This window comes from Ictidomys tridecemlineatus, chromosome 8, assembly GCF_052094955.1.
Source record: "Ictidomys tridecemlineatus isolate mIctTri1 chromosome 8, mIctTri1.hap1, whole genome shotgun sequence".
Classification (NCBI taxonomy): Eukaryota; Metazoa; Chordata; class Mammalia; order Rodentia; family Sciuridae; genus Ictidomys; species Ictidomys tridecemlineatus.
The window spans coordinates 141,147,784-141,219,872 of record NC_135484.1 but is presented as its reverse complement, the minus strand read 5'-3'; the positions used below and the strand labels follow the sequence as shown (position 1 = coordinate 141,219,872).

Sequence of the window (72,089 nt, the reverse complement as noted above, 5' to 3'; positions counted from 1 at the left end):
ATTCCTACATTACATCACACTCATACCAATAAGAAAAAGAAAAGTTACTAGCTGATTGAAGATGAATGTGAAAGACAAAACTATAAAACTTTAAAAAGATAATATAAGGATATATCTTTATGATGTAGGATAGGAAGTATTTCTTAAACAAGATGCAAAGAGTATAGCCTAAAAAGAAAATATTGATAAATTAAGATACATTAAATTTGAAGATATCTGACATCATAGATTGAAAACTTGAGCGAGAAGAAGATATTTGGTATACCTATAGCTGAAAAAGAGCTTATATCAAGAACATATAAATGTATTAAGGAGAAAAGACAACCCAAATTAAAATAACTTGGATAGGTACTTTGCTGTGGCCCTCAACAGTGCTTCTTCATAGAAGAGAAACAAACAGTATATATATTGGTTCCCCTTATTATTAACAAGAGAAATAAAAATTGTCCATGATACAATATTGTTTTATGCTAAAGTATTAGGAGAAAACATTAAAATTCATACAACACCCTGTTAGAAAGATGGATGGTAACAGAACTCCCAGATACCACAGATGATTATATAATTTGATCTAACCACTTTGGAACCAGTTTAACATGACCATACAAATCTGACTATGAGCCTACCCTGTGATTCAGCAATTCCACTAGAAGTTTATACCTGGGGAAACTCCTAGGTTTACATACCAGAAGATGTATATACATGATGGTGACAGCATTGCTCAGCCCTGAAAAACCTTAAATGAGTGCCGCTATCAATCATATTAACAGTACAAAGGAAAAATAATTTGTTATAATTCATATGATGGACTATTATGCAGTGAAAATAAATTGCATCTATTTACATCAACACAGACAAATCTGAAAAACGTAAGAAAATTTATATTATTTGTTGGCATGATGCAAGTAACCATAAATAGGTAAACCTAAATCATATATTATTTGTGCATGTAGGAAAATTATAAAGAAAAGCAAGGGAACTGTGAACACAAAACTATAATCCTATTACCATAATCCTATTACCTGCTACATACAAGTACATAGTTGGGAATAGAATGAAATCTATTCAAGGAGGGACACAACAGGAAAAATATAAGGCAATATTTTAATTCTTGACTTGGGTCATGAATTTGTGATGGCATTTTTATTATTATTCTTTACGTGGGATATGAATTTTTATGTATTCTTTTGTATGCATAATAAAATTCACAATAAAAATTAAGCAAAAAGGGGTCCCAAACAGAAAACACATTTTGAATAAGGAAGCGACAGGGTATAGATACGTATATGAAAACTCTGGCATTTTCTAATACCTACATTGATCCTTTTCCTGTTTATAGTAATGCTACTTTCCCTTCCCTTCTTAATACAAACCCATATAACACAATACCTGTGTTATTCATCCATTAAAAGTTCTGAATTACTTTATCTAATCAGGCATTAAAACTTGTATAAAATTGTACCACTGAAAATTTGGGGAAGAGGGAAGGAACAGAAAACTAAAGGAATAATACAGTTTACTGAGGATCAAACAGAACCTAGAAACAGTTCTGCCTACATGCGGGGACTTGTTATACAATAGAGGCACACTGCAAAGCTCTTTAAAAAATATTCACTAAATGATGCCTGACCAACACATAATAAGAATGGATAATTTTACTCTGAATAACCTATGTGTCTTTCAACAGAACAGGGAGAACCCCATTCTTGCATTCAGGTGGCTGCCTTTCAGTGCCTCCTGGGCAGGTCACCTAGCTTTTCTGTAACTCACTTCATTCATTACTAAAATGGAGATGATACAATGACAGTACTTGCTTGCAGGCTTGGTAAGATTTAGTAAAATACAGTCAACCCTCCGTATCTAAGTTTCCGCATATGCATATTCAACCAACTGTGGATGGAAAAAAATTGCATCTGCACTAAACATGTACAGATTTTTTTTGTCATTATTACCTAAACAATACAGTGTAACAACTATTCACATAGCATTTACATTGTATGAGGCATTATAAGTAATCTAGAGAGGATTTAAAGAACACTTTGAGATGTGCAGAGGTTTCATGCAAATGCTACATCATTCTAGATAAGGAACATGAGATGAGCATCAGTGGATTTTCCTATCTCCAATGGCAGAGTTGGGGAGTGTTTAGAACCTATACACTGGGGATACTGAGGGACGACCATAATCCATTTCAAATGTTTAACCAAGTGCTCACCCTTGAGTGAATTCTCATTATATGGCTAGCTTCTAAACCTGTTTACCCACAAGGTTCCCAAGTTAAGGAATTAATATGATACATGGAGGAAAGGTTTTTTTTTTAATTATCATTTGCTACTTTTCCCTCAAGTGACAGAATTTTGACTTTGAATAGCTTGAGAGTGGCAATTATGCTTATTCAACTTCATAAATTCAGTACCTACTACAAAACTTGCTAGTAATGAATGCTTAATGAATAGTGTGTTGTACTGATTTGAATTAAGAAGGGAAGAGACAGCAGTATTACTATACGAAGGGAAAGAGTCCACATGGGTGTTAGAAAATGCCACAGACCTTCTCACTGTGTGGGAAAAAACAAAGCAGTGTTTTAAAGGCCAAATTTAATGGATTCCCAAGGTTATGTTACTGGGAAATTATGCTACTGTGAAACAGGAATTAGAAGCAGCCATTTCAAAATGTAAAATACCATGGAAGATAAAGTCATAAAACATAGTATACATTAAGTGAATAGTCCAATTAGCCAAACACCAGGGAGAACTTAAATCAGAATGTAACTTTATATGAGCAGAACAAGGAGCAACCATTAATACTTAGAAGCAAAAGCAACCAAAAAAAAAAGTACTGCAATTATGAGGTAATACATGATCTCATTCAATCCTAATCACCAAAGAAATAGCTATAGTCTAATGCATCCACATAATTCCTTTGTCAGACACTTAAATATCTATATTCATAATTTAAATAATCCAAATCAGTAAAAAACAACAAAAAAAGAAATTAAAAAAAAATATTGTCCATCTTCAAAGAATAAGATCTATATCAAAATAGCAAGTGTTAAAAGCAGAATAAAGTTCAGGATTGCTTAGTTCTATAATATTGTTTGATAGGCATTTGATTTCAAGGTTCATCAAAATGAAATGTCATGGAGGAATATATGAGTTAACTAGTGTCATCACTGCTATATTGCTGAAAAATATTCACTAACCTTGAAATCCACATACTAAACACTGGTTCAGGTGACATTAAAAATTCCCTAATTTGTCATTTTTTAGGAATGTGATATAAATCTATGTAAATTTTATGGCAATTTTTCAAAAACAGTTTGTCTTTTTAAAAAACTGTACAGCCAAGTGATTTAAATGTCAGGAGAATTGTGATGGATATTTCTCTATCCCATATTATAAAAGAATATTTTCAATTCCATGACCAAGAAGAGAATCTAAAAAGCTCTGTTCACTTTACGTTTTCATTATCATTCTGTAAACGATCTACTGTAGTATATCAAAACCAGATCTTCCAAGCTATTACATTTCACCATCTGGTTAACCTTATCAGTAAAGCACAAGAAAATAAATACCACACATTAGAATTTCATCCATTCCGCACAGTTATTCTGACCATAGAGTTGCCTAAAACTGAGATAAATTATTATGGAGACCAGAAATGGGCTACATTAACTGTGCATGATTAGATTCAACTGAAAGACCGTAACAAGCTCTAACGTGTAACACTGGGGACAGTGGTACAAGCACAGACTAGAAAATGCTGGTCCCTCAGCTCGCCATTACCCAACACACATAAGCATGTTGAAAATACATCAAGGTAGAAATACATTTAGACTTTAAGAGATTTTAAAATTAAGCATGCATCTCAATATCATATAAGCTTTTTATATTCTTTTCCGGTGCTTCTGTATCAAATCAGAAATGATACCAAACTTATTATGACACTAGAATTGTTACAAAACTAACACCTCTATAGGTAAAAATAAAAACTCATGACAATTATGCAACTGAATCTAGAGTTAGGTCAAGAGCACAAAGCACTCCCCAAAGTATAGTCCTAGGATACCCACAGTTTAGCCTGAAGAATTTATAAAATAACCACAGAAGATTTCACTGGTATTACTTGAAGATAGCATGTAACATGCTATATCCTTGTCATCTGTGTCTGAATTAAGTCCAGGCAGCAGGTGGCTTTACAAATGAAATCATGACACAAGAAAATTATTTGTGATTGAAAATATTCTGGAGATAATGAACAAAGAAAGTGCTAATATGCTAATCAATAAATATTCACATTTATTGGAGAATGTAATAAGGTTATATTTTTTCTGGTGGTTTAAAACAACCTTCTCCTTTCTTTCTACACATAAAAAAAAATAGTTTGGTGTTGCACTCACTGAGTATCCCATGTCAGTATCCCTCCCTGTTTTCCCCAGAATTCCCAGAGAATGCCAAGAACATCCAAAATGCATTACCATGCAAATGTCTTGGGTGCCTTTACTATACATTTATATTGCAAGGTAATCAATAAATTATTATTTCAATATTTATTGGAATCTCAGAATAAGAAAGAAGATAGATTACACAAATTCATCTTCTGTGATTAATGGATGTTCCAGCAGAAGGCATACACTGATGGAGGAGGTCAGTATGCAGACTATATTACTGAATATTTCAACCCAGGCTGTAAATATAGTATCTGTTTCTCTTAGGGACTGTCACACTGAGTGCAGTATAAAAGGCAATAAATTTCAACAGATTAATTAACTCTTTGGTTACTGGGGCTGTGTGTCACCTATCCTGGCACCTAATAAAAATTCCTTTAATGCCAAGACATAAAGAAGGGCCTCTTTGGAAATGAGTTATTAACAGCATTTCGTGAATAGATGGAGAAATTGTAGCCGAGCCATTTAAGTGTCATAAAGTGCAGAAAAGGCTGCTGGAGGCCTCTGAGGGACGCCAGGCAATACCATAACAATCAAATCTGAGATGGAAGAGGGATTGAGCTGTCCACTCAGAATTTTTATATTGTCAAAGAGCAGCGAGGAAATAATGTGATCAAGAAGTGAATTAACCTTGTGTGTGAAAGAAAGGGGATGATCTGATGGAAAAGGCAGTAAAGTAAAAATCACTCCATAATGCCTACATTGCAGGCAAGCCATGAGGGGCCCCTAATGTCTGCAGGCTGTCAGAGAACAGATCCGGACCTCTAAGTACCATAAACCCATTACCTGCATTAGCCTATAATTGGAATACATTTATTCATGCTTTTTTAGTTCTTCAGGGTCTCCACATTGTATACCCACAGAGTATTAATTCCTATAAATGCTCTACCTTTGCAGACACCTGAAAACTGCTAGTCAGTCTTGGGCGGGAATTAACATTTACTGAGAGGGAAAGAAAGTGCTGCATGAATAGTACAAAATTGCTATCGATTTTCCATTTCATACTATGTTGTTTAATTCAGTACCTTAGTGGCTCCACCCAAATATTCTCCAGATGCTTTCTGATGAATGTCTACCTATCACATTTTTTTGTTTTTATTATTTAAAAAAAAAAGTGTTCCAACAAGCAGAAAATAACAAATATCAATTACTAGGAGCTTACCTTTATTCTTAATACTTGAATAACTATAAATTGAAATGTAAATTTCATTTTCTATCAAAGTTATACATCAATATATGATACCTTTTTATAAAGTTTTACACATAACAATCCAAAAAAATGTAGAAATAACAATAAGATTTAAATTAATAATTTTTCTAAAGACAGCATTCTTAAGTTATTCAAGAGAATCAAACCCCACAATTACTAGCAAGGAGGTGCTTGGCACACAGAACATCCACCATAAACCAGACGCTGCTCTGAATGCGTCACATAGATTAACTTAGGTCACTTGGATGACAACCCCAGGATGCAGATGCTATTATTGATTGGGAGCTGGGGCACTGAGACAGTAAGTAAATTACCCAAGGCCACAGAGCTATTTTCAAATCCCAGTAATTTATCTCTAGGAACCTGGGTGCTTACCTACTTTGCAAAATCACCTTACCAAAGGTTATTAATACATCCAACATAAAACCTTAATCATCATTCCCACACGATAAGGATTATATTTATACTCTAAAAATTAATTGATCTTAAAATTAGGCACCAATAGGCATAAATGTATATGGGTTGCTCCCAGGGATTTCCCTCCTGCCTCCTGCATTATCAATCACTGTCTTCTTCCTTCTGACAACGTTGCCATCAGCTCACTGTTGTGCTCAGATTTTTCTCCCTTAACCTCCATTCCTTTGATCCTATGTCCCCTTACAGCAGCTCTCTTCCCCCGTCCTTGGAAAGCTTCCCTGAGGAGTTGTACTCAAGGGCTGCCCAGCTCCTCATTCATCCCACTTCCTACCTGGTCATCAGCCTTTTTCACACCACCCCACAGAAAAATGCTACGCTAAATCCAAAGGTCACTTCTATGTCCTCATTTTGTTCAACCTTTGGCAAACAGAACACAGCCACTCCCTCCTTCTTGGAAATCACTCCCCCAGTGTCTTCCCTGCCTATGAGACTTTCTGCCTTTCCCCTGCCTCTAACCTTACTGGGTTTCCCTTTGACAGCTCCTCCTCCTAACCCAGAGTTTAGGTGTTGAAGCTCTGCAGACCCTGGCTGTGGTCCACTCTCTGCCATTTCTCACCCACTCCCCATGACCAAGTCATCTACTACATGGATTCACATACCATCTTTTTACTGATTATGTGCACAGTTTGACCTCATCTTTTCATTCCCCATATAAATATCCAACTGCTGTCTGACATCTCTACCTAGATGTCTTATGGATTTCTTAGATACAAAACAGAACTCTTGATTTCACCCCAAAATCCTAGTCTTTCTTTGTACATACACCCATATATGTGCACAATTTGGGGAGGGGAAAAACACTTCTGTCCAGCTACCTGCCCTCCAGTTGCTGAAGTCAGAAATCTAGGTTATCCTTGATTCTCCATTTCTTCTCATGCTCTGCATCTAGTCCATCAGCATGTCTTCAAGTCCCTGCTGACTCCATCTCATTTGCCAAATGTTGCTTGAAAGACAGATATTTTACCAGTTCTGGCCACAAAGAATGAGGGGAAGCCAAGCTCAGTAGCACACATCCATAATCCTAGTGACTTAGGAGACTGAAGCAGGAAATTGCAGATTGGAGGTCAACCTCAGTAACTTGGCAAGACACTGTCTCAAAAAAAAAATGAGGGAGAGATTTTATTTATATGTAAAAAGGCACACAAGAAGCTTCTTTTGTTCAGGAGATGAGTGAAATTGCTGAGAATTATGTGGTTCTGTAAGAAGACATCACCATCATGATAAGAATGGCCAAGCAGAAAGATGGTGTTTGGGACACAGTCTCGACCTGCACTGAATTTGCACTGCCTCTGCATTTATTTCAAAATACTTTTAGTTGGGTCTTGTGTTTGGGAGACCAAAAGCCATTTAAATGAGATATTTCTTTTTCATCAGCTCTCTGTATAACAAATCACCTCAAAATTTAGTGGCTTCCAACAACAATAAACTTGGTATTTTTCACTGTTCCTGAGGATCAAGAATTTAGGAGTGGCTATCTGTATAGCCTTGCTTGGGGTCTTTCATGAGGTTATGAATATAATGTCAACCAGAGTTGAAGGCTTAATTGGACAAGTGGTTTACCTCCCCAAATAATTCACTTACATTGTTCATTTGCATTTAGAACTTGGTATTTGCTTTGGTGAAGGCCTCAGTTCCTTTCCATAAGATTCTCCCCAGGCTTCTAATAGTCCCAAAAAACAAGATGGCAGCTAACTTCTCCCAGAGTAAGTCATTTGAGACTGAGTAAGCCAAGGGTAAGCTCTTCTTTGTTATGACTCAACCTCAGAAATCACAAAGAATTGCTTCTGCCACCTTCTATTGATTAAAAGTGAATCATTAATTCAAATCCAGATTTTGAAGAAAGGAATTAGGCTCCAACTCAAGGGAAAAAGTTGAAGACACTATATAACTACAACATGCACCTTTTCTTTTTGCATCCCAGTCTCAATGATTTCCTTTCAGTTCCCAGAATTTGCTAATCTCCTATCTACCTTCAAGTTCCTTCACATGTGAAAATGCCTGTCTAGAAGATTCTTCCCCTGACTTTCCTGAACACCTTTTTAAAGTGGCTTTCTCTGACCCATTAATCTTCATAATTATCCCTTTTATGTTTCATGAGGGAAGTACTAGCTGTGGCTGGGTTTTCCATTATATCCAAAATTCTTAACACAGTGTCTTATAGACAACAGGCACTCAAAACTAGTTACTGGATGAATGTATAAATAAATGAATAAAAGTATATACATATTCATCCACAAAATGTTTTCAAAGAGCTGCAAAACCATTCAGTAAAACCAATCAGAGAAAAATGTCTAAGGTGATAAGGTGCTTAAGAAGTTTAATATGGAAAGTGACATTATAGCTATCTTTTAAATATTTAAAGGACTAGATTTAAAGGAAAAGATTAAGTTTATTCTTTATAATTCATGGAGTTGAATTAGAATGAATGGATAAAAATCATGGGAAAACAGAGTTTAGCTGAATAAAAGAAAGACCTTCCTAATGATTAGAGTTATCTAGAAAAGTCAAACCAGACAACTTATAAGAGAAAACTTATCATTTGAAATGTTCGAACATGCTTTAAGACAACCTGTCTGCAATATTGTAGAAATTCAGATATAATTGGAAACCAATTAAACTACATGACCCTAGGTTCCCATTTTACATTCTAAGATTATATAAGCCTTAACAAAATGTAGACTTAGTATTTTTATGGGACTAAATATAGACCTTAAATGCCATAATAAATTACTTCTTTCTATACTATCATGATTTTAGAAAACGTTTGTTCTTCTGATTATAAAAGTAGTGTATATGTTTTAACATGTAAATGTTACATACTTATTTTAAATATTTTAAGTATATATTGATATAATATAGGCACTGATCTTGGCACTAAAGAAAATTTAATTGAATGGTTCACTATGAAACATATTTGTTAATTTCTTTGGTTTCTGGAAATAATAAAGTATATAAGCTTTAGTTTCTACCTGTGCATTAAGTTGGTCTTTTGAAACTGCATAAAGGAAAAATTATTCTTTAAACAGTAACATAAATGTCCTTCAATAGGAGAATAAACGAACTGTGGTATATCTATACTCTGGAATATTATATAAGAATAAAAAGAAATGTACCATCAAGTCACAAAAAGAAATGGAAGAAACTTAATTGCATACTGCTAAGTAAAATATGCCAGTCTGGGAAGACTATATACTGTACAATTCCAACTATGTAACCTTTTAGAAAACATAAACTATAAAGGCAGTAAAAAGATTGGTGGTTTCCCAGTGTTTAGGGGAAAGGAAGGATGACTAAGAGGAGCACTGAGGATTTTAAAGCAGTGAAATTATTCTGTATGATGCTGCACTTTTGGACACATATCATTATCATTTGTCCAAACCCATAATGTGCAAATGCCATGAATGATAATAATAATGTATCAATACTGGATCATTAATTATAACAAATGTAGCATGGTAAAACAAAATGTTAATGATAAGAGTAACTTATTGCTCTTATCAGATGGTGTATGGGAACTTTTTGTACTGTCCATTCATTTTTTTGTGTAAACCACACAAACTCCATATGCAATGTATGAAATAAGATCGTGATACTTATGTATAAATTGTATAAATTATTTAAAATAAATATTAAGTTATTTAAATTGAAAAGAAAGAGGCAATAAGGAAATTAAAAAATAGGTTCCAAATTTGAAGGACTGTAGAATTTGTAGAAAAAAAAAGTGGAGAAAATGACATAAGGTTAGAGAGGCAAATCAAATGAAAACTCCTTTTGAGTGTACTCCTGCATACTAATAATAAGCATTATAATATTCACATAGGACAGTATGTTAGTCAGCTTTCTGTTACTGTAGCAAAATTCCTGAGGTAATCGACTTAAAAAGAGTTATGGTCTATTCTAGCTCATACATTAGGGTATTTTGATCCATGTTTAGTTGATACTACTGCTTTTGGGCCTAAAGTAAGGCACATCGTGGTAAGAGCTTCCCACCTCATGGTGGCAAGGAAGCAAAAAAGAGACAGAAGAGGCCCAGGTCCCAATATCTGATTCAAGAGCACATTACCACATGATGAGATTTCCAGCGAGGCCCCTCCTCTCAAGGTTGTATCTCCTCCAGGTAGCACCACTGGCTAGGGACGGAGTCTTTAATACATGGGCTTTGAGGGGACTCTTACCCAAACCATAGCAGATAGTGAAGCTATTGGCCTGGACTAAGCTTAAGATTTTTTGAAGCATTCAACAAATACATGAGGAAGACACTATGATAGGGTGAAGGCACTTCAAGATGCTTCCAGACATCAGTCCTGCTCTCAGGAAACTTGCTAAGTGGTGTGTTTCATTACCCCCTTGCAACCATAAAACTGGGAATTACATGATTTTATAAAATAAATATGGGATCAAAAACTAGTCATGCCTCAGAAAGACTTGCTTGTGCAACTACTCGATATGTACACGCCAAGATGGTGCACTTTATATATACATATATTTTAGTTGTAGTTGGACACAATACCTTTATTTTATTTAGTTATTTCTGTGTGGTGCTGAGGATCAAACCCAGTGCCTTGCACGTTCTAGAAAAGTGTTCTACTGCCACAGTCTGGCTGGGCACAATTCAGGAGCCACTTGTCAAAAGAAACTAACTTTATTTTTAGAACTACAAACGCCAAGCAAAACAGCTCATCAGGAAAAAAAACCCCTCAGAGCCCAACTGCCACCACCGGCTTCCACAAGCCTCTCACCCACACAAACCTCACCACCTCCCACAATCCTCCTGCTCTTGAGGCCGATTGGCTGGGTCGCGTAGGCGGAGCCAAAAAAGTCCCCCAATGAGCAGCTCCGTGGTCTGAAAGGGCAGGGAAACAGCCCAATGAGCAGCTCCGTAGAGGAGCCTATCAGCTAGATGTTGCTGGAGCCACTGTGAGCCAATCATCAGCCGGCAGCTGGAAGTTTCCTGGGGCTCCTTTGGCTGTGGCTCTCAACATTCTACTGTTGATCCACAGCCCCAGGCCCAAGGTGGTGCTCTTAATGGTGAATACATTTTCCCCTGGGTCTGTTTTCTTTGGCACTGAAATAGTGCTATTTATATCTGAAGTGCTTCATACATTTTTATTTTTGTTCTCATTATCCACTGGTACATGAGAGATCCTTAATCATCTCCTTGGCCTACCAGCACGACCTGTTGTTGGCATGGCAATGTTCCTTTCATGGGGAACTGGATGACCAAGAAGGAGCAGTTGTAGACATGCAACAGCGGTAAGGAGTGGCAAGGCCCTGTAAAGGGCACTTGTGTGCAAGAGAGCTTCTGGGGGTTGGGAATTATAAGGAGTATCTGGTTCATAACTACAGTGCAGGGGCCCATCACATCTTAACAAAACCATCAATCTCATCCTTCAGTTCATAGAATAATGCATTTCATTTTGGAGTCAGGGGAATAATTTTTTCTTAATCTCAGGTTAGTCTAGTTCTACCCTCGAGATCCACATAAGTCTAATTCTTATTTAAATAATGGACATTTAATTATTTGAAGACAATAATTGCATACATTTTAAAAAATGATTCTTCATTAGGTTTCCAAATCCTAGAATAGCATAATTCTGTTCAGCATAAAAATTGTTTGGAAGCCTACATTTATACTTGTACAGTGGCTAAAAAACCCTTTTCATTTAAAATAATCAATTTCAAAGGAACATTTGATCAGGCTGAACATGCCATGATTACATGTATGATGACCAAATAGACCAAAAATTATACATAATATAAATACATGTGAATAAAATATAAATGTAAGAATAACAGCTTTTAAGTAAAATATATACATACAGAGATAAACTAAATAGAAGCTGTACATTTTATATAGCTTGAGTCCATTTCAGCTAAATGTAGTTTTTTTCCCCCAACTATAAAACCTAGAAAATCTCCGCAGATACATGAGCTGTAAAAGGTAGAAACAACATATGCATTATGCTACCATTTTAAGTTTTGAAAAAGGAAAAATTGATACACATGTATATTTCTTATGCTGAAAGAAGTACTATTGCTGAAAATACATTAAGTTTCCAGTGATACTGGTTGCCTTAGGAAGGAAACAAGGTGAATAAAGCCAGAAGTACGTAATCAACCTTTTTTAAAAAAATAATTGTAGATGGACACAATACCTTTATTTTATTTATTTATTTTTTATGTGGTGATGAAGACCAAACCCAGTGCCTCACACATGTCAGATGACTGTGCCACCACTGAGCCAAAACCCCAGCCCTGTAATCACCTTTTACCAGATGTGCTTTGCAATTTTTGTATTTTTAACTGTGTGAATACATTTTATAGTTATAAATAACATTAAAATATAAGGAGATAATAAATAAAAATATAAAAGTAATTAAAGAATTCTAAAAATGCCAGAAAACATGTCTAAAAAATGCCAGAAAACATGTCTAAAGAATTTTTAGAATTCTTTAATTACTTTTATATTTTAAAAGTAATTAAGATTTTTAATTAAGCACAAGGGAAAATGAAATAATCCAAGAGTTGGATTCAGTTTTCAAATTGCTGACTGTCTTCCAAGGTTCAGATCCAGACAAAGATTAATCTTTATATATGCAGACTCATGGAGAAAGCAGAATAATGGAGGAAGTTCAAATGTGGAAGTCACTTTTCTATATTAAATATTATTATCTTTAATTTTTCAAGCTTATACACATTTAATCCAGAATTAAATTATATATATGTAAGTTGTAGTTGGGGGTTTCAAAATAATCTTAAACTATGATATCATTGCTCATTTGAGCAATGTCATTAACTAAGATGTTCAATGTTATGCTGAGACTAATAATCAGAAATACTTTTTTAAAGGTATGGTAAGTTAACCTTCAGATTATAGAGTTTGCTTCATGAATAATTATTTTAAAAAGTCATTTTATTCCATTGTTAATGTTCAGAATGTGACTAAATAACTACAAAATGATCCAGTAAGTCACAAACCAATGAAATAACATAGCCCAGGTGTTCATGAGAAGCCAATTATGCCAAGAATTTGTTTTTTGGTAAAATCCAATGATACATTTAGAAATCAATCTTTCAACTAAATATATTACATGCCAATTATATCTAATACCTACTAAATATCAAGTTATAAGCAGAAACGATCAAGAGTTGTTAAAGATACTCTATTCCAGAGTCTTCACATATAAATCATTTAGCATATAGGCAGTGCATGCCACTATATGGCAAATACTACATTAGACATTATGTTACTCAGCTTTCCATCACCCATGACAAATTACCTGAGAAATTACCTCTTATAATTACCTCTTTATAGTTAACTTATAAGAAGGAAACATTTATTTGGCTCACAATTTCATAGGGTTCAGTCCATGGTCACTGGGCTCTGATGCTTTGGGCCTGTGGGAAGGCAGCACATCGTGGCAGGAGCATGTGCTGGACTAGAATGCTCACCTTAGGATGGCCAGGAAGCAAATAGAGAGAGGAAGACCTGCATCCTAATATTCCCTTCAAGGGCATATCCCCAGGGACCTAATTCCTGGCAAGTAGGCCCCACCTCTTAAAGATTTCACCACCTCCATCGCACCATAGGCTGGGGACCAAACCCTTAACACATGATCTGAACCATAACAGACCATGAGGAAAAACAAAACATGGTTGCTGCCTCAAGGAGCTCTTAGCCTCTTGAGGAAGATAGAACTACATAAACACTGCAAAATGCCATGATTGCTGCTAGGAAAGGAGAAATTAAAAAAGAAGAACCTGGACATAAGAATCATCATGGTCCTAGGGAGGGAAAAGTTAATCTACTTGGCAAAGTGGGAAATAAGGAGGATAATCTTTAGAGAATGCCAACTTTTCAGCTAATAGTTTGGAAGTGTAAGACTTTTCATTTGAATTCAAATCTCTTGATTTCAATGTAGTATTCATTTTGTTATACTGTTCCATAATAACTTAATCAAAGATCATTTATACTATAACTAAACTACACATGCTTGTGAGATTTAGTAGTATATTTAAGGAGCATCTAACAATTACCTACTCTACAGAATAAAGAAAGAACTGTTAACCTGTAACATTGTACCCAAAGCACTTAACACTTCTACACATGCATAGTATGATATACATACGTGTATATATTTACACATAGTTTCACACAAACTTATTAGATATCTGTATCTAGTAAAAAGTATTATTTCAAAAACGAAAGTCCATTTCAGCTTATTTTCAAACACTGATGCCAAAAGTTTATTAACCAAGCAATTAGACTGTGCTGCTGTAAAACTATTATCCCTGAATAATGTAAAATGAAACCAAGGATAAATCTTGTCATTATAGTTGTCTTTCTCATTTAAAAAATGTATTTCATATCATGTACAATCACAAAAATGGGAATTTATACTCCATGTATATATGACATATCAGAATACATTCTACTGTCATGTTTAACTAAAAAGAACAAATCTTAAAAATAAAAGAATATGTTTCAGAGAGCTTACCTTGCTTAATGCAGGTGATTTAATACAGGACCAGGTTGGCTACTTAGGCTGTCAAAATATACTATCTTCCTCAAATGTATACAAAGAAATTAAAACCTTTGATGCTATGTTTGATAGGTAAGAAGTACAAGAGACACCAAATGTTTGGTACTGCATAGATAATTCTTACTCTTTCAGATGACTGAACATACTGTGGTAGTCCACTGGCTCTGAAGAAAGAAAAACACTGTACTCATGTCTCAGAGCCAATGGCAATAATGCAAAATAATGTTCAGTGGATAGTGACCTCTAAATAATGAGAAAAATGCAGCTTGTGCACAACTCCTGATATTCTCAAAAAAAAAAAATCTAGGGTGAATAAAGAAGAACACCATTTTCTACATCATGGAATGCAAAAATGAAATTAACCAAAATGCTACTATTTTCTCTAAGCCATGCTGGTCCTGAGAGCTTTCTTTTATAGATGATGAATCCAATAGACTGTTAGTGCAAGAAGACACTTGAAGTAATATTTCCCTTTCTATATTAGCCCTATCACAGATTCTAAGTGCCTAATGTGTGAAAGCTAGTCATTTTATTTCTAAAAGAAAAAATGTTTTACATTATTGCTAAATCACATCAAAATAACTATATACTATAAACAGAAAAACAGAATGTGTGTGTGTTGTGTGCATGCACACACACACACACACACAAAACATACACAAGCTTATTTTGTGAAAGACCATCAGACTAAAGGCAGCTGAACCATGGTTACACAGTACTTTAACCAATTTAAAGAACTTCAGAGGTGGAGAAGAGATCTGTTAAAGGTTATTGGAAAAGAGACTTAAGCTATTTGCCTAAAATTCTGTCATGTTAGCAATTTATGGGTCTGATTATGCTCTTCAAAATGAGCCATCACCCAGTAAGAACTCCAGTAGAAAGACACTAAATTTTTATGATATGGATAATCAGATTGGCAACAGACATATAATATAGACATGATTCAAAGAAGAAACAATTCACAGTAAACCACTAAGTCCATTTTTTTATGAAAAATAAAAAGAAAAAATTTGATTTAATTAATAATTTCAAAAAGCTGAGAAAACTTTATCACATTTAACTTCATTCTTGCATTTTTTCGTCCATTCTATAAGAATAAAAAGGTTGTGCATAAATATTTTAGGCAAGTATATATGTAGAAATGCATTGTAAGACTTTTAATAAAATAAAGGAAACTAGGGTACTCAATCATTAGTAACACAAATGACTCATATGAAAATGTGAGCTAATGTTTTTATAGTTAAAATTTATCATTGTAGTTTTGCATTGCTTTTCAGGCTTTGCTTATAATATTTCAGTTTGACTTTAGCTTTTAAGAAGTAGTTATTTCCCTAAGCCTTATATCCAAATATCTGAAAAGATTAAAGGAAACAGTCACACCATATACTTCTTCAGAATTTATTTAATTGTATTTATTCAAGCGTAGAAATATTTCCTCTAGGGTATAGACACAATAGAAATAGGATCCCTATCTTTCTATCACAAATCAGTCCAATATTAGTTAAAAACAAATCAAATAGAAGTAAGTTTTCCTTTCTTCATTGTTTCTTTTTCTTTGAAATTCAAAAGCATAATGTATTTTGAAAGTTGTTTTTATGTTAACTATATATATAATGTGTAGTACATTATATATATATATATGTTGTATTTATCTATATCTTATATTTTGTATGTCTAATGAATCTATTATTATGCCATTAATCTTTTTAATTGGTACAAGGGATTAAACCCTGAGGCACTTACCCACTGAACCACATCCCCAGCTCTTCATATTTTATAGAGAGACAGGCCCTCACTAAGTTGCTGAGGCTGGCTTTGAACTTGTGATTCTCCTGACTCAGCCTCCCAACCCTAATTTCTTTGCAGAGCTTCAGAATATATTCCACACATTGATTTGAGATTTTTACATACTTTCTAGTGTTAAATATAGAAAAATTACCTTTAACTATAATTATAATTAAACAAAAATTAGTATGACTTCCACAGACTAAAATTATAATAAAAACTTTCATTTTGTTAATTACACAAGTCAGTTTAAAAAGATCTAAAATTGGAAACCATAATACATTTTATAGCCAAATGAAAGCTTTGATACTAACTCTAAATATTTATTCAAATATGTAAATGAATTGAAACTTGTCATTTCCATAAAAGTATCTTAGGTAAAATTTGTTGACGGACACTTTAATACTTCTCCTCTTAAAACAAGTACAAGAGTGATTTGTTGAACTCTGGGTTTGGTAAGATGCAACTGTTCTTATTTCAAAGATGCAGAATGGCCATTTAATCTCTGCTGCAGTAGTCTCTGAATTTACCAACATGGAGCCATTAGAAGTGTACAATTAGTCCTGGCTGAGCTACTATATTAAAGATCAAAAGTCTTTCCTACCACGGGAGGATCATTTATATTAATTCATTTGAAAATATTTTTAAAATCACTTTAAGGAATGTAAATTTTACTTTACAAAAATATATGTCCTTTCGTTTGGTGAACAGTCAAAATTTGTGTTCAGGAAATGTATGATCAAAAACAACTCTCTACAAGAACAATTTTCATCGTTCATGTGTCCAAAGATGCGTAATACAATTTCCAGGATGGTGTATCTTTATAAAGTACTGAAAGAAACATCTGTCATCCAGCAATTAAAAATCCACTAAAATAACTTTCAGTGGGAAGGCAAACTAAAGACCTCACAACATATGCAAAAGTTAACTAAAAATGGATCATAGACCTAAATGTTGAACCTAAAATTAGAAAATTTCTAAAGGAAAATGAAAAAAAAAATCATTGTGACACAGAATTAAGCAAAATTAGGTATGACACAAAACTACAATCCATCAAAAATGAATTTGTTTATTAATTTTATAAATTTATTAACTTATAATTAAGACACACCAAAATTAAGAACTTCTCTACAAAATACTATAAGAATGATAAAATTAGTTTCATCATGGAAGAAAACATTTGCAAGATGCATTTCTGATAAAAAGACTGGCATCTAGAATATATAATTTCAGCATTATCTTTAGTCTCAAAATATAAGAAAACAAAAAATTTCTCTCTCCATGTGAAGTAATGGAGATGCTCATTTGTTTGACTGTAGTAATCATTTCAACTATGTATATGCATACTCCATGTATGTTTTACACCTTAAACACAGACAATAAAAAAGAAAAAAATATTTGAAAATAAGAAAAAAGTTTAAAGAAAACAAAAAATCCAATTAGAAAAATTGTCAAAAGGGGCTGGGGATGTGGCTCAAGCGGTAGTGCGCTTCCCTGGCATGCGCGTGGCGCTGGGTTCCATCCTCAGCACCACATACAAATAAAATAAAGATGTTGTGTCCGCCGAAAACTAAACAATTAATATTAAAAATTCTCTCTCTCTCTCTCTCTCAAAAAATATTATCAAAAAGATTTGAACAAATAAGTCATGATAGAAAATCAACACAGGTCAATAAAGCAGGTAAAAGATACTCATTAACTTAATAAGCATAAGAAAGAAATGATTAATATGATTAATCATTACAGGATTACAAAATGAAACCCTAGTGGGATTCTATTACTATTAAAATGGCTAAAATAACAAAGAATGACCATTACTGTCTTCTTAGTAAGGATGTACTTTGGGAGTAAGTAGAATTCTCATCCACTGCTGGTGGAAAAAATACAATGCTGCTGTGCAATAATACAACTACTTTGCAAAATATTTCAGCTTTATCTTTAAAAAGTAAAATGTATGATGAAATAATTCCACTTCCAGGTATTTACCTAAGAGAAAAAGAACCCAGGTCCTCCCAAAGATATATGAATGGATGCTCAATAGTGGCTTAGGGCAGAACAGCTAAAACCTTGAAACAACCCAAATGTACATTAGCAGGTGGAATGGATAAACAAAGTGTGTAACAAATGCAAAGGAATATTATTCAACAATAAAATGAATTCATTTTGATAAACACAACATGGATGACTTTCAAAATAATCTGAATAAAAAAATGTTACATGGCAAAAGAATTTTCCCATCATTAAGGTTACTAATCAGTTGATAATACGTGAATTAAAATTATCCTTATAGGTCTGAGTTAATCACATGACCCTTGATATGAGTCTGAAGGTCAGAGATAGAGCAAGTCAGGGCTCTGTCTTCTCCAGAAGCAGATGGCAGCCCACCAGCTGGTAGTCAGCAAGGAAGCAGGGGCCACAGTCCAATAACTGCAAGGAACTGGATTCTGCTAACAACCTGTATGAAGTTGAAGACAACACTGAGCTCTAGATAAAATGACAATCCTTGCCAAACCTTGATTTCAGCTTGGTGACACTCTCAGCAGAGAACCCATTCAGTGCATAACTAGGTTTCTGACCTCAAAATTAAAAGATGATCAACTGATGGTTTTCAAGAATATGTTTAGTAGCAATAGAAAACTAATATACATGTCAAATCTGTGAGGAGGGAAGTATTATAGAAATATCAATATTTACCAGGAAATAATTTGCAGGATTGGGGAAAGTCAGGAGTAGCAGCTCTTTCTGGTCTCTCTTATGTTGTACTCCAGTGTCAGGCAAGCCCACTCTGTGACCACAGTGGACCAGGACAAAAACACAAGACTATCCACTAATTATGTCTGAATGCAGACACAAATAAAAACATTGTCTAAACCACAAAACTCCACTGTCCACAAACATCTCCCTATCTGGGCTAATACATGTGACAGCTACTTGTAACTTTAACTTTCCTTTGTTCTTCTGTCCTTAGAGGTTAAGAATTCTGAAGGGAACCAAATTTAGGATTATCTACATTCCTGACAATACAATCCCAGAGTAAACCCCACTTCCAAAACTTTCCTCCAAGTCACTAAACAAGAGCCCTAATCCTGTCCTTCTTAATGCTCTTAATAACGTGTATCACAATTCCCCCACAGGGCGCTTTCTCTCTCTCACTGCAATGAGTTAATTAAAGAGCATTCATTCCTCAAGCACAGGCAGTGTCCCCAGTTCTATTCCTCCCATGCTCCTGCTCCCTATCCTACTATGAATCAGCCTCCTTACATCAAAGAAAACATTAGGCATTTAGTTTTTTGAAAATGGCTAACTTCACTTAGCATTATCTTCTCTAACTCCGCCCATTTACCTGCAAAGGCCATGATTTTATTCTCTTTTATTGATGAGTAATATTCCATTGTGTATATATGCCACATTTTTTAAATCCATTCATGATGAACTCTAGATAGGGCAGAAGAGTTGGAGGGGAAGGGAGGGGGCATGGGGTTATTAGTGATGGTGGAATGTGATGATCATCATTATCCAAAGTACATGTATGAAGATACGAATTGGTGTGAATATACTATGTATACAACCAGAGATGTGAAAAATTGTGCTCTATATGTGTAATAAGAATTGTAATGCATTCCACCATCATATGTAAATAAAAAATTAAAAACACTTCCTCAGGCTTTGCTTGCTGGCATGAGGAAGGCTGGAAGTGAACCTCTGGGGAAGTTAACAACAATAGGAAATGCCCTTATCCCTGGGAAGGGAGTTAAAGGATAAATATCCAAGCTTCCTTTCCTTCAAGGGAAGTAACTCATATTCTATACTTTCTCTCAGAGGTTCCAGCAGGATGGAGTCCCAGTTGCCCACAATGGCACCCTCCTCAACAGCACACCCTTTATTAAATTTCCTTCCTTTTACTGACTCACTTCCCTTCCTCTTTACTAGTGTTTCCAGGAATCACTTCCCAAACAACCACCCTTCACAACAATAAGCTTCTGGGGAAATATAACCTAATACAGTGGTTGAGGTTGGTATCCAGATATCATTGGGGGCAACTGTGAAGTTACTGTTGAAGGCAGAAGACTAGCTCCTCGAAGATGCCCACATTCTGAAATGCACTTGAATTTCTAAGACTTTGTATAAAAAAGTAAGATATTAATAATTTTATATTGATTACATGTTGAAATAATATTTCTCCTGTACTGAGTTCACAAAAATATACTATTAAAATTGTTTTGTTCTACCTTTTTAATACAGCTATCAGAATTTTTAAAATAGGCCATGTGACATGCATTACGTTTCTATTGGATAGTACTAAGAAATGAAGAGAACTTCATGTGAACAAGAGAAACCCTCCATGGAAGGCAGCTCAAAAAACTCTCCTAAGAAGTTAATCAAATTACTTCTTTAGAAAAATTGTCCCAAAGGGTAACACCTAAATCAGTTGTTAAATGAGTAAAATGTTTCTTTACCTCATTACACATGCTACTGCTTTTTTCTTTGTTCTAACATTCTTTTTTATTAATTTATTTTATTTATATATGACAGGGGAATGCACTACAGTTCATGTTACATATATAGAGACACATTTTCATATCTCTTGTTGCACAGAGTGTATTCACACCAATTTGTGTCTGCATACATGTACTTTGCATAATGATGTCCATCACATTCCACCATCATTTCTAATCTCCTGCCCCCTCCCTTTCCCTCCGACCCTTCTGACCTATCTAGAGTTCATCTATTCTTCCCATGCTCCCCCTCCTTACCCCACTATGAATCATCCTTTTTATATTAGAGAAAACATTTAGCATGTTTTTTGGGGATTGGCTAACTTCATTTAGCATTATCTTCTAGCTCCATCCATTTACCTGTAAATACTATGATTTTATTCTCTTTTGGTGCTTAGTAATATTCCATTGTATATATATGCCACATTTTTTTAATCCATTCATCTACTGAAGGGCATCTAATTTGGTTCCACAATGTAGCTATTGTGGATTGTGCTGCTACAAATATTCATGTGGCTGTGTCCCTGTAGTATACTGTTTTTAAGTCCTTTGGTATAGTCCGAGGAGAGGGATAACTGGGTCAAATGGTGGTTCCATTCCCAATTTTCCAAGGAATCTCCATACTGCTTTCCATATTGGCTACACCAATTTGCAGTCTGACCAGCAGAGTATGAGTGTGCCTTTTCCCCCACATCCTTGCCAACATTTATTGTTGTTTGTATTCATAATAGCTGCCATTTTGACTGGAGTGAGATGAAATCTCTTGATTTGCATTTCTCTAATTGTTATCGATGATGGACATTTTTTCATATATTTGGAGATTGATTTTATATCATCTTCTGAGAAGTGTCTGTTCACATCCTTGGCCCATTTATTAATTGGGTTATTTATTTTTTTGGTATTTAACTTTTTGAGTTCTTTATATACCTTAGAGATTAGCGCTCTATCTGATGTGTGAGGGGTAAAAATTTGCTCCCAAGATGTAGGCTCTCTATTCACCTCAAAGATTGTTTATTTTGCTGAGAAGCTTTTTAGTTTTAATACATCCCATTTATTGACTCTTGATTTTAATCCTTGTGCTATAGGAGTCTTACTAAGGAAGTCAGGGCCTAATCTGACATGATGGAGATTCGGGCCTACTTTTTCTTCTAATAGGTACAGTGTCTCTGGTTTAATTTCTAGGTCCTTGATTCACTTTGAGTTGAGTTTTGTGCATATAGAGAGATAGGGGTTAATTTCATTTTGTTGCATATGGATTTCCAGTTATCCCAGCACCATTTGTTGAAGAGGCTGTATTTTCTCCAATATACTAGGCTATTTTATTTTATTTTTTGAGGCTATTGTAAATGGGGTAGTTGGCCTTATTTCCCTTCTTGAGGATTTGTCACTAATATACAGAAATGCATTTGACTTATGGGTGTTGATTTTATATCCTGCTACATTGCTGAATTCATTAACTAATTCTAGAAGTTTTCTGGTGGAACTTTTTGGGTCTTCTAGGCATAGAATCAGATCATCAGCAAATAGTGCTAATCATCAGCAAATAGTGCTAATTTGAGTTCTTCTTTTCCTATGTGTATCCCTTTAATTTCTTTAATCTAATTATTCTGACCAGTGTCTCAAAAACTATGTTAGATAGAAGTTGTGAAAGAGGGCATTCCTGTCTTGTTCCAGTTTTTAAGGGAATACCTTCAATTTTTCTCCATTTAAATGATGTTAGCCTTAGCTTAGATAGTCTGTATGATGTTGAGATATGTTCCTGTTATCCCCAATTTTTCTAGTTTTTTTAACATGAAGGGGTGCTGTGCTTTGTCAGATGCTTTTTCTGTGTCTACTGAGATGATTATATGGTTCTTATCTTTGAGTCTATTGATATGACGAATTACATTTATTGATTTCTTTATGTTGAACAAACCTTGCAAAACTGGGATGAATCCCACTTGATTATGGTGCATGATCTTTTTGATATGTTTTTGTACTCAATTTGCCAGAATTTTATTGAGAATTTTTGCACCTATGTTCATTAGAGCTATTGGTCTAAAGTTTTCTTTCTTTGATGTGTCTTTGCCTGATTTTGGAATCAGGGGGATATTGACCTCATAGAATGAGTTTGGAAATGCTGCCTTTTTCCTGAAATAAATTGAAGAGTATTGGTATTAGTTTTTCTTTAAAAGTCTTGTAGAACTTGGCTATGTATTCATCTGTTCCTGGTCTTTTCTTGGTTGGTAGACTTCTGATGGCATCTTGTATTTTGTTGCTTGAAATTGATCTGTTTAAATTGTGTATATCATCTTGATTCAATTTGGGCAAATCATGACTCTAGAAACTTGTTGATGCCTTCGATATTTTCTATTTTATTGGAGTACAAGTTTTCAAAAACAATTTCTAATTATCTTCTGTATTTCTGTAGTGTCTGTTGTGATATTTCCTTTTTCATCTAATATGTTAGTAACTTGAGTTTTCTCTCTTCTTCTCTTCATTATCATGGATAAGAGTTTGCCAATTTTATTTATTTTTTCAAAGAACCAACTTTTTGTTCTGTCAATTTTTCAATTGTTTGTTTCAATTTCATTGATTTCAACTCTGATTTTAACTATTTCCTGTCTTCTACTTTTTTGGGGTATAGATTTGTTTTTCTTTTTCTAGGGCTTTGAGATGTAATGTTAAGTCATTTATTTGTTGACATTTTCTTCTTTTAAGGAATGAAATCCATGCAATGAACTTTCCTCTTAGAACTGCCTTCATAGTGTCCCAGAGATTCTGATAAGTTCTGTGTTCTCACTCACCTCTAAAAACTTTTTAATCTCCTCCTTGAGGCCTTCTGTAACCACTTGTTCATTCAGTAGCATATTATTTACTCTCGAGGTGTTGGAGTAGCTTTTATTTCTTATTTTATCATTCATTTCTAATTTCATTCCATTATGATCTGATATTTTCACTAACAGTTGCTTTGTGGCATAATATACAGTCTAGTTTAGAGAAAGATCCAGATACACGTGCTGCTAAGAAGAGAGTATATTCACTGGTTAAAGGATGAAATATTCTATATATGTCAGTTAAGTCTAAATTATTGATTGTGTTATTCTACGGTTTCTTTGTTTAGCTTTTGTTTGGAAAATCTATCCACTGGTAAAAAAGGTGTGTTAAAGTTACCCAAAATTACTATGATGTGGTCTATTTGACTCTTGAACTTGAGAAGAGTTTGTTTGATGAATATAGATGCTCCATTGTTTGGGGCACATATATTTATAATTGTTAAGTCTTGTTGGTATATGTTTCCCTTGAATAGTATGTAGTGTCCTTTTTTATTCCTTTTGATTAACTTTAGCTTGAAGTCTACTGTATTTGATATGAAGATGGAACTCCCTGTTTGCTTATGCAGTCCATGTGAGAGGTATGATTTTTCCCAACCCTTCACCTTTAGTCTGTGGGAGTCTTTTCCTATGAGTCTCTTGGAAACAGCATATTGTTGGGTTCTTTTTTTTTTTAATCCAATCTGCTAGTCTGTCTTTTGATTGGTGAGTTTAGGCCATTATCATTCAGGGTTATTATTGAGACATGATTTGTATTCTCAGCCATTTTAGTTTATTTTGGTATTTAATGTGACTTGGTTTCTCAACTGATTAGACTTTCCTTCAGTGTAATACCTCCCTTTACTGATTTTCATCATTGTTTTTCATTTCCTCTTTGTGGAATATTTTACTTTGTATTGGCAAACTTTCTAGTTGTAAATTCTTTTGTGTTTACCATGGAAGGTTTTAATTTCATTATCAAATCTAAAACTTAGTTTTGCTAGATATAAGATTCTTGGTTGGCATCTATTTTCTTTCAGAGCTTGGTATATGTTGTTCTGTGATCTCCTGGCTTTGAAGGTCTGGGTTGAAAAATCTGCTGAGATACAAACTGGTCTCCCCCTATATGTGATCTGATTCCTCTCTCTTACAGCTTTTAAGATTCTATGCTTATTCTGCATGCTAGGCATTTTCATTATAATGTATCTTGGTATAGATATATTGTAATTTTGTACATTTGGTGTCCTGTAAGCCTCTTGTATTTGGTTTTCCAACTCGTTCTTCAAGCTTGGGAAATTTTCTGATATTATCTCATTGAAGAGATTGTGCATTCTTTGGTTTGAAACTCTGTGCCTTCCCCTATCCCAATAACTCTCAGTTTTGGTCTTTGGATGCTGTTCCATAATTCTTGGATATTCTGTTCATGGTTTCTATCTTCACTATGTGACCAACTTTATTTTCCAGATTGTATACTTTGTCTTCATTATCTGATGTTCTTTCTTCCAAGTGATCTGGTCTGTTGGTTATGCTTTCTATTAAGTTTTTTATTTGGTTTATTGTATCCTTCATTTCAAGGATTTCTGGTTTTTTTTTTCCAGAGTTTCCATTATATCTTCCTTGAAGTAATATTTTGCTACCTGTATTTGCTCTCTTATCTCTTTGTTAGAGTGATCAATTTTTGCCTATTATTTGCTCATTTAGATCATTCTTTAATTCACAATCATTTTAATTATGAACCTTATAAACTCTTTCTCTGACATTTCATCAACTTCACTGTCCATGGGTTCTGTTATTGTAGTATCCTGTTTTATTTGGAGCACTTTCCCCCTTGTTTTTTCATGTTGTCTATGTGTCCTCCTTTCTTGCAATGTGTATCTGAGATATTACAGTTTCTACCCTATATTCTTGTAGCACCTGTGCAGAATGTCTATACTTCACCCTGATGTTGGGCTTCCAGACCCTGCTGGTGTCCCTCAATGTATGCTACTTCAACTAAAGGTGGTGGCGCCAATAGCCAAGGTAACTCGAGATAATACTGAAGGTTCCTCCATGATGGATGCAATGTCTTACACAGATGTGGCTGAATGGGTGGGCCTTACACTCTTTGCAATGCCTGCTCTGAGATGCAGCTGCTTCTAGGCCTTGTCGTCAAAAAGATAGGGGCTACTGTGTGGGGAAGGCTATGGCGATGACTGCAGTGTCCCAAGATGGAAGTGGGTTAGGATTGGGCTCCCAGGTGTTGGGGGGGGGGGACAAACTCAGACCTACCCTGGATCTGGGTCCCACCCACATTGGTGAGGGCAGATCTGGTCCTGGCATGACCTCCCGCAGTAGTCTGCTGGTAGGAAGGGATAGTCTTGTGCAAGAGGCTGGGGTCTGACAGGTGTCTGCCGGTGGTGGGGTGGACCTGAACCTACTGTGACCCTGGGTCCCGCACAGGCTGGTGGGGTGGATCTCATACATGCTACTTCCTTATGTAGAATTTTGTACCACACAAATTATCAATGCTGAGAAAGAAGGCTGTTAGGGTATGTAAACAAGTCAAGATGGCGCCTGGCATTTTGCCAGAGGGAGTGGTTTGTGAAGTAACGCCAGCAAGCCATTAGGTGTGGAGATTCCTTATTGGTTGACTGCTGTATCTAGTTTATGTTAATTAAGATAAACAGTGTGGAATGTATATATACCCCTCCTGTCCTACAATAAATGGCTCCCATTCCTGCTGTATCAACCTACACAAGTTCCTCGTCACCCCTGGCTATTTTGCTCCAGCCGGACTACGGCAGAAGGCCAGCTGGGGCTTTGTTCCAGTGGCCCAGGAACAAAGTATTCTGGTTTGTTTGGGGCAATTTCCCCCTTGGGAGAAGTTGAAAAAAAAATGTAGCCCTGGAAGTTAACTATCCTACATGGAACTTGAACCTATATTGTGGCCTCCTCAGCATAGCCAGTAGCACTGAAGGCAGCCTTTAGTTAATTCCCTTATCACTAAAATTAACCACATTGTAGTAACTTGCATAGTTATCTCCACCATACAACTATGAGGTTTGTGAGGGCACAGATCTAGTTTGTCTGCTTCATTTACATGTCCACAGGAGAATGAGGAAAAGGAAAAAAAAAAAGCCAATCTAAGGTGGCTTTGACATCAGACTGGTTCATAGCACATGATTGCCCCCAAACATTCTAGAAAGTGTAAATACTTCCCAACATCCTCACCCAGGGGATACAGGGCAGGAGCAGTTGTCCATAGACATCCATCTTACCAAAAGATCAATGCCTGAAGGCATTAATTCCTCTAAACCTTCTAAAGGGCAGGTTGTATGTGTATGTGTGCATTGGGAAGTAGGGTCAATGAGACCCTTTAGGTCTCTGTAGAATCAGAAAAACAGAAAGAAAAAAATCAGAATGCAGGCTTCAGGAGAGACACTGTAAGCAATGAGATTGAAAGGACACAACCTCCACAGAGGAGTTAAGACACAAAGATTGGTAGGATCAGCTAGAGATCCTGCTGCCACCATTCATCCAGAAGTAACAGTTGATAGTCTGTTTTGATGGCTCCTATTTCCTTGTAGAAGAATTATTCCATGGAGACCAGAACCTCTAACCTAGTAGAGAAATGGGAAGCACAAATTCTGCCTCTGAGTTACTGGAAAGCATTGTGAGAAAGGCCAATATTATTTCTACTTCTTGGCTTCCAGGCTCGTGTATTCCAACTATTGAAGGGAGGGGGGAGGGATAAGACCATATCTATCAGGAGTTGGTTATATGAACATAAGTATATTGGAAAATGGTACCACAACCTTTTTAGGGTATTTGATCTAAGCAAGGAGTCTTGCTGATGTTCACTAGACCATGCCAATGTTCCATTAGGCATCTACCTATAGATGGCCCAACGTGCCCAGCGTTCCAACTGCCTTACCATCAGTGCCTTCTTTCGTCAGCATCAATGTCAGAAAATCCCATGTCCATGAGAGAATAGTGCTGACAAAGGCACTGTGATCAAGGAAAACTCTTTTCACAAGAGACGTCAACTCCATAATGATATACTACTTTTCCACCTTCAATCCTGATGAAATTGTGGCCCCTGACCAAAACAACAATCTCCATAATAAACTCTAGTATTATTGTCTTTCTTCTTTGTCTCCCTCTCCTTTTTATCTACCATGTTTTCTGAGATGATTTTCCAAACACCATCTGCACACAGGTTCTTGCCTCAAATTCTTGTTAGATGAAAATAAACTAAGGAATATTGTAGACTCTCTGAAAATTAGATGCCCTCAAATTTGGCAGACTCTGATTCACTGCAGGTTTTATCTCCCACTCTGTCACACATGTATCTTCCTATGGTGTAGTACTTACCTCTTGTTCTCTAGATCCAACATATATGTCAAGACCATAGAGGACCAATAAGGTAATCTGCAACATTTCATGACAATCAAGGTTCTTGCAAAACTAAATCATAATAGAGAACAGGAGTTATCCCAACCCTAGAAAAAGCTAGTGAATGAGTACTGCTGCTATTTTATAAAGAAGCCAACAGTGGTTTTACACTTTACTGACAAGAACATTATCTAGATAACAAAGACCTTGCCTTTATTCTAGTAAAAATCCCACAGCTTGCACAGTAACTGCTACTGGGCTGTCACATGGCTAAATTACAATAGTCCAGATTGGGAGATGTATTGGGGAACCCCTACTTAAGATACCTGTGGTGGCATTCAGGGTTCTTCCTTCAGAGGATCTGTTTCTCCATCAATTGATGAGCCTGGGTGTAAGACTATTTTTACTGAAGCAGCTGATATTAATTAGCCTTTTGCTCACCAGTTCTGTTTGTTTTCCTGATTAGGCAAGGTAAGTGACATGCTTAGGCTATCCATCTATTTCCCCTTTAAGTAACCTGGTTGCCACTCTGCCTTTGCTGCTTTCCATAGTAATTATATCCTCTTGCTTCTGTTGGCTAAAATCTTCTACTGGGTTCCTGCCATTCTGTAATCCTATCACCCGTAATGCCCCTCCTAAAATTAGGTAGCCCACGGAAGCATTTCCTTATGTTTCATCTTCATCCTCAATCCACCACAGGTTAGAGCCTTAGTAACAGTGATGTCACAGCACACCAGGGGGTATCACCACCTTATTTGCCACCAACAGAGTTCAAGTAACCTAGTTCCAGAGTTCTGAGGGTCTGTATTATCAGTATCATCTTACATAAACTTTTTAGCTAAGTATTCCCCAGAAGCTTAACCTAAGAAAACCTACTTGAATGAAAACAGGTTATTTTGCAGATATTCCTAGTAAGAAACAATGAAATAGGGAGAAGGGTACAGACTGTGATAAAAGACTGTGTTCTTGAAGTTGCTGTTACGGGCAACCAGAACTCAGTTTCATTACAACTACCTGAGATATTCACAGAATAGCCTACCAAATTGTTTTGCTGAAGGATATAAAAAATTACCCCAGATGTGTTAAGTTACCAACATTTCAAAGCTGTGCATAGCACACACTGAGAGAACTACTGATGGATCTACAAAGTCAGAAGAACCTTGGGACAGAAAACATTGGTCTGGTAAACTTGAGAGAAATTATTGGGAGAAATGCATGGAAGATAGCAGGATGCTGTCTCCCCCAACCCAAATAAGGCAGAAATCAGAGGTGATGGTGAAAATATGTGAATTGGGGCACTAAAGGAAGAAAAGGAGGAAACAAGCCCTGGGGTTGTACCTGAGAGGGCCATGTTCCGTGCAGAAAGAACAGTAGATAACAAAGTACTGATGCTTGGTGTGCTTGGAGAGGGTTAGATGGATGAATAGCTTGGACATGACCCACTAAAAACAAGTGATAAGCCAAGGGGCTGTGAACTTGGAGTAAAATTGTTAGTCATCAAAGGGTTCTGAGTATAGTATATCCTATATCAGATTCTAAAAAGATCACTCCAGCTGTTGAGTGGAACTAAGCTGTAAAGAAATAAAGGGGACACAGAGTCTCTGTTTGATGGCTACTGTGATGTTACCTCTTATACTGTAAGTACCATTTATGTTCTGACATGTATCTCATAACTCCTTTGGGGCAGAGAGCTCACAGTTACAATTTACGGTTTATGTATATAACCTAGATGAATGTCCATCGAGAAATAATTATCGAATAAGTAACTGACAGTAATATTAAATCTACATTATTTAATTACAGTATATCATTGAAAGTCTTTGTCTTTTACAATCTCTTTAGAAAATGTAAGTTTTCTAGAGTATTTGTTTCAACGTTTGTAAAATGCTGATAACCCTGGCCTACTAAGATTAGTAAGTATTAACCTGAAAATGCCTAATCAGGCCTTTTCTTTCTCACCATAGCTGAGAGAAACAATTATCTGCCTTGCTGTAATACGAACCTTCGCTTTCAACACAAAACACAAACTCCGCTGTTACTGCAAGCTTCCTGAGAAATTTTAAAAGTTCACACAACTGATTGGATTCTGACATTTATATTCATCCAATCCATCCCTTTCTTGGCACCTGACGCAAGCTCTCAAACACGGACCCTCTTCGTTAGGGTCATTTTTTTTTTTTCTTTTTACATCACTGTTAATATAAAAACCGCTCATCACCCATCCCATCTTTTTACTTCAGTGCACCTCGGGGAGTATAGACGTGGCCTTAAGTTTCCAGGGTTAAGAAGCAATGAGAAACTCCGTGGCTGTTGCTACAAGCTGAATCACAAGATCAGAAACCAAGTTTCCCTCCACCCACCCCATTGAAAAGGCAGGTGCCTCACGGGCGCTGCACCGCCGCATCACCTCCCTGAGCCCGGGTGCGGGAAGGAGAACCCGGGGATCTTTAAATCCGGGTCCAACATCCTCCACGTGGCCGCCTTCTCAAATTTCAGTCCACAGCCGCCTACGCGGAAGTGGCCTCCCCAGAGGGCACCCAGAGGCCTGAGCATACCCACGATACCCTGGCCCGGAGGCCAGAAACACGCGGGACACTGATAGTGTTCTCAGTGGACCTGCTACAGCGCCATCCTCTCACGGGCTCGGCCCTCCACCGCTGAGCGACTCCCATGCCCCGAAACACACGGAGCCAGCGCTGGAGGCGACGGCGCGCGCGTGGACGTCGGCCCCGGACCTGGAGGGGGCGGGGTCGCGCTCCTGCGCACGCGCGCAGAGACACGTAAGCGGAAGTGGCGCGTGGGTGCAGGTGATGAGAGCGCCTTCCGGGGAGGCGGCAGCGGCTGTGGAAAGTCCAGAAGTAGGAGAGGAAGAGGAGGAAGAGGAGGTGATGGCGACCGACTTGGGGAGGGGGCGACGTTTCGTCTGGCCGAGGCGCCGTCCGGGCTAAGGTCACCCAGGTGACGAGCCGGTTTGGGGGTGGGCGTGCCCCCGGCGCCCTTCTGGTGTTAGGGACCCAGAATCTCTATCCCTCCAAGACCTTAGACATTGCGGGTGTCCCCCTCGCTGAAGGAGCTTTCTAGGAGCGGATGAGGTCGGGATGGCAGGAGCGGGTGACTTCCTCTTTAAAAAAGGAGCCGACACCTCCGGGCACGGTTTCCAGGGAGGAGAACCTGTTTATCCCGCACCCGTTACCCTCTTGGGGCCTGCGAGAACGCCTTCAGGCCACCGTGGACTCCCTGGGAGGAGGCCAGCCCCAGGGCTCTCTAGGCTGTGCACCTTTGGGCCTCTGCAGGACTGTCAGGCTCCTGCTTTTCCCCAGGACCATTTGCACTTAAGAATCACTTCCGGGTTCCATGTTTTGAGGGGACTCCACGGTTCTCTGATGCCCACTTCCCTTTCCCTGGAAGGTGACTGACTGTTCTTGCCTTGCTATTGAGTTTATGTCACTAGAAGTTCTGCAAGTTCCTCCAGTCTTTGCAACTGATTTGCTACCTCGTCTGTTTTTCTTTCAAAGGAATGTTGAGAGCACAAGGGGGAAACTTTTGGTACACTCACAGAATTTTTTAAGATATCGGGCATCTGCATTTCTTATGCAGTAGTAGGTTTCCCTGTATCTAGAAAATCCAGCGGATTTTGAAAACCAATGGTTGTGACAGTTTGAAACTTGGAAGAGGATGCAATTACCATTTGAATATAATTTAGGTAGTATTATTTGTACTTAATACATAAAATCCTAATTTTTAGCATTTTCCCTTGGGGGAAAAAAAAGTAACAGATTGGCACCGTTTCTCGAACTTTGTATAATGAAGTGTGTAAAAAGAAATGAGACAGAATCTTGTTTTTTGGTACTCCATAGGCGGTGGTTGATATACAGTGCAGTTAATCAAGGGAAAATTACACTTTTATTTCTAACATTAAGTGTGGCAAAATACAGAGTCATGTTTCTCAGGTTACTTGCATAGTAATGACAGATTTTTCCTTACGTGCTACCCCACCCCACCCCCCTTTTTTTTTCTTTTTTCTTTTTTTTTTTTTTGTAGTTGGAGTCTTTCAGATTAGAAAAGAGAGATTAAGAAATAACTGATTTTGATTTCCTTAGGTCATTATAAGTCAACACTATCACTTTATAATTTTGAAATATCTAATATGTACTAGAGATGCTACCTTTTAATTCCATTTTAGCTGTTATTTGTACCTTCAAGGAACTAAAGGTAGATATCTATTTTGAGTTTAGGAAGAGAACTCAGGCAGTGATTCACACTTGTGGTTTTCTATTTTAGTTTCATGGGTTATTGTGAAGTTCTAAGGCAAAGCCAAATATTGTTTGTTTAATTTGAAAACTATTTTTAATTCCTGTTTCACAAAGACAGGCTCAATTTCTTTAGACATTAGTTTATATCAGTCCTTAATGTTTTAAATGGAAGGGAAATGGCAAACCTTGGGTATCATTACATGTATATAAATCGTGCTGAAAGAGGCCTTCATTGGTCATGCATTCTGCTCAGCAGTGTGCAGATTAATAACACAAAACTACATTCTAAAGGCAAAGCATTTAAAGGGTAGGTTTGGTGGTACTGATGCATCAAGCAAGAAAGGGAAAGAAACTTATTTTCATGTTCATTTCAGGTGCTTTGTGGAAAATTCGGGAGAGATGTTGGTATTTTTGTTCATGCTTAGAAAGGATAGCGCTGGAGGAATTTAACTGCATATGTGACCGAGATCTGCAGTTCTGAGGTTGTAAAGAAATATGTTGGGAGAGCTAAAATGATGGAATGCAGCAGAATACTGTTGATTCAGTGATGGTTACTAAAGTGCAAGAGAGTCCTTCATTTAATATCTGATATTTTTGTTATATGCTTGAACAGCCTGTGAAAGCAACATCATCTCTTAAGGAACTCATATTTTTGAAGGAAAAGCACACACAAAAGTCATGCCATTATGATTTAGACATTTGTAAATTATGTTTACATATTACATGTACATAAACCGTGCTGTAAATATCTAGAACAGCAATTAGTTTTTAATGTACAAGGTCTTAATCAAAGTTGCAGCATGGCCAAATTTTGTGTTCATCAATGTGAAAGATGAGATTATACACAATCTAATCTGGAGAAAATGGCTATTTGATGGTAACATCAAATATTTTAGATATACTTGTGGATGTAGAGTCAATAGGAATCTTTGCAGGGTGTAAATGTGAGGAATAGGAAAGAATCTTAAGGTAACTCCTGGACTTTGAGTTTATGTTTCATGCTAAGTAACATTACATGATATTGGGAATATAAGAAGAAGAAAAGATTTGTTTTCAGGGGAAAATAAGTTCATATTAGGCCATGTTTAATATATGGTGACAGTAGAATTTCACTGAGATATCAAAGAAGCATTTGGAGAGAGGTCTGGGTAAGAAATACAGGTCCATATTTCCAGTTGCACATCAAAGAGTGAATCAGCTTCAGCACAAGAGACCACACCACTGGTATTTCTAAGTAGTTGAGTAATTATCACTGTTTTAGCTGGCCTTTTTGCTGCTGTGACTAAAAGCACCCAACCAGAACAGTTGTAGGGGAGAAAAGGTTTGTTTAGGGATCCTGGTTTCAGAGCTCTTCATCCATAGTATTCCGGCTGGCTCCATTCCTTGGCTCAAGGTGAGGAGAACATCATGGTGGAAGTGTGTGGCAGAGGGAAACAGTTAACATCAGGAAGCTGAGAGAGATTCCACTCTCCAGAACAAAATATATACCCCATAGCTTTGCCCCCAAGAAACCACTTGGTCCAGCCATACCCCACCTGCCTCCAGTTAATGTTCAGTTAATTCCATCATGGATTAATCATCTGATTAGATTAAGATGATTCAATCATTTCTCCTCCAAACTTCACATTGTCTCGTGAACTATTGGGGGATACCACATCTAAACCACAACAATCACTAACATACATGTACTGTCATACCATGTACTGAAGACTTTTACATTTATTTCATATGGTCACGGCAAAAATCCTATGGTAACCATATTTTTAACAGTTTTCCCGCCCTATTCCCTTCTTAGAGGTACAGAACTTAAAGCTCAGAAAGGTTAAATAATTTGCCCAAGACTCCCTAGCTAATACATAGCAAAACCCAATCTTGAATTCAGATCTGTCTAAATTAAAGCACAATGCTATACTGCTTTCTTGAAGTATTAGTTAGAATTGTATTCATATGCTTGGCATTTTGCTAAATTACATACATCACAGAAGAAGGTGACTTTGAGAGAAGTTTACCTTCTGGAGAAGTATTTTGATATGAACAAAAGCAGGAATGAGTTTTTATATAAGCTTTATTCGATACATGTGTTTCTCCAAATTCTGTAAGATTTTTGCTTACAGAATAAAGCTTGCCAACACCATAGCCCGTTTCAAACAGAGGGTGACGCACAAGAATATGAATCTTCTCTTTCATCTGTCTCTTCCCAACTGGGGGAATTAGGGAGGGTGTCACAAAAGAGACATTAAAGCTGAACTTTAAAACCTGACCAGAGAAAGGAGACCAGGTAAAAGGACATCATGACCAGAGGGCAAGATTATTTGAAAGTCCATGATGTTTTAAGAATGAAATATTGGTTTAGGCTTTATTGAAAGAAGTGAGAGAAAGGGAGCTTAGAAGCTTATCTTCTGCCAGATATTTTTAACTGGTGCTCTTTGCCCATGCTTAATACATAGCAAATAGTTGTTAAAATTTTTTGTTCTTTATTCAAGCACAGGTTTGATGAAATGTTTAATGAAGATAACTTATTTGTATTATGTTTTTATTAGTACATTTTAATTATACATAACAATGGGGTTCATTGTGATATATTTATATTTGCACATTAAAAAATCTTGCTGCATTTCATTTCCCAGTATTTCCCATTTCCCTTCCTTCCCCAATTCCTTTCTTTATTCTACTGGTCTTTCTTTTATCTGTTTACTTTTTTACTTGGTGCATTATAATTACATATAAAAGCAGGATTCATTAGAGAAAATAATTTAAAGCAATTTATAAAGACAATCACATTTCAGGGTTATCCTACAAGACAGTGTAAAAAGTCTTAATTGAGAGAGAGCAATGATTGAAACATAACTGAGAAAAAGAACAAAGTACAAGGAAGAAAAAAATAAAGAAATAGAAACAAAGCAAAACTTTGTAAAACTGCATATTCTCTGTTTAAAAACATAGCACAGACGGTATAAAATAAAGTGTTTTGGTGACTGAAGTGTTCTTAGCTACAAGTTATATTCAGAGCCTCAGCCCTCATTTGAATTAGGGCCTAGTTCATCTTTGTGAATCAGTAAATTGGGAATGATCATAGAGGCAACACTAATTCTTACTATTTTAAACCAACAGTTTCTATTAAAAGATTTCCAAGTGAAGCTCACTGTCAAAATTATACTTATCTCTTCAGCCCTTGGTGTATAAATTTTCATTCTCACTGGAATCATAATAGTCTTTTCTAGAAAAAAGGTTTTTCCTCATAAATGTGCTCTAATCTTTAGTTGTCATTAAATCTTGAGTCTCTTTAACCTTTACATGGAATTTAAGTTTCAGTTTATTGAAATCCAAAGAGAAATTTGACAGTCTTCCATGATGCCTCATACTTTTTCCCCCCAAAGACTGACAAAAGATGACATATTTTCCAGCCTTTTACACCCCGGAGACTTTTAAAATTAAAATGATCTCCAAAAGAAAAAATATATATTTTAGCCTAAGAAATGTTATTACTAAAACATATTATTCATTCTACAGTCTCTGGTAAATTAGCTTTTTAAGCAACTTACATTTGGGCGACTTTTAAAATGTTACTGGCAAATAGGTTTTACAGTTGTTCTAGTATTTAAAGGAACACCACTTATTCTTTACTGTTCTCCAAGTAAAGATTAACTTTAATGTTGAGAATGTTATGCTTACACTATTGTAGATTCTAAAAGTTATCTACTTACTAGATATGAAACCGTAACCAACCTCCTGCTTAATTCTTTAACAAAACAGATTAGCTTTTGGTTTGTTGCTATGGAATGAGTGTGGTCTATATCCAATTTAGTGATGCAGTTGCTCTCTCAAGTTTATACTTGATAAATTGGCAGTTAGGTGTGGTGTTTTTGGTTGTTAAGAGGCTGTAATTGAGAACTTAAGATAGTACATCTACAGAATTAGCCTCATCTACACAGTTTTATAGTTTAGATTAATATTTGGAGCAATACTTTATGATATAAATGTTTTACTTTAATTGCATATTTCCTTCTCTAGGACTTGGCACAGCAAACAGAAGAATTAAACGAAATACAGCAAACCCACAGAGATAACTCTGGAAGCCCTGAATGCAGCAAAATAAGAACAATGGACCTCAAGTTTAACAACTCCAGAAAATACATCTCTATCACTGTGCCATCCAAAACCCAAACAATGTCACCACACATTAAGTCAATTGATGACATTATAGTACTTGGCATAAATCTCAGCAAATTTAACAAACTTACTCAGTTTTTCATATGTGTTGCTGGAGTTTTTGTATTTTACCTAATTTATGGATATTTGCAGGTAAATAGTTATTTGTAATATGTTAATCATTTATAGCAGTTAATTTCAGTATTAGCACTTACTAAAAATTTTGTCTGTGATATTTTTACTAAAAGTTTACTAGTTGATTTATAAATTTGAATTTTTCATAAATACAAATGGACTTCTTGAAAGGGTTAGTGAAAACAGAGTTTTAGAGTAAATTATTTTAAGTGGGGAGGGAAGATGATAATCTTGAAAAATTTAAATTATGAAAATATGTTTTTAAATATTCAACAAAATGTAGATATTTGCAGCCGTGTGTTAGTTTTTAAAAAGAAGAAAATTTCAAATATATGTGATACCTGGGAATGTAATTTTCCAATAAAATTGTAGCACAATTCTCAATTCTTTGAGCTCAATGATAAAAGTCCTTTTTACAAAAATAGATCATGATATTTTAATTCTATAATAGACAAGTCCTTTTAATCTTTTAATAGTCAAATACTTCTCATTTTAACTTGTATTTTCTCTAATTCCACTTTGCCAGAATCTTATCTGTGATTTTTTGTTTATACAGAACACTTCTAACTAATAGTTTGTTTTGTATTTGCATTGTATTTTAGGATAATTCTATACATTTGGCCAGCAGCAAATCTCTAACTTTCAAAAACATGGGCTGGATGAGTGAGGATCCTAGCTAGTAAAAATGTTATAATGGGAATCAGTGTTATTAATGGCCATTTAAAATTAATGAATGTTTTTATCCTTTAGCGATTTAGATTTTTAATACAACTCCATAAAGTGAGAGAAGCTTTGTAATTCAAGAAAAGGAATGATGTTTTCTGAAAACAGTATTTCTGGCATACATTAATACTAATAAATAAAGAGTGATTTCAAAAATATTACTTTTTCATTGTTTTATATAGATGAATTATAAAGATAAATGTAAATAAAGAAGGTAGAATTTTGACTTATTTAACTAGCTAAGAGACTGCCATGAAGAATATTAATGTAAACCAAAACATGAACTAAAAATATTAATATTTACAATTGATTTCATATTAGAAGATGATGTAACTTAAGATATCATTATGAATAAGAGTTAAAAATAGAGGTTGGAATTTCTTGTTGAAATTTTTTTATCCTTCAGTATTCCACTGTTAACAAATGGCTTGGCACCAAAGGTACCTATAGCAAAGGAAAATGAATTAAAAATTCACCTTACAATTTCATTAGATGCATTTTTCATATTTGATTAATGATTAAATATTTTTGTTAATAACCAGTGTGTGCAGAGTTTTAAATTGGAAAAACCACTGCAAATTCCATTTGTAGTTTTACCTCTTTTACTTTGTGAAATTGACATTGTTCTTAGCTCTTGTGTCTAATCAGGCATTGAAATAGTTCAAGAAAAATGGTTGAGGTTTGCTAATGTGACATATACATACATGCACACCTGCACATAAGGTAGGCAATTTGATTTATTCATTTAAAATTAAGCCAGATAATTTCAGTAAAATAACTCTTAATGACTTGTTAAAATGACTTTCTAATAAATGATGTAAATGTGACTTTATGATATAATACTGTGTTTAGGGAAAAGTTGTACATAATCTGGGGCACAAAAATTTTGAAAAATTATATTATTGATTTGAACTATGTTTCTGTAGAATAGCCCTAAGATGATTGACTTCTAGTGAAATCTGTTCTTTATACGTTCTTGAGTCAGTCACCTCTTTCATTGTTTTGGGCAACTTTTAATTGTGGTGTATATTTGCTTAAATAAAGCAGCACATCATGTTGCTTTGTATTTTCTGATGATTTTCATACTTGGGTATGTAGGGTCAATTCTTGGGGAAAACTAATTTCTGACTTCTCTGAGTTACTATGGGGTGGGAGACTATGGCTTGATTTCTTTTAAAATGTTGTTTTTATGAGAATTTAACAAGAGTAAGTTGGTCTATCCACTTGAACTTAACAGTATCCATATGTCTTTTGACAGGAATTAATATTTTCAGTGGAGGGTTTTAAGTCCTATGGCTGGTACCTTACTTTAGTGCAATTTGCATTTTACTCCATATTTGGCCTAATAGAACTTCAGCTTATTCAGGATAAAAGGAGAAGGTATGTAGCTTGGTTTTTTGTTAGTTAAGTTCACTAGTATTAGTTGAATCTTCTTTTAGAAAAAAATTTAGCTTGTTAAATATGCATGAAATTTATATTTCCTATTAATGTTATCTAATCATGAATTGTTATCAGTATAATCAGCTTAATATAATGTTTTCTTTATACACTGATGCTCAACTTATGGTAAAATATATCTTTTTGAACAGAAATATGTATATTTTTATAAAGTTCACTAAAATAAGTATAATTACAGGAAGGTTTAGGGTGCAGCTGACATGGAAGTAATGGAGTGAAATATCTGTTTTTGTAGTGATTTTTAAAATGTGAAGTTAATGTTTTGTGGGATATATCCAACTAAAATGGCCATGGAACATCCAGTAGCTAAGATTTTCACTCTTAAACATTAGAAAAATATACTTCATTACTTTTTGTTAAAATCTAAGTGGCTGGTTTGATAATATTTTTTAAATTAACAAACATCTAGAAATGAAAAATTTATGGCATATTTAACAACATGCATGGAAACAGTCTCTGATTATGAATAGAAGGTGGTTAGGAATTTGTGAAATTTTGATAAATGTAAGAAGAGTGGTCATTCCTTTATTATCACACCCTAATATTGATTTCACATATCTGTTGTGCAGTTCAAATACAATAAAGACTATAATATGGGCATTCTGTCTTCTTTCATGTAAATGTTTAATCCTTCAGTAAAGTGAAAATTTTTTTTAATTGAGAAAGTTTTCATAGCTTTTTTTTTTAACAAAAAATGATTTTGAAGTTTGTGTGATGGTAACTGTACAATTTTAAGTATTTAATTCTGTGACATAAGATTCTTCCTGGAAGAATCTGTGACACGAGTTTCTTCACATATCCAGTTTTTGCTTGCCAAACTTTTTACTGCCAATAAACTGTTATAGTAAAATAAAAATATTTGAGTCTGAGAATATCATCTTCCTTATTTTCATGCTCTGAAATCATAACATATAGCCATAAATGATAGAATAAAAAGCAATGAAATATATCTATCAAGACTAATATGTAAGGAAACCTAAAGATTTGTTACCTATTGCAAACTCTTGGTTCTCCAGTTGCTTCTAAGGTAAAAAAAGACAATAATGCCATATTTGTTAAATGAAAAGTTACACAAAGATGATGTATCTCCTGTCAGATGTCAGAAGGAAACACCTCCCGTTAGCTACCTAGATGAGATGGGAGTGGGCCATGTTTATCTCAACCTTTAAGCCATATGACCATAATGTGTTTTTAAAAGATAATTTGATTTAAATGTAAGTGAAAGAATCTGGGAGAAGAATTTACAGACTTAAATGTAATTTTGAATTGAAACTTTCGGGGGCATTTTAAATTTTAAAAACTGTCATTAAAGAAGATACAATGAAAATATGCCCAATCATGTATTACTTAATATACTTAATATTATAGTAGTTGTTTTTTAAACCTTTAATTAGCTAAACTGTTTGCTTAGGGTTGTATTCCCCCCCTATATTTATGTAAATAGCTGTGTATAGGAAAGAGAACAGGATTTGAAATTAGAAAACATGGGTTTGAATCATTTTGGTGCTGTTGCTTATTAGCTCTGGCAAAACCTCAGGGAAGTCACTGAAATTCTCAATTTTATTGGGAATCAAATGTGATAATGTGTGTTAACACAAATCATAAACTGTAGCACCCTATATATGCTACTTATTATTTTTCACCAAAGATTAATTCCATTTTTAATTACTTTGATTTTTTTTTTAACAAAGGAGATCTGTCAAATCAGTTTTGAGAGGTTTTTATTGTGGTTTTTGTTATAATTTTGACACTACTTCTAAAGAAGTAAGTAATTGAGGTATTAAATAAAATACAATGAGAATTCTAGAGGCAAAAAGCCAACTTTTTGGTAAAAAGCCAACTTCCTTATTTTAAGTATGAGAAAACAAAGACCTACAGACTTGCTGAGATTTTCACGTCTCCTGGGTTTCGGGCTCTTTTTCTTTCTACCTGTGCTATACTGCTTTTCTAATCTTGTAAATTTTTTGACTTGAACTTTAATTTTCTGACCACCACCACTGTTTTTGTGATGTGTCTGAGGAAATTTGATTTGTATCATTACCAGGGAAACTCACTATATATCTTCACTGATTAGGACAATGAAGTTTACAGACAGTGTGAAATGTTTTGGGGTACTCTATTGTATATGAGCATATCACGTTATTTCTAGTGGATTTAAATATTGATTACTGTATTAGTACTTAACTGGGAAAGGTCTCAAAATTGAAATGTAGATGTGATAAATTGTAATTAAGTTATCCTAGTTAATTATTTTACCTTATGTCTGACCATATAAAAGATATGAGAGATTGTTGTTGCCTTTGTTTAAACATAATCACAAATTTCAAAAGGGAAATTACACTTAAGTATGTAGAATCATCAAATTATGTGAATAGTGACTCATTGTGTTTCTAACACCAGTGTACAACATTATTATTTTAGACCATTAAATATCTAGTCAATGTGAGCATAGGGTCACAATAATGACTTGAAATTCTAAAGATGCTAATAAGGAATCTCCTTTAGGAAATTTAGATAGAGCCGAAAATTAAAAGATTTTGAGATCAGACAGTCAGATTGTTGTGACATTTTATAGAACACAGAGAGTTGATTTATAAGATAGTATAATAAAAATCATGTCTGGAATTTTAAAGCTCATGCACTTTTTTCCCTAAGAAATTCTGCTTAGGTTTATGCTAGCAGAATGGATAGATAATTTTTTCCTAATGCTAGATGGAAACATTAGGAAACAACAGAACAACAGTTTAGAAGTTAAATTTTTGTTGAAATTATTTTAGGTGCCTTTTACATTATAGAGGCTAATATTTTTTAAAGCAATTTCTTTTTCTAAATTTAGTCAATATTGTTTTTAACTGTAGCTAGAAATACTGTTTAAAACCCTTTGATCAATGTTTATACCTTTAGTAAGAATATCTAACATTTTACATAGTTGAGAGTCCTCATTTATGATTAGTTATAATAAAAGCAAATTGTTATTTTATCAGTGTTCTTTTATATAAGTGTTTCAACTTTAAGAGTAGTGATATTTTTACTCATAGTTACAGAAATATTAACCAGAAATTCGAAAAACAAAATAGTATGAATTGGGTCCCCAAAATGAAGGTTTTAAAAATTGTCTTTTACAGAATACCAGGAAAAACCTACATGATAATAGCTTTTCTAACAGTGGGTACTATGGGGTTATCAAACACTTCCTTGGGCTACCTGAATTATCCCACCCAAGTCATCTTCAAGTGCTGCAAATTGATTCCTGTTATGCTAGGAGGAGTTTTTATTCAAGGTATAGTAATGATATATTTTCATACTATTTGAAACCAGTAGGACATGTTATGGCATCTAGCATTAGGAAAGCACTAAGCATCTATCATATTTTAGTGAGTATCTAGGTATCCTAACAGTTATAAGGGTATCTTATAAAAGTAAGGTATTATAAAAAACATAGATACTTCTCTGATAAACCTCATCTGGAATCAATAATTTGGACTTGAGAGAAAAGAATTTTACTTTGAAATGTAGGCATTTCTAGCAATACTTTATTCACATATTAAAGATTTAGCTCAGAAGTACCTGGAAAGTTCCTTTTCTCAATACTTTTCTTCTACTCTTCAGAGCCCACACTCAACCATTGTACAGTGGGTAATTGTCATATTAAAATAAGGCTTAGTCTGAATGGGTTACTAACCCTGCTAACTTACTGATGTCTTGGAGCCCCAGCTAAGTTTAGAAAATATGAGGAGAAGAGGATCCACAGCAACTAGCAGTATATCAAGTTGTTCTACCTGTTAGCTCTCATGAGGAATATTCATGTTTCAATAATTGTTTCTGTATCACTAAATGTCGTACGTAGCAACATTTTTACTTTATTCCTTCAATGCCTTCCCAATAAGCCTTATACAATGAAAGTGTGTTTTATAGCAACTTGACATATCATCATAGGGCAGTGGTTCATGTGGGAAAAATTTACTTCAATCCATATTAAAAAATCACACTTTGGCAGTCCCTGTTGGGTCCCCTTCCACCCTTCTGGAGCTGTCTCTTTTTTTCTTATTTGAATAAATTCAACTCTATGCTTAAAAAAAATCAAATCACACTTAACCTGATGAGGCACATATAATATTACTTATAATCCTTAAAAAATTATACTACGTTTCATTTTATTAAATGTGAATATCTGGTGGTGTTTATAAACAAGGAAATCTTGCCTTTTAATATAAATCCAATAAAAACTCATTTCTACAAAAAATTTTTAATACTTTCAAATGCACATTATTCTTGTCAGTGTTCACCAATATACAGTCATGTACTACATTAGATGTTTCAGTCAACAGTGTGCCACATAGGAAGGTAGTCACATATGATAGTATTGCCCAGGGAAATCATAACTGTTGTAGTCTGTGTAAGTATACTCTATGATATTTGCACAGCAATGTAATTACCTAAAGATGGGTTTCTCAGAACATATCCTCACCATTAAGCAATATATGACCATGTGTATTTTATTCACTATCGTAACAGATGATGTAGGATTCCATTTCTAACTTAAAGACATGCTGTGCCCATTGATCATTTAATCATCAGAAGCCCTTCTGTGACTGTCTCATCCCTGGATCTAAGTGCTCTTCATATTTTGGGCATTGGATATTAAAAAACAGATCCCAGTTCTGTTGGGTTAAGCACATAGGTCTAACATTAGGCTTGATGAATATTCTCATAATGAGGTGGGCTTACCTTTGTTTTGTATAGGAAAGCGTTATAATGTTGCAGATGTCTCTGCTGCCTTATGCATGAGCCTAGGCCTCATCTGGTTTACCCTTGCTGACAGCACAGTTGCACCTAACTTCAATCTGACAGGTAAGGAATTTATAATTCTAGATTTTATAGGCATTTTGGTTTAGAGTAAGAACTTCTAAAATTTCACAAGGATTTTAAATGATGGTATAACATCTGTGATTCACATATCTAACATAAGGCCTTTAGACTTTTATAGGCTATAGTAAAAATATCACAGCTCTGGAAATGTAAGTTTTTGTAGTACCTTTTATTTCAACATAATGAGGCTGCCCAGTCAAAATCTTTGATGATCAAATGTAGGTTAAGATTAATTTTTTACCTGCTGAATTATAACTGTGCACATGAGTAATAGGGGAAATACAGTAGTCATTGTTTCTACTCCTTAAAAACAAAAACAAAAAACTGAGGACTGAAGATGTAGCTCAGGTTGTGGAGCACTTAGCATACAAGAAGTCCTGGGTTCAGTCTCCAGCACCATCAAACAAACAAACAAACAAAAACTTTGAAACTTGTGCATTTATTGTCAACGTTTGTGCTAAAGGGGAAAGATATGCTGTACTTTAATATTAAACTATGTAATGTATATATGAATATTACCTGAAAGTGCTTAAATTTTCTACCAAAAAGTTTCCTCTTTACTGTGCTATGTAAAATTTTACAAATTAAAGTTAGATTTGTCAAAAGCAGAAAAATTTTTATAGGATGTGCAAAAATGTGAACAAAAAATAAGTGTGGGCATCCTGTTCTTATTCTAGTTTACCTTTCAGATAAATTGTTTTGTGGTATTATTGGGGTTTATTGTATATACAGTGCTGCACTAAAATTATTGAAATAATTTTACTAATAATACTAATTTAGTATCATCTCCTAACTTGACAGACTATTTAAAGTGTCTAGGTCTTCAAAGAAGCTCAGAGAAGTGCAAAAAAGTAATAATATCACCAAGTATAAAGTCTAATTGTTTCTGAGAAAAAATAATAAACTTTCACATAATGAAAAAAATATGTATTTTCCTAAGAATCAAGACATATTACCAGTTGTCAAGTTTTCCTCAATACCCTGGCTGGCCAGGCTGAGTGAATGGATTTCAATGTAAACAGTTCTGCCTCTCAAAACACCCACAAGAGTCTGGTAGGACCTACTCCGTCTGCTCTTTAAACTTGATTATAAGCACTCACTGCTCATTTAAGAGAATGCTGTGAATTACAGCTGTTCTTGTTATAGTCTATATTTTTCAAGGAATGCTTAATTTTCACAAATCAGAAACTAAAGATTGTGAAATCAGCAGGAATTGATTTTTTTTATTATTTAGGAAAAGGCAATGTTGAAAAAGGTACATAATTTGCAATGAGAGTTGTAGATTCAAATTCTCTTTGAATTATTTAAAAATAAACAACCATGAGTAAATTACCACACCTCTTTAAGCTTCACCCATAGAACAAGATAATGATAAGTTGCCTCACACAGAGCTAGTGGGAAGGGGTATTAAGATGAGGGAGTAATGGGTGTGAAGCCACAAGCAGTAAAGGAGTGGGAGGTGGGGCTCCTGTGGCACCATAACTTCTCATTGTACCTCTGGTGCTAGCCCCTCCTAAGTTTCAGCTGCATATTTTTGAAGAGAATTAGAACCCAGCCATATTTCATGAAGAATAATTGATGAGCATTTATCCCTTCTCTGATCTTTGTAGAGTGTATTACCTAAAGAAGATGTGATAAAGTGGCTATTAAAGACAAAACTTTGAAAGGAAGAGTATAAACATCCAGACTTGCTCAAATAAAAATTTTCTTTAAAATATTCCCCTTAGAATACAATTGAAGTGTTTTCATGTTATTGCCATTATTTGGAATATTTTGGGGATTATCTTTGAATAGCCTTTCAGGAGGTAGGAAATTCCTTTGAAGATCCTCAAAAACCCATGTCTTTCAATATTTGAAACCAGTAAAAGAGCATTCAGCATCAAGTTTAGTACATAAAAATGTATGATTAGGCAGTAAACAATAAAGCTAGAACTTCTTCCTTAATACAGTAAGTTTTTTCAAACATATAATCTACAGTGAGAGTGAAACTCTTATTTAATGTTGAAATGCAATAATAACAGCATTAGTGTGACTTTTGTTTGTTTTAATATTTTCAACCTGTGTGCTTATTGCATCTGACTGTGGATAAGAATATTTAGCTTTACAGAGCAGGTGTGATTGAAAACTTGCCTTTGCTTTTTAGTCTATTTAACGTCTGCTAGAACTTGATTAAGTAAGGAGACTGTTTCTTTTACCTTTTTGAAGGTGTCATGCTTATTTCCCTGGCACTGTGTGCAGATGCTGTCATTGGAAATGTTCAAGAGAAAGCTATGAAACTGCACAATGCTTCTAATTCTGAAATGGTAAATACTCAAGTGCTTTTTCCTTCATGTCAGACAGATTAAAAAAAATGGTAATGTGCTTATTTTTATGAAATAGAATATGAAGGACTTGCCTTGCATTTTTAAACTAATTTATCATTGTTTTCCTAAAGTAATCAGTCAGGCATTATAGGAAGGTAAAAAGAAAAACTACCACTACCATTACTAACAGCTGCCTGTATATTTAATCATATTTTTCTCATTGATTTATAGTTTTTTTATCCATTTATGGAACCCTTTATATTTTATTTTATTCCCTTTGTATTTAGTGTTATTTTCCATGTAAAAGTTTATAATTTTTATATGGTCCAATTTATCTTTGACTTCTGGCTGGGAATTTTCCTAACTTTAAGATTTTAAATATTTTACCATGTTGTCTGGTATTATGATTTCCTTTTTTTTTTGTTAAATCCTAATTCAGTCCAAGACTCTAAAAATATTTTTCTTTCATGACTATTCTTTTGTTCCAATTACATTTATCAAATAAGGCCACTTTCCAGCTTACTTTAAATGCCTTCTTTATAATGTCATATTCTAATGTACAGTAGATTTCACTTGAATTTATTTTTGCATCAGTACATATAACAACAGCAGCTTTACCATACATTTGCCATCTGTTAGGACTAGCCAGCATTGTTCCTTTTCTTTTTCAGAACATTACTACCAATAGTAATTCTTGGGTGTCCATACTCCCCCCCAAAAAAACTAGAAATCCCATTGGTATTGTGATTGGTATGGCATTGAATTATAAATTAATTTAGGGAGAATGGCATCTGTACACTTGATTCTTTCAGTCCAAGAATAAGGTATGACTTTCTTTTATTCAAGTGTTTTTTTTAATGTCTATTAGAACTTAACATTTCTATCATATAAATCCAACACAGTTCTTATTAAAGTTATTGTTAGGTGTTTCTTTTGCTGTTATTGTAAATACTTTCTTTTCTTTCAATGTATCTTCTAAATGGTTTTATATCTAGGGTGAGAGAGAGAGAGAGAGAGAGAGAGAGAGTGAGAGTGAGAGCACATTAATCTTATAACCAACAACCTTCATAGACAGAATGTATCACATTAAGGATATAGAGGAGTATTCTTTGCTGTTACTTTCTCAGCACAGACTGGTGCATCTTTAAGTACATCCTAGTAATATAGTAGCTTTATTCTTGATCAATAATTTTCTTGATCATTATAACTACTTTTTCTAAGTAAGAAAAAGATGTCCTAAGAGGGAATTATGGAACTGTAGGTGGTTAGAAAGTTAATAAAATGTAGTGGTTAAGATGTTAAACTCTGATACCCTTAGTTCATATCCTAACTTTACTAACCTCATATTTGGGAAAATACATCTCTAAATTTTAATAACTTCATTTGCAAATTAGTGAGGAACAATAGACTAAGAACACCTGTTGCAACCAGGCATGATGGACACACCTGTAATCCCAGTGGCTTGGGAGGCTGAGACAGAAGGATTGTGAGTTCAAAGCCAGCCTCAGCAACTTAGCTAGACTGTGTGTTTAATAAAATATAAAAAAGGCCTGAGGATGTGGTTCAGTGGTTAAGCATCCCTAGGTTCAATCCCCAGTACCAAAAAAAAAAAAAAAAAAAAAAAAAACATTTATAACATATGTTGGTTGTGAGAAATCTGTGGAGGAATTCATTTGAAGCAGTACCTGAGACTATTTATGAGGACTGTAATAAACAGAGATAAAATGGTTAGTAGGGAAATTAAACAATACATTATGCCTTGTACTGCTAAATTTCAATATATATTAATATCTCTTGTAAACTCAATGTTTGAGGTTCTTTTCGTGTTCTATAAGTAACTTTAAGGGTTTCATTTTGATTGTGTATATTTTTACAATGCTAACATTAAATCTGGTTTGTATTCAGTAATTAAACTAGGCCAAAAAAAAAAGAAATAATTATGTACATGTGTAAGAAAGAATTTGTAGTGCCGTTATTTGGTACATAAGATAACTTGTAGTGTACTTATAATCCATTAGGATCAACCATCATTTCCAGAGAGTTGGGCCAAATGGGAATGATACTGCTACAAAAGTTTTGTTTTGCAAACTTAAATAAATTAACTGAACTCTACTTAAAACCCTCAATTTTCTATTTTGATTTGATAGTGCTCTTTCCCACTTTATCTATTCTAGGTTTTATATTCATATTCAATTGGTTTTGTGTACATATTATTGGGATTGACATGCACTAGTGGATTAAGCCCTGCAGTAACATTTTGTTCAAAGGTAAATACTAATTTCATTTTTTTAATAAAAATTTTTTCTATAATCTTAATTCTCCTAATTTAAAAAGGCTATTGTTGGTATAATTTGATAACTCCTCTAATATAATATTGTAGATAAGAAATAAAATGATAGATATTTGAATTTATTTATCCTTGCTATACCCTATTAGTTAATTTTTAAGCAGTTCATAATGTAGAAGTTGAGAATTTTTAATTTCATTATTATTTTTCCATTAAATGAAAACTAAATAATGTTTGCTTGACTGCATTGTGAGTGGCTTATTATTGCTTAAGAAGTTAATTAAAATCTGTGGTTTTAGTTCATTTGTAATATGTCAGGTTTTGTATTTTTTTAACAGGCTTTTTTATTTGTTGCAGAATCCAATTCAGACCTACGGTTATGCATTCCTTTTTTCCCTCACTGGATACTTTGGAATTTCTTTTGTTCTGGCTTTGATTAAAATTTTTGGTGCACTTGTTGCTGTAACAGGTAGGAGGGATTTATTTGCTTAGATAATGAAGTAAGCATTTATGTTTTCTCTGATGCTGTTTCTAAAAGACAAAAAAGTTGTTCTGTTACACCAGTTTATTATTTGACTTAATAATTTCTTAAAATTATTACTCTAAAGCAATTGATATTTCAATTTAATTTCTTGTTTTCAAATTTAAAACATTTTTTTTTCTTTTTTGTGGTGCTGGGGATCAAACCCATGGTCTTACCTGCTGGGCAAGGCACTCTTACCATTAAGCTACACCCCAGGCCCTAAAGGCTAAATTTTAAAGAGAAATGTATGCACTTATCCAAATAGTAACTTTTAAATGCATTAAAAGAATTTGCTGTAAAAATATAATGGGACGAATACCTTCAAAGAAAATATTACCTTTATACACTTTTAACTTATTACTGAAATTCCAGTTTCCTTGCCTTTCAAATATGATAGGTTCAATTTAAACCAAGCTTTTAAACCTTTCACTTATATCTTTTCTAGTACAACAAGGTCTTTCTTTCTTCACTGATAATACTTATGCACCTGCTCAGTGCCAGGACTTTGCTTGGCACTCTAGAGGAAGGAAGCTTGTATTTCTTGTTTTAGAGGAATGTCTAGTCACATGAGTGGAGTCAGTAACTGGATATGCTTGTCATTTTCCAGAACTGAAATGCAGCCCTTATCTTAACAGTGTAGGCAGTTTTGTTTTGTTTTTTCCTGTTCTGTAAAATCCAGAGGTGGTCATAAATAATACCTACTACACACCATAGCCCTTATTATATTGAGAAACCATTCTAGATATCTTATGTCTATTAATTATTTTAATTTTTGCAACAGTCCTAAAAAAGTAGGCTCTATTATTGTTCCATTTTATGGAACATAAAATGGGCAAACTGAGGCACAGGAAAGTTGACTTGTCTGATACTCATCTAGAGACAAGGTTCCAACCAAGGCCATCTGGCTCCATGCCAGTGCTCTTGACCATATTCTGCACTGCCTCCCAAGCACATGTAGTAACTCCATGGTTATCCATAATCCAGTCTCCATCTATCTGCTGGGCCGTCTTCATTCTCCCTCCAGGCAGTGGGATGGAGTAAGGGAAGATGAAAGCTACACTTATCTCTTTCTGGAAATTCTTTTAAAAATTGTATTTCTAGAAACATTACTTCTGTTCAAGTTTAACTAGCCACAGCCTAATCACATGACCACACTTACATGAAGGAGAGACTAGAATTATACGAGCTAAAAACAGGTTCTTTTACCAAAAATAGATCCTGGAAATAAAGCCCTGGCACATGTTGCCGTAAGTTTCTTCATTTGGTGTTCATTCAGTCATGCCTTGAATATTGAGTGCCAGCAGACCGTGGAGTGTGAGGATCCAAGGATGAGGAAGGGGAGAAACTACAGCACATGGGCTGACAGCAGCTGGCTCTGCAACATGGAGGAAAGGCTGCAATGCAGATGTGTGCAGTGCCTACCTCTGCCTGGAATGAGGGAGAAAGGTTTCAGCCTTATGGCACACTTCCAGCTGTAACCCCTAGAAGGACAGGGAAAAGTTAATACAGACATGTAAAGAGGATTGTAAAAATTATTCAGTCTTATCCAGAGATCACCATTTTTAAAATAGTTTTATGTCCTTTTCTATTTTTAACAAAGAAGCCCACTCCACCTAATCACATCCTCCTTAGGAGAGAAAGCCGTTCTATTCTACTGAACTGTCTTTAAGGGATGGTGTGGCTCCACAGTACCATAGCGTCCACTGCACACTTCCTACAGCTGTCCTTTAGCATTTCACTGTATTAAATATTCATGCTTCCCCACAAAGCCATAAACACAGTAGCAGGAATAGGGCCTGGTTGTTTGGTTTTTGCTTTGCATTTTTCCTGGCACCTCACATAGATCCTGGCATGTAGCTGGCTATAAATATTTGTTGAATACAGATGACTTCCAAAATGTTACCATGCTAAGAGGCACTTTCTAATCAATTTTTTACTCCTACAGTGACAACAGGAAGAAAAGCAATGACCATTGTACTTTCCTTTATATTCTTTGCTAAACCATTCACATTTCAGTAAGTACTTTTTAATTGCAATAAATTTCTCTATTTTTAGATATCATTTCACATTTCTTCTTAAATATCCTTATTTTCAACTTTTTACCTTTTTTGCAGAAAATGTATTGATTTTGTTTCGCTCTAAAGGTTTTATTTTATTTTTTAATTTATTTATTTTAATTAGGTATATATGACAGAATGCGTTTTGATTCATTGTACACAATTGTGGCACAACTTTTCATTTCTCTGGTTGTATATAGCATCACACCATATGTGCAGTCATACACTTACGGTAATTCCACCATGTTTCCTGCCCCTATACCCACTCCCCATTTCTTCTTCCCCTTTGCCCAATCAAAGTTCCTCTATTTTTCCCATGCCCCTCTCACCATTGTGGATCGGCATCCACTTATCAGAGAGAACATTAGGCCTTTGGTTTTTTGGGATTGGCTTACTTCACTAAGCATGATATTCTCCAACTCCATCCATTTAACTGCAAATTAAAAGAGAATAATTTTATTCTCTTTTGATATTGAGTAATATTCTATTGTGTAGAACAGTTTCTTTATCATTCATCTATTGAAGGGCATCTAGTTTGGTTCCACAGTTTAGCTATTGTGAATTGAGACTGCTGTAAACATTGATATGGCTATGTTACTATAATATGCTGATTTTAAGTCCTTTGTGTATAGACAGAGGACTGAGATAGCTGGGTCAAGTGGTAGTTCCATTCCAAGTTTTCTAAGGAATCTCCATACTGCTTTCCATATTGGTAGCACCAGTTTGCAGTCCCACCAATAATTTATGAGTATCCCCTTTACCCCACTTCCCCCACATCCTCTCTAACACTTATTGTCTGTATTCTTGATAAGTGCCATTCTGACTGGTGTAAGATGAAATCTTATAGTAAACTAATAGAGATGTTGAACATTTTTTTTTCATATGTTTGTTAATTAAATGTATATCTTCTTATAAGACGTGTCTGGTCCGCTTCTTAGCCCATTTATTAAATGGGTTGGATTTTTTTTTTTTTGGTAGTGGTTTTTACAGTAAATTAATGTGGGATTTTTTTCCTGTTATGCTCTATAAGGAATTGTTTTCATTTTGACCTCTTATTGATGTGTCTTTTTCTGTTTTAGAAATGTTTATAATTTGTTATTTCAAATTTGTCATTTTATATATTTAAATTGCCAAAACAGAGCCCAGTGCAAATGTGACCCTATTTCCTATATGAATGTGTACACTGTTGACATTAAGGGATTACCTAATGCCCTGGTACAAATTAATAAATACATATTTACAGTATGTGTTTTTAAAAACTACTTGTTTATTTATGGCCTTTTTCACAAAGGATTTAAAGTAGAGAAGTACTCTGTAAGTTGTGTCCTAGTGACTTAGTTTGTGGCTTTTTGTGAAATTGCTTACTGTTCTCTTTTTTGAGTGGTATTTGTTTGAAAATAGCATCATGAATACTTGATACAGAACTTTAAAGGTAACCCTAAAATAGGTTTCCATCAGTGTTTAACAGATTATTAAATTGATAATAAATTGATTTTCCTTTCTGCATGGGCTAGGTGTACATTATAGTAATTAAATTATGCTTACATGTCCCTTTTTATCTTTTTGTATTCTGTACAACTGGAATAGCTGGTTGTACTGTGGAGTTGAATTCCCAAGATGGCCTTTAGTAGACTTATATACTCAGTATTTTAAGCATAGTCTTAATACTTTGGTGACAGTAGTACTCTATGCTATTATCCACAAAGTTCAGATGAACCTCATTGCATATGATACTTGGTATTTTTTATATCATAAAAGATATGGAATTCAAGCTAATCAGATATAAGAATACTATGTATTTTCATGCTGTTATCATAGGCGTCTAATACCAAAAAATTTATTTCATTGAAGAAATATTGTAGACTGATTATCAAATTCTTTTGTTAGCAAACATTATTACCTTGTGAAGTTTAATATTCTTTTTTCCTTATTTCTTTCATTTAGGTATGTATGGTCTGGTTTATTAGTTGTCCTTGGCATATTTCTCAATGTTTACAGCAAAAATATGGATAAAATAAGACTACCCTCACCGTATGATCTGATAAACAAGTCAGTGATTGTAAGAAAGTCAAGGACGTTGGCACAAACTGTATAGGTACTGATTTGTCCTGTTTAGAATTTTAAGGGAACAATCAATCAACTTTCCAAAAGGACTGTGATAAAAACAACCAAAGGATCTGAAGGCATGCTTTGCATTTCTGGATGGATTGCATATGAATAGTGTTGTGGTATCAGCTGTTCTTCAGAGCACCTGTTTGACTGACTTCTGATGCAATCAAGAACCACATCTAGCACACCTTGCAATAAAATGTCTACATGAAGGACTGACTACTCCCTAGCAGTTTCTTGAGAAGTTCACTGGAAATGGACCATGACACAAGACTTTTTGGATATCATTATGAATACCAAACACTGATATGTAATAGCACATTGTTTTGTCTTCATTCCATTTTGGTGGTATTTAAATTGATTCTCTGTTATAAGAGTAACTTATGATTTAAAGTTTGGAGAGAATAACATTCATTATAAATAAAATAATCTTATGATTTTTTAAAAGAATATGTTAATAAAATTTATTGTTATAAAGACAGAAGTGAAAGTAATAAGATTTAACATGAGCTTTAAAACCTTGGTCGGTCTCTTATGAGAATATTCTTCGGAGAAAACATGCCTTAAGTTTTATGTAGGATATAGGCAAGATAATAAAAGCAGTCATCTCCTGTGCATGTAAGTTTGCATCACACAAATAACTTGCTACTCTTTACAAAAGAAGTACAGAATGAATGATTAATTGAAAGGAAAGAAATGTCAAGTTATTATAAAATAATGAAACTTTCTAGTTTATCTTGTAAAAGTAAGATGTAATTTGGAAATTCAAAGATGAAGTAGGATAAATTTAAGAAATAACAAGTAGATTTAGCAAACTTGGGCAATATTTTCTCTCAATCCATTCAGGCTACTAAAAAAGATACCATAAAATACCATACACCAGATAACTTATAAACACCCAGAATTTCTCACAAATCTAGATTCTGGGCAGCCTAAGAGCAAGATACTAGCAGATTTGGTATATGATGAGGGCTGCTTCCTGATCCTTCAATGGTGCCTTCTTGCTGTGTCCTCATATAGTAGGTGCTAATCCCTTCACCAGTGCTTTCTGCCCTCATGACTAAATCACCTCCCAGAGTCCACCTCCTCATCCTATCACATTACAAGGTAGGATTTTAACACATGATTTGGGGTGACATAAACTTTCTTATGATAGTGATGTTGTTCACATAGTTTTTAAACTAAAGATTTTGACCCTTTTATACATTAATTTTTGGAATTGCTTCCACAATTAAAAATTCTAGCCAGGCATGGTGATGCACACCTGTAACCCCCGCAGCTGGGGAGGCTGAGGCAAGAGGAACATGAGTTCAAAGCCAGCCTCAGTAAAAGCAAGGTGCTAAGCAACTCAGTAAGACCCTGTCTCTAAATAAAATGCAAAACAGGATTGGGGATATGGCCCAGTAGTTGAGTGCCCATGAATTTAATCCCTGGTACCCCTCGTCCCCCAAAATTATATTTACCTTCATTTTCAATATAGTCTGTGGAGATGGAAGTATCTAGCACAAGGAATTCTGCTTTGGTTTTTATGTGTCCCATTTGTTAAATATTGGGGAATCATTTTTAAGTTTTCATATCTTAAATAGAACCAGTCAACTCCTGTGGGTTCAGATTTGACCTACAGATAAACTGGCCTAGCTATAATTCTCATTAAGACCATGTTGTACAATGAGGGTTTTGACTGGGCAAATTATCCCTTGTTCCTGGGAGACAACCTCTGAATCCTTGGAATTCCTCAAGTGATGAAGGTGTTAGTATTCATGATCATCCCTTAGGGAGTTTCAGGGTTGAAGCTGGCCATGCTAGAAAGACCATAGAATTGGATCTTTGAGCCACATGCTATCAGCCCAGCCTCTAAGGAAAGGAGGTAAGCATTTAGGAATTGATTTGAACATCTGGGAACTGATTTTTTTTCATATGTTCTGAAAAAGGTTGTTAATGTATATCTTAATTGCAAAGAATATTTTTTGAGGGGCTGGGGTTGTGGCTCAGTGGTAGAGCGCTTGCCTAGCACATGCAAGGTGCTGGGTTTGATCCTCAGCACCACATAAAAATGAAGAAATAAAATAAAGGTATAAAAAATGTTTTTGAATCTGTAGCCAGAAAATATTTATAAAAGCAAGTAACCTTTACTGTCTAAAAGCTACAAGGAATTATTGCTGGATTTAGAAAAATAGTAGAATCAAAAATTTGCAGTGGCATCCTTGACACAAGGTCTAACTAGGTCTGTGGTTAGGGGACTAGTGAGAATACTAAGTCATAGACATACACTGAAATTCTACACGTTACTCTTCCTTACGTTAAATTATTTTGTTAACTTATTTCTTAGCAGTGTGCAAATTCTTACAGAAGTGAAACACAGGTAGTATTTTATGTGCCTGTTTGTAATTCTGAGGACTTGTCGCTTTACAAAGTTTCAAGAACATTTAATTGACCATTCCCTTTCTTTCCCCCTTCCTCTACATGTTGCTGATTCTACTTTTATCTCCATTTTTCTGAGCTGCCCTGTCATGGTTTCCATTTCTGCTGTCTTGCTACTTCTGGGAAGTCTCTCATTCCTGTCTTTAGTTGCACTGCTCTGTTCTGCATCTGTTCACCCTGCCTCATTCCATTCATTGTGGTGGTATTTTTGATATTTCAATTATATATTTATACCTAGTATTTCCACTTGAATTTTTTTTTTTGACTTCTTGGTTTTATTTAAGGATGCCAGTATTTTTCCTTGTCTTTACCATGGTTCTTGTAAATCATGGGCCCCCTTTACTAATCATTCTGCTTCTGATGGCAGATACTTTTTCAGTTGTGTTTTGCAGTTATCAGACACCCCAGCATAACTATTGGTAGTTTCCCTCCAACTGCCTTCTGCATTTTTGCTCTCCTCTTGCTTTCAGTCCAAAGTTAGGACAGCCTCAGTCTCCCCAAAACCTCGATTTTTGGTATTGTTTTGTTTTTTTTTCCTAGAATCCACCTGTCTGTTCATCTAAATCAATCAACCCCACTTCCCATTTTACCAAGGTAGGTTTTGGAAAGGAAACTTCTTCCAACTCTTTGTCATAATGGTTTATACTACTGAGTCACAGATTTACCAGTCAGTTACATATAAATGTTGCTTGTAGGCTGCAACATTCTGATTCAATTTTATTTCAGAATTTTTTTCATTTAACAATTTAAATTGGTAGAATTCAAACTTAAACAGTAAGATTTGTAATGGTTTACAATTTAAATACGGATTTCAAATCTGAAAAAAATGAAATGATAGAAATATAAAATATTCAGTTCTAGCAATAGACTTGTTTCATATTATGTCTAATTAGGTGAGATCATTTTTAATCCATACGTATAATCATTTAAGATTACAAAACTTTACTTTAAAACTTTGATTATTTGAGATGACACCAGTTCATATGGCTTGTAGGAGTTCCTAGTTCTGTCACCTGGTATATATCATTAATAAAAATAAATAAAACAAGGTAGGCAGGAAAGAAATAATTTGTGTCTCACAGACATAAAAATAGGCTTCAGGAAGATCAATGATGTACCTAAGATTGACGTGTAGCAAGTGGCAGAATGGGCCTGAGTCAGTGTCTTTAAACCTGGACCCTAATGCCTCTCTGATGACCCACTATTCCAGAACGCATTCCCTTTCCAGCCCACCACACCAGAAAGTTAGAATTGACATCCTGCAACTGTTTGCCCTCTGAAAGGACATAACATTGATTACTTGCCTTCTCTGTCACGCTTAAACTGGACAAGACTTTCCAAGGACTTTTGTAGACCATCCTGCTGGTGTACCTAACAACCCACCAAAGGGGACTCTTCTCCTACCAGGCTTTGGGAGGATGGACATACAGTAGTATAGTGAAAAAGTATTCTCTGCCTGTTATTCTTGATCAGCCAGATGCACCTGTGCATGAGGGAGGTGGCTGTGTGAGAGGTAGACCCCTCAAGTAGTCCTACCTGCAAGGGATGGGCTCAACCACAGAGAGGTGCTTAGGGTCAACTTGGAGAGGGGGATAGAATGAAAGGACCAACCCAAATCCAAGTTTCAGTTGAAGTGGGTCCTGAGCAAGAAGCCAGACAAATGTAGTCAAGACAAGCAGGAAACAAAATATCAGGCAGAAGCTTAGTCATGAGAAAAGGTAGAGAAGGTGGGATGCTTAGTCATGAGAAAAGGTAGAGAAGGTGGGATGCAAAGTCATGAGGAAAACAAAGGGAATCTGACTCCTAGAGCTTTGAACTCCAATGACCTCTTGTCCTCCCTGTAAGAGATCAAGATGGGACTAAACCTAACAACAAGGGGGCAGGGATTGAAGGTCATTAACAATGGAAATTTTTAAGAGATGGAATATAGGAACCAGATAAGGAGTTTTGCTTAACAATTTTATACAACTCTACTGTTAGCTGGAATCATTGTTACCACCACAAGTAAGGGGAGAATCTAGCATTACAAATCAGCACTTCTGAATGATTGTCGGTAATGAGAGCTGGCATAAATTGCTTAATTTTCCTATGCTTCTTCCACCACATTGAAAAAGAGGTGATGAAAACCACCTCTCCATTACTGGATTCTCTTACTTAGGATAGCTCTGTTGTAAGTGGTACGTAATTTGAAATTATTCTATTTAGAACTCAAGCATACAACTTCAATGGTATGATTTGTCTATTATCTTCCAAATAGGCGTGACTATTGAAATGAAGTGGTTATAATGTCCAGGCTTTGCTATAGCCACATGAACAGGAACTTTTCCTGGCCAGCAGAGCATTATCATAAGTGGTTCATCTCTGATTTTCTAAAAGACACTGACACAAATGTACCCAAATTAATAGTGCCATCTCAACTGTCTTTTCAGAGAGGTGAATAATAGCATGGAACCACATGGCCCACCACAGAAGTATGGATTATCAGCAACTGTGACATCATTGAGAAAAATAGTAAGCTTTTTTTCTTTTACCTAGTGACATCCATTGGCCAAATATGTATTAGATAATTTGTAGGGCTCTTAAGAGATACATACAAGTGCCATTGCTCCTATACTCAGTTATCTCTCAGTTTAGTGAGGGGAAAGAAACAGGCAGGAAGTTATGGTGTAATAATTTCTATACTGTGAATATGTATGAAATATAATAGTATTACTCAAAAAAGCTTTCTCTAGAACATAGCATTTAAGCAAATTGTGACAAGAAATTATGAGGACCTAAGTAAGGACTCAGGTATTAGGGATGAAGAGGATGGAACCAATATAAATATCTAGAAGGAAATCATAGGATGACTTTTGGTCCTGTCTCAGAACACTGGATGGATGGTTTTTGCTGACATAAGCAATTCTGAATAAATAGTTTATGGGAATATTAAAAGGATAGCTTTGGACATGGTTGAGTAAAGTCTTAACTTTGGAACCTCTAGATGGACAATTTCAGAAGAGAACCTGAGAGTTTGATGGTAACAGTTGAAATAATGAGCCTGAGTAAAAGGACCAGTGCACTTTTATACGTGAAGAGAATGCTTGTAAAGAACTAACTGGTAAACACTGTAATTTAATGGTGTACAAGACAAGAGGAACCCGCAGAGACAGGTGATCATGGGAAGAGAGTGGGAGATTAAGGAAGCCAAAAGGAGAAACAATGCCAAAAACAGTTTTCAAGACAATTGAAAAATTTGCTGATCACCATTTAAAATGGGTTTAAAAAATTACATTCTTTCATTGATCCCAGATTCTGTATATTGAAATTTACCATATTCTAAATTTTTTCCATTACAAATATATTTTTTTTAAAAAATACCAAAACTGCCTTTATATTAATCATTTTTAATTCAAGGGACTTAAGAGTATACATTTCCATACAAATATACCTAATTTGAATTTCAGCATCATAATTAAACATGAGCAGATTCTTTACCTTCTTATTTATCAAGAAAAATGGAGTTAGCATACCTTCTTTAATAGGTGATTTTGAAGATCAAACAAAAAAAAGAACAGCTCATTTGTGTAAATGGTTATTGTCTTGAGCACCTATTTTAAGTTAAGAAAATATTCAAATGAAGCCCAAAGGAAGTAAAAATAAGCATATCATATAATTAAAGCAGAAATTACTTAAGTAGTAAAGAAAATATATTATAGAAAAATAATAGAAAAATTGGTTCTGAAGAGACTATTAAGATTAATAAATTTCTAACTGATCAAAAAATGAAAAATACAAATCTTTAATATAAAAAGGAAAGCTATTGTATGCTCTATGGGTATTTTAAGAGATTATTTTGAAATACTTTATGACAAAAAAATTTGAAAATTTAGACAAAAGCAACAAATTCCTACAAAAACGCAGTCTACTAAAACTGACATAGAAGATATAAAATCCTCATAGTTCCATTTGTGTTTGTTGTTGTTGTTGTTGTTGTCTAAAGAGGACAAATTTATTTGTAATTAAAAACCTTCAACAAAGAAAACTCTGCCAAACATTTATTTAAGTAAAGAAATAGCACCAATCTTATAACTTTTTTTCCCCAGAGAATACAACAGGGACAGACCTTATGAATTCTTCTGTGTGGCTAGCATGATCTTGAAAACACCCTAACCAGAACATGATGAGAAAAGAAAGTTACTGGACAGTGCTCTCACATATATAAACATGAGCTTCCTGACAAAATATTAAGCAAGTTTAGTGATACATTAAAAAGATAATATATCTTCATCACGTTGAGATCCTTTCAAGAATTCAAAGTGGCTTAACATTCTAAACCAATGTGATATATTACATTAATAGATTAAAAAATCTGAATAGATGCATTAAAACTACTTGATAAAATTCAATATTGATTCTTGATACAACATTCTTAGCAAATTAGTAATGGGTAAAGTGCTTATAAAAAGTCCATTTCAAGAATGATACTTAATGGTTAAATTGCTGAAAATATTTATTCTCTTTCATTTCAGGAATGTATGTGCTTCCTATCATTAGCACATTTATTCAGCATTGTCCTGGAGGTCCTCACCAGTACGAAAAAAGGAAAGTGAAAACTAAAAAGTTTTTTTTTTTTTATGGTACTGGAGATTGAACTCAGGGAGGCTTAACCACTGAGCCACATCCCCATCCATTTTTTATATTTTTTTTAACACAGGGTCTCACTAAGTTGCTTAGGGCCTTGCTGAGTTGGTAAGGCTAGCTTTGAACTTGTGATCTTCCTGCCTCAGCCTCCTGAGCCACTGGGATTACAGGTGTGTAACGCCACACCCAGCAAGGGGGAAAAAAAAACTTTATTCACAAATGACACTATTCTGTACACACAAAATCCAAGAGAATCTACAGATAGATCATAACTTTTAAAAGAGGATTTAGTGAAGTCTCTGGGTACAAGGGGCACACACACATACCAATTATATTTCTATATACCAGAATCAACATCAAGTACCATGAAATTATTTGGAATAAACATGAGAAAAGATATCTAAGATCTCTACCAAAAAACTATAAATTATTGAAAAATAATACCTACATTAATGAAGGGATTAATATTCAGGTATCCACAAGTGCAACATTGTAAATTGTCATTTTCCAAATGATTTATGGATTCAATTCAGTTCATGTGTATGAGAGAGAGACAGAGCAAGCAAGAGAGAATCAACAAGCAGATTAAAATGTGTAAGGAAATGCAAAAGGGCTAAACTAGCTAATGATCTATGTAAATAGCAAAGGGCCTGTAGATGTGCTCCATGCACTACCAAGACTGGTTATAATGTCATGGTGATTAATGTAGCTATTGTGCAAGAAGAGACAGACAATTGGAATAGCCTAGAAAACTCAGAAACACCATTGTTGTATTTACCTTAAAGAAGGAACTACAACCAGTGACAAACTTATTTTCCCCCAATAAATGATGCTAGATCATTATAGATGGAAACTACAGACCTCACCTAAGCTTAAACATGAAGTCAAACAGTGGCTTTCCGGAGATAGGAAAGGAAAAACAGAGGCTTTGTTTTTGTTTTATTTTGGTTTTGGTAGTGGTGATCAAACCCAGGGGTGCTTAACCACTGCACCACGTCTCCAGCCCTACTTATTTATGTATTTATTTTTACTTTGAGACAGGGTCTTGCTAAGTTACTGAGGATAGGATGGCTTTGAACCTGTGATCCTCCTTCCTCAGCCTCCTGAGCCACTGGGATTGCTGGCTTGTGCCACCATGCCCAACTAGAGGAAAAGATTTTTTTTTAAGAGAACATAAAGAGCATTAACTAGGAAAAGATCAACAAACTAAACTAGATTAAAAATATTTATTCATTCAATCAATCCATTTAATCATGAGAAAACATCAGAGAAGTCTCAATTAAGGTTCTTTCTACGAAATACCTGTTTTTTAAGTATCAAGTTCATGAAAAACATGGACCAGTAAATTGCCACAGTTTGAGGGATACTGAAACATGACAGTTAAATGTACTGTGGTATTCTGGATTGGATGCTGAAGTAGAAAAGGGACAATAGTGAAAAATTTGAATACACTGCTAGTTTACCTAATAATTTCATATCAGTGTGAATTTCTGGTGTTAGATATGTTTGATAAGTGGTTATACAATATGTTAATATCAGAGGAAGCTGTATGGAGGGTACATGGGAACACTCTACTCTTTTCTATGCTTCTGTAAATTAGTGCAAAAAATCCTAAAAAATTAAAAAACACTATATTCAGCAAAAGATATCACTAAGACAGTTTAAAAAAAAGCAAGCCACAATTAAAAGAAGAAATGCCCCATGCATCTAATCAAAATAAGCTCATTTATAGAATATATAAAGAACCTCTACAAATCAATAAGGAAAAGGACAACATGATGCAAAAGTTGAGAAGAGACTTGAGGCATTTTGCAGCAAAAGATAGCCAAATAGTTGTCAGTATACTAAAATATTCTCAATCTCACTGGTCACCAACAAAACGAATTAAGCCCCAAGTGAAACTCTACTATACCCTTACCAGAAGAGTTAAAATTAAGATTGCAGCTACTAATTGCCAACAGCCATCTGGAGAAGGAAGAAATTTACATTCTGCTGATAGAAGAATAAAACTTTGTCAGTATCTATCAAATCCAAATTGAAACCCAATAACCCAGCACAATCCAACAGAAATGTGTACACACGGATTCAAAAGACACAAAAAGAACATTCACAGCAGCAGCATTCATAAAGCAAAAACTGAAAGCCACCTAGATGTAGTAGCCACCCTCAGTGGAAGAACAAGAAAACAATGTGAGATCTATCTACCTACCTAGATAGATAGAAACATCTAAATCTATATGGAGGATTTGCCACTACTCATACCAAGAAATAAATTTGACATAATAATACGTCACTGGAAAGAGCAGAGATTCAAAAGAATATAAACTACATGATTCTGTTTCTATAAAAATAAAATAAAAATCATCAGGCACAGAAAAGCTGTAATATTTAGGGATGCATATTTCAATTCTATTATTTTACTAAATAATCCAGAAAAACAAATGATAACATAAAAGAAAGTTGAATTTTAGGGGCAAGGGAGAGGGTAGTGATGGGGAGGGAGGCTGCAGGAGCTTGCGTGGTATGAACAGTGTTCTGTCGCCCTGTGTGCTAGCTATCCTGGGTGTCTGTTGAGGTAAATTGTTGAGCTGTGTATTTTCATTGCATTCAGATTTCTGTATGTATATTACATTCCACAATGAAAGATTTTTTAAAAAAAAAAAGAGGAAACAGTGTGGAAGGGGGTAAGCGATAAAACACTTTTTAAAAGGTAACTCACCAACTGTCTTCAAAAATGGGGAATTTTAGACTAACCTGTGGTTATTTCTTTGTCTTGAGTCTTGTTTTCCTCTTCCAAGGCAAGATCCATTTCTTCCTTTTCGATTGCATCAGACACTTCTGCTTTTAACTGTGCTTTTTCTTAATCTTAGTAAGTAGTATCTTTTACAAGGGTCAAGGTATGCACTGCAACAGTTGTTCTTTGGTTAATGACTGATTAACTGATTAATCAGCAACTGGTTAAATGGCTGTAATTTGTACCTACATGTATTTATCTACCTTTACGAATGTATCTTTGAGACCCTCCTTCAAAGAGTTTATTTGACTTTAAGGGATATATTTAGTCATTAGGTATTTTTTCATCACATGCTGCATTAAGTGTTTCCCATTTAGAAGACCGATCTAAAACACCAGCCTTATCATTCTTAGGTTTGCAATTTAAGTATAAAATCTTGCCAGAGTTGCATCCATTAAAATAAAACAGTCTTGGAAATTAAGCACTAATTTCCCCTCAAATGGCCATTTCTGTTTTTTTTCTTTCTAATTACCACTGTAATGAAGTGGCCAGTATTATGGTAGGAAGTGATTTCAAAGGCAGCAATCTCTTATTATGAATCATATACTTTGTTTTCAGCCCTAATGGGAATCAGCCTTAGTTATAGAAAATGCATGTGCAAACTCCCTCTCTGCTGAGACTAAAATAGTTTCGGAATTGCAAATCATACTTTCAGTTTGCAAAAAAGAGGAGGCTTTGGAGCATTTCACTGCAACAAAGCTGGAGAGGAAAACCATTGAACTTTTACCATGGGATCATTTCTGGTCACTGTAGTCTCTCACTTCCAGCAGCAGATTTTCAGTATCTTAAAACATTACTATATTAATAAGCCATATGATAAGGACAATTTGTATCAAAGTAGATGTGAAGAAAGGCACTTAGAAAACCTCAAGCACTAGAAAAGTATTAATCTTCGTGAAAATTTCTTCTGACCCTCCCCTTCCCTACCACCAGTCCTACCATCCGCTCTGCTTCTAATGCTTGGTGTTTTCTGTATCAAAGTGAAGCGTGACCAAAATATGGTGCTATTTAAATGGAACTTCTCTTTTAACTTGGATCATGTCTCATGTGGACTTCCAATCCTTCTTTCTACATCTCCTTAAATTTTTTTTCCATCAAATGATCATGACATGCCACTGCTTCATGCCTGTGTGGTGTCACCACAGTAATAGAGTTGTGGTTTTAGCCTAGTTATTAAACTGATAGTGTGATAGTTACCTCCAAAACAAAAAGTGACACACATGCTCTCCATTCTTTGGCATCACTGCTGTCAAATTTAAATGGGAATGGCGTCAAGAAATGAGTTTAGCTATCCATCTGGAAGTGAGTCCTGCTGGGGTCTGCAATTTGAAGCACTGGGGTTCTTCTGATGCAAAATACAGAAAATTATGGTGCTGACCATGTCACCTGCCAAGATTATACCATGTCATTTTATCATTGTCCTATGTAGAAAACAGGTAACCTCACCTTGATGCCAACACTAGTGCTGTTCACAATTTGGTAATAGACAAGAGAAATCAGTTTCCCTTGTGGGCATTTCTGGATCTATAAAACCCTCCTTATTCCCTAAGCGTCTTTCTTCCTCCTATGGATTTACTGGACCAAAGATGAGTGTGCTCCAGGTTCATGGGAATAGGAAATGCCAACTCAACCTTAAAAAAAAAAAAATCAATCTATGAACATTTCCTGATTGGTAACTTAAATTTCATGAAGGTATTCTTTCTTCATCTGAAGAAAATAACAAGAAATCTGCCTAAAAAGATAATCAAAACTTTGGCTTAAAATATAATATTGAGTCAAAACTCTGAAGACAGTAGAAAAATCGGTGGTTGCCAAAGTTTGGAGGAGAGGGTGGAGATGGAAGGATGCACAGGCAAAGCACAGTTGGTGCTGGTCCACGTGATACTCAAGCTGGGTCAGAACGTATTTGTCAAAGCCCTTAGAACAGGCAGCGCCAAGAATGAACCTTAATGTAAAGCATGGGCTAAATTTAATAATGATGCATTGATATCAGTGTATCAATTGTAACAAACAAACCACACTGTAAAAGATGTTAATAACAAAGAGACTAAGTCCAGGTGGAATCAGGTGATATATGGACTCTGTATGCTAATAGTTTAATTATTTTGTAAATCTAAAATTATACTCAAAAAGTGTATTCGTTATTTTTAGAAAGAAGAATAAGGGGATGAAGAAGCTGACCTACCACTAAAAGCAAGTTACACCCTTTTCTCTTAGTAGACATCTGGATGTAAATCCAGAGCCCATGGGCTTGCCCCCAAATCATGTGAGTTACACATAAAATTGAAAATCTTGCCAATTTGAATAGACCTAAAACAATCATGATTTATTTTGAAGTTTTACAATTTCTATATTCATCCTAGCCATATCAGAAAAGCAGGAAAAGGGCAGAATGTATTCATTTAATGTTTTAATAGAGATTATCTATTCTCATTTTAAAAGATTCGCTTGCTTACTAAGACATTGAGGAGAAAAAAGGTGAAAATAAAAGAAAATCATTGTAAATTTTAAAAGATATACAAATCTATAATGACAAGGACATTAAGGCAAAGACCTAATGAGCCAGCACTGAATGATAGCAGCATCAACATATAAAGGCAGATGACCAGGAACAAAGTGGGGTCAGGTAACCACAGGCATTTCAGTGCAGCTATAACTTGGGTTTCAATGAGGTGAGGCTGCAGGTGGAATCGGGGGAAGAAGGAAGAAGCCGTAGTGGGGCTTTCTGCTGGAAATAACATGATTTTAGCAGCACGTCCTGGGAATGAGAGGAGGACAGATCTGAAGGTTGGATATTTTAGTCAAGTTTTTCACTGCTGTGACCAAAAGACCTGACAAGAACAATTTTAAGGAGGAAAAGTTTATTTGGGGATCATGGTTTCAGAGGTCTCTGGAGAAAGAGAAACTGACACTCCCCTTGCCTCTCGGTAGACAAAATATGTACTCCAAAGGCATATTCTCAATGATCCACCTCCTCCAGCCACACCCCACCTGCATAGGGTTAAGTTAATCCCTACCAGGGAATTAACACCCTCATTAGGTTAAGGCTTCCATAACCTAATCATTTCACCTCTCACTTTCTTACATTGTCTCACACAAGAGCTTTTGGGGGAACACCTCACATCTAAACCATAATGGGAAAGTCATGAGGAAATGTAGACAGAAATAAAGGTTAGACTTGCTGAAGACTGGAGCGAAGGGATCCAGAGGAGGGGAAGACTTTTGAGAGATTAAAAAGAAATGGATGAATATTTGGATATGAGGAGAGGAGGAAAAGATTTCAGAATGACTCCCAGGCACCATTGAGGACCCTAAGGAGAGGGAAAGAGCAGCTGCAGGGTCCAGAGAGCACAGTACAGGGAAGGCGGTGCCTTCAGTACGGGCATGTTGGGACTGAGCTTCTGTCAGTCGTCCAGGCTGCTCTGTCCAACAGGAAGAATGGAGCCTACAGTTCTACAGGTCAGAGCGATTTGTCCCAGAGCTGAAGACCACAACAGACCAGCGGTAATGGAAAGTGAATAAGTGAGACCACTCCAGACATGATCCATTTATGTCCACCAAGAAAAAAGGAGACCCCAGGACTGGACTCCAAGAAACACCCACATCTCAAGGGCAAGCAGAGGGAGATGATCTCCTCGGAGGAGTCTATAAAGAAGAGAAAAGGGAGAGTCATCCGGAGGCTGGCGCCCTGGAAGGCAAGAGAAAAGAAATGCTACGTTCTGGTGAAGAATATCACCAAGTATTTTCCTTCCTCAGTTCTACAGTATTTTTAAAAGTCATAAAAGAAAATGGAATTGTGTGCCATATATCTTCTAACTTTGAAATATTAAAAATGTAGCTGAGTTAAATCAATCTAATGATAATGGAATGCCAAGTAAGAATTAATTTTAAAACTGTTGGGCTCAGCTTCACAGCACGAGAGCCTAAGGAGAAGAAATACTGCCGGCACCTCTTGGTGTGATTTACCACACCGTCATGGCTTATGCATTCATGAACTGGGAGGAGAAGGAAAGCCATGGACTGTGCACTAGTCTTGGAGTCCCGAGAGCTGGGTTTAAATATGATTCCTGCCACTCGCCAGCTGGGGCAAGTCATTGAACTTCTCTGAGGTCTAATAGTGACCTAGCTAATTCTGGAAATTAGACATGTTAAAGATAATTTTTTTATAATTCGATTAGTATTCCTCAACTCCTTTCAGTGGTATGCTAGACATTAGCTAATATTTACTTTTAGCATAATGTCTGATGAGAGGCAGCACGCAGGTGAACCCTGAGAACACAGAAGTTCCTCCCTTCTTAGTGAACATCCTGGGGCAAATGTATACAGAGGTCAATTGACTGAGAACCTCTAATGGCCATTTTAATGCAATGCAACTTAGCAATTTAATTAGATCCTAAGTCTTCTTAAAAATTGAGATTTCTCCAAAAAACACTTGTGAATTTGTTGAGTATTTATCCCATCCCACAGATTATCTAATATCGAATGGGACTACTACGACAAAGGGCTTCCTTTCCCCCTAAACCCCCTCTAGGTCTTAATACCTCATTGAACTGGAAGGTGACCACTCCATTATATCCTAAGCCTTTGTAATAAATAATAATAGGTGCATAAAGCCCATCACAACAGCCAAGAGAGTGGTGCGCACTGTCCCCTCCGAGTTTCCATGCCCATTTGTTACCTTACTCATTTTAAAGGAGGAAAAAAAGATAATTTGGTTGCTGGACGTGATCAAACTGAAAACAAAATATATATTCCTTGACACACTTAACTGAAATCTTGCTTAATATCATAAAGGTAACTCATTGTAGTTCTATATGCATTTCTCCAGTAATTATGATGTTAAATATCTTTTCATGTGCTTATTTTGCATCTGTGTGTCTTCTTTGGCAATATGTCTATTTAAATCTTTTGCCCCCATTTTTCAAGTTGTTTCCTATTGAGTTCTGGAATATTTTAATGTGTATTCTGGATTCAAGTTCTTTATCAAATACATATTTTCAAATATTTTCTCCAAGCATGTGGCATTTTGGGGGCTGGGGGTGGGGATGGCAGTGTTGGATCATGCTAAGCAAGTGCTCTACCACTGCACTATATCCCTAAACCTGGTCTTTTACATTTTCTTAAGTTGTTCTTCAAAGACAAGAAGGTTTTAAGTCAGTCCAATTTATTCTCAAGTATAAATTTGTTATTCTCAAGTATACATTTGTTGATCATGCTTTGGATGATTTCCAAGAAATCTTTGCCTTACCCAATATCTCAAAAATATTCTTCTATGCATTCTTCTAGAATTTATTTTTTAATGTTTGAGGTTTTCTAAATTTAGTTCTATTATACTTCTTAGTTAGTATTCCATATAATGTGAGATCTTGCTCACTCAAGTTCATTATTTTGCCTATAGATATTCAATTGTTCTAAAATCATTTTTTTGGAAACACAATATTTCCTCCACTAAACTTCCCTTGCACTTTTTGTCAAAAATTAAATATATGTCCATAGGTCTACTACTAGATTCTATTCTGTTTCATCCAACTCTGTGTCTATCTTTTTTCCAATACTATACTGTAGCTTTATACTTTTCTGGTTTTTCAAAAATTATTTAGGCTATTTTAGTTTCTTTTTCATGTATAGTTTAGAATCATTTTTTCAACTTTTAAAAAAATGTTGCTAGAATTTTCAATTGGATTGAATTGAAACTATGAATCAATTTGGGAGAATTGATATCTTAACAATATTAAATTTTCTAGTCCGTGAATATTTCATATATTTCTAATTCTTTAGGTCTTCTGTGATTTATGAATAATTTGTAGTTTTCAGCATATATAACTTTGAACATGTTGTTAGATTTATACCTAAATCTAGATCATATTTGGGGTGCTGTTATAAATTGTACTTTTTAAAACTTCAATTTCCAAATGTTCATTGCTGGCATATAGAAATACAATCAATTTTTCTACACTTACTAGAGTCTTATTCTCAAGTATAAATTCACCATGAATAGTTATGCATTCTAAAGTAATGGTAGTCACACCTGGTTGATTTGCAAAATTCCCTGCAGAATTAAATAATTGCAAATATAGATTCCCAGCCCTCATCTTCTATAGCTTCTTATTCCACAGTTCTGAGATGGGCCTAAGAATTTATGTTAAAAAAATTTTCCTGAGCAATTCTGTCCTCAGTGAGGTTTTAGGATCATTGTTAAGCATTTGCGGGAATAAATTATTTAATAGATAAGACAGATAGTGTCATAGGGACTTAGTGGCTGGTTTTGCACTCGCTCTGCACTTGGGTCTGCAAATGTCCAACAGGTAACTAACTAGAAACAGGACTGAAAACTTGGCATCCCTGCCTTCATTTTGTATCTGTCTGCTCTCTACCTTCAAGTTTGGGTCAGAGTCCTGTTCAACTCTGCACATATTAATACATGTTAATCATTTAAGAAATGTTCATCTAAAGCTGGTAACTCTTGCCTTCAAAGCTGAAGACACCAAAATCAAAGTAACTAAAATATTTTTGAGATCTGCAAGGGATGTAATACCAAGTTTGTCAACTGCCAGCTTTTACAACATCCTGTTCAAGACTACTAGAATGATTCCTAGAAGTCTCTAGTCATTGCCCTAAACCTGAAGGAACAAATGCCTCCTTTCCTCTCTGACTAGCTCTTTTCTCTAAGTCATTCCCTCCTGCTGTCACCTTTGATTCCGAGAACAATAGGTCTGATCAATAAACATCTCCTGATAAGAATTAAAGACTACCCCTGGGCAACAGCAGCTTTCATATCACTAGCCAACCCTGAGAGAATGATCAAGGAGACCACAGTTTGAACAAGACTGATTAACTCAGCCTGCTTCCTGCCCCTCTTCTGTTCCTTCCCTTTATAACTGCACAACTCCTGTTAGCCCCCCAACACAAGGCTGAGGACAATTTGCCTCTGCTACTGCATGCCATGTCAGCAATAAAGTGGATCCAAAGACAGAGAACATGCCACGTCCATGAACAGCGAGGCTCCAAGGAATGCAGAGCTGAGTCAGAAGACCCCATTGCAAGACCCGAGTCTCCTCTGCCCCAATCTGCAGAAGACACCAGAGACTGTTCTGCCTGGGACACTTTACCCTACCCTGCCCCTCTGACCTTTCCCCCATTCTTCTGAGATGTTTCTGAATAAGTTTGTTTCAGATAAATTATATCATAACATTCTTGTTCAGACCATCAGTCTGGGAATTCAGCCATAGTCACATGTCATGGCTGGGGGTCTCCCCAATCTCAGAGAACCTTAGGAATCTCAGGCAACCAATGGTCACTTCCCAGGTCTCACTGGCCATCTAACATGACTGTTTCAGGGTAGAAAATGGCAGCTGGTTATAAGAGGGGTCTTATTTTTATAGGGTCTAAGTGAAACTTGCATCATAGTTGAATGCATGGGTTGGGAAGTCAGGGGAGCAGTGATGGAAGTTCAAAGCCCACTGTTGCTGAGAAATGGTGAAAGTCCAGAGCCCACTACTTGGCCTCTTCCCCTGGGACCCACTGTCCTCCCTTCTCCCTTGGGGTCATTGTTTTCCATATCCTTCACTTGAAAGTCATGAAACCTCTAAATAACAGTATATTCCACTGAAGCAATAAATCCTGTAATATAAGAAGTTGACATTCCCCATGTCTTCTGTCCCTGGGGCAATTGGTGTAGGAAAGCATTAAGCATTTTATAGGCTGGTCAACTGAATGGCAAGCTTGTGTGGATTTATTTTCAGAGTCATGCAAAAGGATCGTAGTGAAATATTTCACTCCTGGAATATCTCTTAAACATTTCCATTTTCCATTACCTTATTGTTAAAAGTCATCCAAATATTCTTGATTGATTGGAATCTGGGAAGGAAGTCTGTCCAAAGAATTTTCACAGTTCTAATTTAGTGCGAGGTTAATCAAATTTCTTGAGACCGTTGAACCCATAATTAGAGATTAAAAACATGAAAAAAAATGCTAGTCACAATGTTCAGATTCACTGGAGACAAACCATTTTACATAGTACAAGGAATGGATGTGCACTGGAAATTGGGGCAAAACTGATTATTTGAGAAAGATTAACCTTAGTTGAGATCATTAAGGGCATAACATTAATTTTCCAACCTTCATCATTGTATGACATTGGCTAAATCAGAGAGGATGACTTTGATGGCCCCCATCCACACCATCTGGTTGGATCACTTTGACTGCATGTTATGTACACTAGACTCACATCAATTGAATTTAGAAAAATAAATAAATACCACAATAAGACCATGAACTTCTAGTGACTCTGCAGCATCTTCTAGTTCAACTCCAAACTCGTGAAAGTGAAGTCACACGTTACCCTTCTTTTTTTAATATCTCCTTGGAAACCTGTGCTGTAGCCAAGCCTCTTCCCCTCTTGTTTTTCTGAGTCTAACATTTGTTCCCCATTCTTTTCAGAGTAAAGTCAGAATCCCTTAGTATGACATACCTGCTTCTCCCTGGCCTCCCCTCTACCTGTGTCTCTCACTGTCCCCTGACATCCATGCTTTGCTCCAGCCAAACTGAGGTAATTGGCAAGCTCTCTTCTTTTAAAAATATTTTTTATAATTATTATTTTAATGGGACTAATTTATGGGGTACGGTGTGATAATATGATACATATATGCAGTGTGTAAGGATCACATTAAGTAGTTAACAGTTTCTTCTCAAACTTTAAAAAAAATTAATGAATATAAAAATTGTACATATTTGTGAGGTATGGTATGTATCTCTTCCTCCTTGCCCTTCCCAAATAATCCCATCATCCTGAGATGTCCATTCCCTGGTCTAATTCCTTCTTGTCTTAAAATTCCCTTTATCTCAAGATGCCTCTTAAGACTGGCTTACTTCACTTGGAATGATAGTCTCCAGACTCATCCATTTACCAGCAGACATCATAAAGTCATTATTTTTATAGCTGAGTAATATTCCATTGTGTAAATATACCACACTTTCTTTATCCATTCATTTGTTGAAGGACACTTAGGTGGGATCCCCAAATTTGCTGTTGTGCATTGAGCTGCTATAAACATTGATGTGGCCACATCACTGTAGTATGCTGATTTTAATTCCTTTGGATACATACTGAGAAGGGTTGAATCTCTACATCATGTGCATCCACAGACTGGGATCCTAATTAGTATAAGACATACTTCATTTTTGTATAAATATGTCAACATATATTCTACTATCATGTGGAACTAAAAAGAACAACAACAAAAGACCTAAAAACTGCCTCTT

General features: G+C 35.3%; 1 protein-coding gene and 1 long non-coding RNA gene across 6 annotated transcripts; one reads left to right on the top strand and one right to left on the bottom strand.

The window, feature by feature from the left end:
- Positions 1-30,872: 30,872 nt before the first annotated feature.
- Positions 30,873-53,440, top strand: Slc35b3 (solute carrier family 35 member B3). 3 transcript variants are annotated; one of them, XM_021727864.3, is made up of 11 exons: positions 30,897-31,082; positions 31,640-31,827; positions 36,389-36,679; positions 38,643-38,764; positions 41,968-42,122; positions 43,586-43,693; positions 45,917-46,014; positions 48,189-48,281; positions 48,659-48,770; positions 50,770-50,839; positions 52,826-53,440. In XM_021727864.3, the coding sequence occupies exons 3-11, from the start codon at positions 36,479-36,481 to the stop codon at positions 52,974-52,976; spliced, it is 1,110 nt and encodes a 369-aa protein (XP_021583539.1). In that variant the 5' UTR covers positions 30,897-31,082; positions 31,640-31,827; positions 36,389-36,478; the 3' UTR covers positions 52,977-53,440. The 3 variants fall into 3 exon arrangements, with proteins under 3 accessions (XP_013215095.2, XP_021583539.1, XP_005327537.1); XM_013359641.4 differs by lacking the exon at positions 31,640-31,827 and having other exon boundaries at positions 30,873-31,009; XM_005327480.5 differs by lacking the exon at positions 31,640-31,827 and having other exon boundaries at positions 30,899-31,082.
- LOC144366351 (uncharacterized) lies at positions 43,073-62,918 on the bottom strand. Of its 3 annotated transcripts, none has more exons than XR_013425415.1 (4): positions 62,789-62,918; positions 51,211-51,314; positions 50,031-50,305; positions 43,073-47,005 (listed from the first exon to the last, which is right to left on the bottom strand). It is a non-coding gene; the product is annotated as an uncharacterized LOC144366351 (long non-coding RNA). The 3 variants fall into 3 exon arrangements; XR_013425413.1 differs by having other exon boundaries at positions 50,247-50,305; XR_013425416.1 differs by lacking the exon at positions 51,211-51,314 and having other exon boundaries at positions 43,073-50,305.
- Between the last annotated feature and the right edge of the window lie 9,171 nt (positions 62,919-72,089).

Bases quoted from the DNA above. Each gene is read 5' to 3' on its own strand.
- Slc35b3 (XM_013359641.4), top strand. From the start codon at position 30,935: ATGAGAGCGCCTTCCGGGGAGGCGGCAGCGGCTGTGGAAAGTCCAGAA. The intron at 31,010-36,388 runs GTGATGGCGACC...TTCCTTCTCTAG, and splicing joins AGGAAGAGGAGGAAGAGGAG to GACTTGGCACAGCAAACAGA. The intron at 46,015-48,188 runs GTAAATACTCAA...TATCTATTCTAG, and splicing joins ATGCTTCTAATTCTGAAATG to GTTTTATATTCATATTCAAT.